Raw genomic sequence first — 72089 nt, 5'->3', positions numbered from 1 at the left:
CCGGTGGATGATGTAGGCAGGTTACCCAAGGTACAGCGCATTACTGTAGTCTAGGGCGGAGTACACCAGAGAAGTCACCATGGGCCCTGAATTGCATGGATACAATAGGCAGACCCTTCCTCAGAATGTTTACCTGAAAATTGCCTTTTTGGCACACTGCACTAATCTGCTTATCAGCAGAAAGGGTGGCAGACATTTTAACTCCAAGATCCTTCATGACTGCGAACAGGGTAGGAAAATTTCCAAGAGACAGAGGCCAAAACACAGGGGTCCACAGGGCAGTCACAGATGGGGGGCCCACCACTAACACTTCAGTTTTGTCACCATTAAGCATGAGCCAGTTCCTACCTATCCAGTCCCCCACGACTGCCAAGCATGCCCTAAAACGGAATGTAGTCTCCACAGAAGAGAGGTCCAGACACACAATGATTGCGTATCATCGCCATAGGAATAGCAGAGGAAGCCATGGGAGATAATAATCTATTAAACAAAATAGATGAAATGGCAGACCCTTCAGGGACAGAAATCAAGTAAAATGCAGGCTCCCACACTGCCGTGGTCCTGCCGCGCCCAAGATCAGGATGCGACCCATCAAAGAAGGATGAACTTTCCAGCAAAGAGTTAAGTTAAGGAACCACTAGGGATCCCAAGAGCATTGACAAAAAGGGAATAAGAGAGATAGGGTGAAAGTTAGCTGGAAAAGAGGGATAGAAAGAGGGTTTCTTCAGAAGTGAGATGATCAGGGCATGCTTCAGGCCGGCAGGAACAAGACCAGAACTAAAAGAAAGATTGACCTCCTTGGTAATCAAAGGGACAACAAGGGGCATAATGTCCTTAATCACAGAAAGTGAGATGGAATCAGTAGGAGATGTGGATCTGAGCTTAACCGTAGCTGCAACAATATCCTGAGGGGAACAAAATGGAAGGAAGACCACAAACGGGGAGATTCAGAAATCGAGTCAATAAGGGGTAGTTGGTCCATCTGCACCCCAGAGGAGCAGATATTTTTGGAAATCTGTTTAATCTTTTCCATCATGCATGGCATCATCAATAATGTTAAAGCACTCCTTCAAGTTTCAATTACCCAGGTCCCTAATCAGTGTCTAAAAGAACTGTGTAACCTCGAAAAATGTGTTTACTATAGGGCCTAATAATAAGACAGTACAACTCCAAAAATGAATACACACATACATGATATTTGAGACAATGGGTATGAATGCATGTAATGATTGATTATTATCGTAAGGAACAAGAGGAAAATATTGTGATGTACCAAGACACAGCACCATCCTAATAGCCATGCCCATGCAAAGAGGACATCAACATGTATGTAAATATGCTAGTTATAACTAAGGTTAGAAAGATCTGAAAGCTGAATTCTTTATGCCCATTTCTAGCTTCAAAACATTTAAGGAGCTGTCATGATTTACCATTTACTGCCGGGTCAACAGGAAGCAGCTGTTCTACTCCGTCCCCGCCTTTATGTTTCATGTTTATTAACAGAGTGTACACCATATGTGCCTGATCTGGACACCTGCCACCAAGCAAGTCCCCCAGTTGCAAAATGTATAACTATTACAACCAGATTCATATTCAGGTTTGGGGGGTTGTTTCGGCATGAAGAATTAACAGGGTAATTCATAGAATTTCGCAGAAAAGTGTCGCAAGCGGCTGGCGCAGAGTGTCCGCGTGCGATTGACTGCGCCAGGCACGTGCGATAAAACCGATTTCCGCGCACAGCGTATTCATGGATTTCATGCTCCCAAACCAGCCGTGGCGCAGAGAATCGCAGCGACCCTGCAGCAGCGCCAGTAACGCCCCCAAGAACGCCCTCGCGCAAGGAAAAGCCAGCAAAATCGCTAAATCATCGCAAAGGGCTGCGCTAACCCTGGACCAGTTTACAGGGCAGCCAAACAAGGAACGCAAAGCGGGTAACGTGCATATCAGGGGTACACGTGAAGTCATACACGCGATTAGCCAGGGTAAGTGTATTACAGGGGTACACGTGAAGTCATACACGCGATTAGCCAGGGTACGTGTATTACAGGGGTACGCGGGAAGTTTAACACGCGATTGGCCAGGGTACGTGTATTACAGGGGTACGCGGGAAGTTTAACACGCGATTGGCCAGGGTACGTGTATTACAGGGGTACGCGGGAAGTTCAACACGCGATTAGCCAGGGTAAGTGTATTACAGGGGTACACGTGAAGTTATACACGCGATTAGCCAGGGTACGTGTATTACAGGGGTACGCGGGAAGTTTAACACGCGATTGGCCAGGGTACGTGTATTACAGGGGTACGCGGGAAGTTTAACACGCGATTGGCCAGGGTACGTGTATCAAAGGGGTACGCGGGAAGTTTAACACGCGATTAGCCAGTGTAAGTGTATTACAGGGGTACACGTGAAGTCATACACGCGATTAGCCAGGGTACGTGTATTACAGGGGTACGCGGGAAGTTTAACACGCGATTAGCCAGGGTAAGTGTATTACAGGGGTACGCGGGAAGTTTAACACGCGATTAGCCAGGGTACGTGTATTACAGGGGTACGCGGGAAGTTTAACACGCGATTGGCCAGGGTACGTGTATTACAGGGGTACGCGGGAAGTTTAACACGCGATTGGCCAGGGTACGTGTATTACAGGGGTACGCGTGAAGTTATACACGCGATTAGCCAGGGTACGTATATTACAGGGGTACGCGGGAAGTTTAACACGCGATTAGCCAGGGTACGTGTATTACAGGGGTACGCGGGAAGTTTAACACGCGATTGGCCAGGGTACGTGTATCACAGGGGTACGCGGGAAGTTTAACACGCGATTAGCCAGGGTAAGTGTATTACAGGGGTACGCGGGAAGTTCAACACGCGATTGGCCAGGGTACGTGTATTACAGGGGTATGCGGGAAGTTTCACATGCGATTTGGCCAGGTACGTGTATTACAGGGGTGCGTGGGAATTATCACACGCGATTTGGCTTGGTACGTGTATTACAGGGGTGTGCGGGAATTATCACACGCAATTAGGCTGGGTGGGTCCTCACAGGTGTTCCCTGTACACCCTCCACAGCCCCTGCAGGCAGCCCACAAAACAGGGGACTACCCTGCACACCTGCTCATGTCCCCCTGCACCCCCACCCCCCAGCAGTGCAGGGGCACCCTCCACCAGGCCCCCACTCATGTCTCCCACCACCCCCACCCCCCAGCCACCAGGGGCACCCTCCACCAGGCCCCCACTCATGTCTCCCACCACCCCCACCCCCCAGCAGTGCAGGGGCACCCTCCACCAGGCCCTCACTCATGTCTCCCACCACCCCCACCCCCCAGCAGTGCAGGGGCACCCTCCACCAGGCCCCCACTCATGTCTCCCACCACCCCCACCCCCAAGCCACCAGGGTCACCCTCCACCAGGCCCCCACTCATGTCTCCCACCACCCCCACCCCCCAGCAGTGCAGGGGCACCCTCCACCAGGCCCCCACTCATGTCTCCCACCACCCCCACCCCCCAGCAGTGCAGGGGCACCCTCCACCAGGCCCCCACTCATGTCTCCCACCACCCCCACCCCCCAGCCACCAGGGTCACCCTCCACCAGGCCCCCACTCATGTCTCCCACCACCCCCACCCCCCAGCAGTGCAGGGGCAGCCTCCACCAGGCCCCTACTCATGTCTCCCACCACCCCCACCCCCCAGCAGTGCAGGGGCAGCCTCCACCAGGCCCCCACTCATGTCCCCTATCACCCCCACCCCCCCGCCACCAGGGGCACCCTCCACCAGGCCCCCACATATGTCTCCCACCACCCACACCCCCCAGCAGTGCAGGGGCACCCTCCACCAGGCCCCCACTCATGTCTCCCACCACCCCCACCCCCCAGCCACCAGGGGCACCCTCCACCAGGCCCCCACTCATGTCTCCCACCACCCCCACCCCCCAGCAGTGCAGGGGCACCCTCCACCAGGCCCCCACTCATGTCTCCCACCACCCCCACCCCCCAGCCACCAGGGTCACCCTCCACCAGGCCCCCACTCATGTCTCCCACCACCCCCACCCCCCAGCAGTGCAGGGGCACCCTCCACCAGGCCCCCACTCATGTCTCCCACCACCCCCACCCCCCTGCCACCATGTGCAGCCCCCACCAGGTCCTCACAATGTGCGTATTGGTCAGCCTCCACAGCCAAAAAGCCCTACCAAGTAACCCATTCACCCACATGGAAATGGAAATCACATGTTACACCCCCAATGTTCATGAAGCAAATGAACCCATGTCCGTCACACACATATTTTCCAATTGAATGGGAAAACACACAACATGACATGCATGAAACCAATGAGATGAAACCACACAGGGAACAATGTAAAAAAAAATGTATTAGAAAAAAATACGAATGCTAAAGAAAGAAACCTAACTACAATGTAAATGTGAAAAAAGAAGCTGCATGTCCGCATAAAAACACAAAACTAGAAAATCTAATCCAAAAAATGTTGTCCAAAGTGAAATGTCAAAACTCTCCGTGCAACAAAGAACTATGTACAAAAATAACAAGGGTCCATCATCACAACAGAACTAAGGAAACCTCCTAAAAAACCTACCTAAATATCAACTATATACAAAAAGTGGAGCAGTGTCCGTCGACTCCAAATCATAAGAAAAAACAAAGGAAACCTAAAACTAAAGAACTATATACAAAGGCGGCGGGCAAGTCCAGCGGCTCACTCTGTGGTGTTCCGGGCCAGGGCATCATCGAACTCCTGTTCGATGTCCCGGAGGCGGTCCAGTTCCATGGCCCCGAGGGTCCGCAGGGACGACGCCGTGTCCTCCTCCAACCCCCTGCGGATTGCCTCGAGGCACTCGGCCCGCCTCAGGGCCCTCCGCATGGAGTTCTCCGCCCTGACCATTGTGAGCCGCGCCTCTTCCGCCCGCCGCCGCTCCGCACCTATGGCGTGGCCCAACCGCTGCCACACGGAAGACACTCTCTGTCCTGGGTCCTCCTGCCCTCCGGCCGATGCCTGCCCCTCCGATGTCGAAGGCCCCGAGCCTTCATGGCTCCCACCATCTTGCTGCTGCTGCTGCTCTGCCTCTGCCCGTGCACTGCCTCCTGCTGCCTGCACATCCTCCGCCGGCTGGGGTGCAGTTGTTGATGTGGCCACCCCTGCTGGACGTCCGACTCCCGACTGTGGCAGAGATGCCTCCTCCACCAGCCTGGCCGCACTGTCAGAGGCAGCTCCACAGGGCACCCAGGTGACTGATGGGTGGGAAGATGGCACAGAGGACGACTGGCGCGTAGGGGGTCCAGTTGAGGAGGGGGTCGGAACAAGCCCCATCAGACGGAGGAATCCGGTCTGGGTGACCTGTCCCAGCAGGCTGACGTGGTCAACGAGCCATTCGAGATGACGTGCAGTCTCTCCATGAAAAGACTGCAGGTCACCTCGCATGGCCCGTTGACGCAACGCCACACCAGCCAGGACAGGCTCAACCCGGACCTGGATAGCCACGTCCGCAGGCAGAGGAAGGCCAGTTGACGTCAGCTCATCCCCTGCCTGAAAACGGGTCTGGACGTAGGCATCCCTGCTGGTGCAAGATGATGCAGGGACAGGATCGGGGACAGGATTGCACACAGGCACCTCCGCGGCCGCCTGTGCTGCCTCCTGTCCCTGGTCCTGGACTGCACCACTAGCACCAGTGGGATCCCCACCTCCAGACCCCGTCTCTGGTGCTTGCACGGCCTCCTCCTCCACCAGACCCCCCACCAACCTGGATGACTCTGTGCCATCTTCCCCTGTTGGGCCCTGTGGGGTCCCAGCTGCCCCTTCTGCTGCCGAGGAGTCCAACTGCAACCTCCGCCTCTTGGACCTCCCCCCGGCAGCTGCGGCCTGGGACGCGGCACCGGACTCCTCACTCCCCGACGAGATGACAACACGGGAGGGGAGCCGGGCCTTGCGTCTCCGGCTGGCGGTCGGATCCCCGCCGCTGTGCTCCACAGCACCTTCTCCGCCCTCTTCATCAGTTGACGCTGCAGACAGGGAGAAACAAAACACAGGCATCAGGGCACTGTACAATGGACACATACACGCATGACAGTTGCACATGAGTGGCATTGGCAAACCTCAGACATGTCATCACAATCCCCAACACACATGTCATTGCAACTGGCACACATGAGCCATACCACAGCCATATCGCAACTGCCACCACCATCCCCACACATACAACAGCATCAGCAGCCAAAGGGGAGCCATACATCACATGCAACACAGGAAGTGCACCACACATGTACACACACCACCACACTTGCATGCATGTCTACACCTCTGCCAAGTGTCGCACTGTTCAGACGGGCATCCATGTCACATCTGCCAATCAGGCTTCCACATACCGCTGTCACATGCATCCATGTAGCATCACTGTTGCACCTTTGACAAATACACACACATGCACATGTACACAGTGCTCATACATGCAGCCGAAAACAACATACATGCCTGACATCACGGACATGTCTACTTACATACACATTCATCCAAACATGTGTGCACGCACAACTGCATTTGCCATGCAAGCCCACACACACAAGCACCATCCATGTCTCACACATTACAGCCCTCGCATGTGTCAGCCCCACGGCCCTGTACACCCCCAACCATACTCCACCCCATACAAACAGATGTGCAACTGGCACAATGGGGAATGATCACCACACGCCCTGCTCACAACCAGGATGCATGTACACTCACCGCTCGACTCCAGACGGCTCTGCTTCTCTAGGACCTGGACGTGGAGCGCTGGGGATATGCGTTCCAGGACCCCCATCTGTTCTTCCGACAAGTGGCCCCGGCGCCCCTTGGCATCCGCTGCCTTCAAGAGGCGCCGGGCCTTGTTCAGGGTCCTGGACCTGAAGTCCTCCCAGCGCTTCCTGACATGTTGTAAGTCCCGGACTGCCACCCCCTCCGCGTTGATGGCAGTCACGATGTCTGTCCAGATCCGAGTCCGTCCTTCCTTGTCGGCGCGGGAACTTCCAAAGAGGGCATCATACTGCCCCAGGACTTGCTCCACCAGGACACCAACTTCGGTGGCACTGAAGCTGGGGCCCCTCTGCCTCTCTGGCCGGGGGTTGTCAGTGGTCACAGATGGTGTTAGCCCCGACATGACAACCCCAGAGGCAGGAGTGGGTGGGCAACTGGGTCCTGGGGCTGGGCTGTGGAGCGATGGAATTCCAGTCGGGAGTCTTCTGTTCCAGCAGGGGTGGTCACAGCAACAGCACCCCTGGCTGATGTGCAGGCAGCAAATGGCAGTGCACGTGGGCAGCAGGCAGTCAGGCAGCAGCAGATAGCAGGTGGGAGCGTGCTCGGGGCTCTGGGGGGCAGTAATTCGGCCTTCTGGGCAGGAGCGTGGTCTCCCGTGTGCTCACGCGTGGCCAGCTTGGTACGGAGTGAATTGGCACGTGAAAATCCTGCACGTCAGCGTGAAAACCGAGGAAAGGCCCTTAGCGCGTAAGCGCGTCAGCACGCATACGCGATTCCATTGGACCAAAGGCCCTCAGCGCGTAAGCGCGTCTGTGACGTGACCCGCACGGGTGTTTCCCACACAGCACGTGATGACAGAGCACACGTGGAAAGACTGCACGTCAGAGTCTCATTGCGTGTGATTGGTGGAAATGGCCGTACACCGGGATACAGGTGCGCTGACGTACTTGCGTGTGTAAGTGTCCGCGCACACCTCATATACACGTACATAGGCCAATCGCGTGTACACGCACTTTTGTCCAATTACACGCGATGAGACTCTGACGTGCAGTCTTTCCACGTGTGCTCTGTCATCACGTGCTGTGTGGGAAACACCCGTGCGGGTCACGTCACAGACGCGCTTACGCGCTGAGGGCCTTTGGTCCAATGGAATCGCGTATGCGTGCTGACGCGCTTACGCGCTAAGGGCCTTTCCTCGGTTTTCACGCTGACGTGCAGGATTTTCACGTGCCAATTCACTCCGTACCAAGCTGGCCACGCGTGAGCACACGGGAGACCACGCTCCTGCCCAGAAGGCCGAATTACTGCCCCCCAGAGCCCCGAGCACGCTCCCACCTGCTATCTGCTGCTGCCTGACTGCCTGCTGCCCACGTGCACTGCCATTTGCTGCCTGCACATCAGCCAGGGGTGCTGTTGCTGTGACCACCCCTGCTGGAACAGAAGACTCCCGACTGGAATTCCATCGCTCCACAGCCCAGCCCCAGGACCCAGTTGCCCACCCACTCCTGCCTCTGGGGTTGTCATGTCGGGGCTAACACCATCTGTGACCACTGACAACCCCCGGCCAGAGAGGCAGAGGGGCCCCAGCTTCAGTGCCACCGAAGTTGGTGTCCTGGTGGAGCAAGTCCTGGGGCAGTATGATGCCCTCTTTGGAAGTTCCCGCGCCGACAAGGAAGGACGGACTCGGATCTGGACAGACATCGTGACTGCCATCAACGCGGAGGGGGTGGCAGTCCGGGACTTACAACATGTCAGGAAGCGCTGGGAGGACTTCAGGTCCAGGACCCTGAACAAGGCCCGGCGCCTCTTGAAGGCAGCGGATGCCAAGGGGCGCCGGGGCCACTTGTCGGAAGAACAGATGGGGGTCCTGGAACGCATATCCCCAGCGCTCCACGTCCAGGTCCTAGAGAAGCAGAGCCGTCTGGAGTCGAGCGGTGAGTGTACATGCATCCTGGTTGTGAGCAGGGCGTGTGGTGATCATTCCCCATTGTGCCAGTTGCACATCTGTTTGTATGGGGTGGAGTATGGGTGGGGGTGTACAGGGCCGTGGGGCTGACACATGCGAGGGCTGTAGTGTGTGAGACATGGATGGTGCTTGTGTGTGTGGGCTTGCATGGCAAATGCAGTTGTGCGTGCACACATGTTTGGATGAATGTGTATGTAAGTAGACATGTCCGTGATGTCAGGCATGTATGTTGTTTTCGGCTGCATGTATGAGCACTGTGTACATGTGCATGTGTGTGTATTTGTCAAAGGTGCAACAGTGATGCTACATGGATGCATGTGACAGCGGTATGTGGAAGCCTGATTGGCAGATGTGACATGGATGCCCGTCTGAACAGTGCGACACTTGGCAGAGGTGTAGACATGCATGCAAGTGTGGTGGTGTGTGTACATGTGTGGTGCACTTCCTGTGTTGCATGTGATGTATGGCTCCCCTTTGGCTGCTGATGCTGTTGTATGTGTGGGGATGGTGGTGGCAGTTGCGATATGGCTGTGGTATGGCTCATGTGTGCCAGTTGCAATGACATGTGTGTTGGGGATTGTGATGACATGTCTGAGGTTTGCCAATGCCACTCATGTGCAACTGTCATGCGTGTATGTGTCCATTGTACAGTGCCCTGATGCCTGTGTTTTGTTTCTCCCTGTCTGCAGCGTCAACTGATGAAGAGGGCGGAGAAGGTGCTGTGGAGCACAGCGGCGGGGATCCGACCGCCAGCCGGAGACGCAAGGCCCGGCTCCCCTCCCGTGTTGTCATCTCGTCGGGGAGTGAGGAGTCCGGTGCCGCGTCCCAGGCCGCAGCTGCCGGGGGGAGGTCCAAGAGGCGGAGGTTGCAGTTGGACTCCTCGGCAGCAGAAGGGGCAGCTGGGACCCCACAGGGCCCAACAGGGGAAGATGGCACAGAGTCATCCAGGTTGGTGGGGGGTTTGGTGGAGGAGGGGGCCGCGCAAGCACCAGAGACAGGGTCTGGAGGTGGGGATCCCACTGGTGCTAGTGGTGCAGTGCAGGACCAGGGACAGGAGGCAGCACAGGCGGCCGCGGAGGTGCCTGTGTGCAATCCTGTCCCCGATCCTGTCCCTGCATCATCTTGCACCAGCAGGGATGCCTACGTCCAGACCCGTTTTCAGGCAGGGGATGAGCTGACGTCAACTGGCCTTCCTCTGCCTGCGGACGTGGCCATCCAGGACCGGGTTGAGCCTGTCCTGGCTGGTGTGGCGTTGCGTCAACGGGCCATGCGAGGTGACCTGCAGTCTTTTCATGGAGAGACTGCACGTCATCTCGAATGGCTCGTTGACCACGTCAGCCTGCTGGGACAGGTCACCCAGGCCGGATTCCGCTGTCTGATGGGGCTTGCTCCGACCCCCTCCTCAACTGGACCCCCTACGCGCCAGTCGTCCTCTGTGCCATCTTCCCACCCATCAGTCACCTGGGTGCCCTGTGGAGCTGCCTCTGACAGTGCGGCCAGGCTGGTGGAGGAGGCATCCCTGCCACAGTCGGGAGTCGGACGTCCAGCAGGGGTGGCCACATCAACAGGTGCACCCCAGCCGGCGGAGGATGTGCAGGCAGCAGGAGGCAGTGCACGGGCAGAGGCAGAGCAGCAGCAGCAGCAAGATGGTGGGAGCCATGAAGGCTCGGGGCCTTCGACATCGGAGGGGCAGGCATCGGCCGGAGGGCAGGAGGACCCAGGACAGAGAGTGTCTTCCGTGTGGCAGCGGTTGGGCCACGCCATAGGTGCGGAGCGGCGGCGGGCGGAAGAGGCGCGGCTCACAATGGTCAGGGCGGAGAACTCCATGCGGAGGGCCCTGAGGCGGGCCGAGTGCCTCGAGGCAATCCGCAGGGGGTTGGAGGAGGACACAGCGTCGTCCCTGCGGACCCTCGGGGCCATGGAACTGGACCGCCTCCGGGACATCGAACAGGAGTTCGATGATGCCCTGGCCCGGAACACCACAGAGTGAGCCGCTGGACTTGCCCGCCGCCTTTGTATATAGTTCTTTAGTTTTAGGTTTCCTTTCGTTCTTATTATTATTTGGAGTCGACGGACACTGCTCCACTTTTTGTATATAGTTGATATTTAGGTAGGTTTTTTAGGAGGTTTCCTTAGTTCAGTTGTGATGATGGACCCTTGTTATTTTTGTACATAGTTCTTTGTTGCATGGAGAGTTTTTACATTTCACTTTGGACATAATTTTTTTGATTTGATTTTCTAGTTTTGTGTTTTTATGCGGACATGCAGCTTATTTTTTCACATTTACATTGTAGTTAGTTTTCTTTCTTTGGCATTTGTATTTTTTTCAATACATTTTTTTTTCCATTGTTCACTGTGTGGTTTCATCTCATTGGTTTCATGCATGTCATGTTGTGTGTTTTCCCATTCAATTTGAAAATATGTGTGTGACGGACATGGGTTCATTTGCTTCATGTACATTGGGGGTGTAACATGTGATTTCCATTTCCATGTGGGTGAATGGGTTACTTGGTAGGTCTTTTTGGCTGTGGAGGCTGACCATTACGCACATGATTGGGGATTGTGAGGACCTGGTGGGGGCTGCACATGGTGGCAGGGGGGTGGGGGTGCAGGGGGACATGAGTGGGGGCCTGGTGGAGGTTGAGCCTGCACTGCTGGGGGGTGGGGGTGGTGGGAGACATGAGTGGGGGCCTGGTGGAGGGTGACCCTGCACTGCTGGGGTGTGGGGGTGATGGGAGACATGAGTGGGGGCCTGGTGGAGGGTGACCCTGGTGGCTGGGGGGTGGGGGTGATAGGGGACATGAGTGGGGGCCTGGTGGAGGGTGACCCTGGTGGCTGGGGGGTGGGGGTGGTGGTAGACATGAGTGGGGCCCTGGTGGAGGGTGACCCTGGTGGCTGGGGGGTGGGGGTGGTGGGAGACATGAGTTGGACATGGGTGGGGGCCTACTGGCAGGTGCCCCACAGTGCTGGGGGGTGGGGGTGGTGGGAGACATGAGTTGGACATGGGTGGGGGCCTACTGGCAGGTGCCCCACAGTGCTGGGGGGTGGGGGTGGTGGGAGACATGAGTTGGACATGGGTGGGGGCCTGCTGGCAGGTGCCCCACAGTGCTGGGGGGTGGGGGTGGTCGGAGACATGAGTGGGGCCCTGGTGGAGGGTGACCCTGGTGGCTGGGGGGTGGGGGTGGTGGGAGACATGAGTGGGGGCCTGGTGGAGGCTGCCCCTGCACTGCTGGGGGGTGGGGGTGGTGGGAGACATGAGTGGGGGCCTGGTGGAGGGTGCCCCTGCACTGCTGGGGGGTGGGGGTGGTGGGAGACATGAGTGGGGGCCTGGTGGAGGGTGCCCCTGCACGGCTGGGGGGTGGGGGTGGTGGGAGACATGAGTTGGACATGGGTGGGGGCCTGCTGGCAGGTGCCCCACAGTGCTGGGGGGTGGGGGTGGTGGGAGACATGAGTGGGGCCCTGGTGGAGGGTGACCCTGGTGGCTGGGGGGTGGGGGTGGTGGGAGACATGAGTTGGACATGGGTGGGGGCCTACTGGCAGGTGCCCCACAGTGCTGGGGGGTGGGGGTGGTGGGTGACATGAGTTGTACATGGGTGGGGGCCTGCTGGCAGGTGCCCCACAGTGCTGGCGGGTGGGGGTGGTGGGAGACATGAGTTGGACATGGGTGGGGGACTGCTGGCATGTGCCCCACAGTGCTGGGGGGTGGGGGTGCAAGGGGACATGTGTTGGTGTTCATTAGTTCAAGGAGACATGTGCCTTTGCTGGGGGGCATGCCCATGTTGGGTGGGCTGCCTGCGGGACATGACCAGGGATGCAGGGTAGTCCCCTGTGGTGTGTGCTGCCTGCAGGGGCCGTGGAGGGTGTACAGGGTACACCTGGGAGGACCCACACTGTCAAATCACATGTGGGACTCCCCGGCACCCCTGAAATACACGTACCGTGCAGAAATCGCGTGTAAAACTTCCCGCGCACCGCTGAAATACACGCGCCCAGGCTATTCGCGTGTGGAACTTCCCGCGAACCCCTGAAATACACGCGCCCAGGCTATTCGCGTGTGGAACTTCCCGCGAACCCCTGTAATACACGTAGCCCGCTCCCCCAGGCCCGATCGCGTGTGGAACTTCCCGCGCACCCCTCAAATTCACGCGCCCAGGCTATTCGCGTGTGGAACTTCCCGCGAACCACTGAAATACACGCGCCCAGGCTATTCGCGTGTGGAACTTCCCGCGCACCCCTGAAATACACGCGCCCAGGCTATTCGTGTGTGGAACTTCCCGCGCACCCCTGAAATACACGCGCCCAGGCTATTCGCGTGTGGAACTTCCCGCGAACCCCTGAAATACACGCGCCCAGGCTATTCGCGTGTGGAACTTCCCGCGAACCCCTGTAATACACGTAGCCCGCTCCCCCAGGCCCGATCGCGTGTGGAACTTCCCGCGCATCCCTCAAATTCACGCGCCCAGGCTATTCGCGTGTGGAACTTCCCGCGAACCACTGAAATACACGCGCCCAGGCTATTCGCGTGTGGAACTTCCCGCGCACCCCTGAAATACACGCGCCCAGGCTATTCGTGTGTGGAACTTCCCGCGCACCCCTGAAATACACGCGCCCAGGCTATTCGCGTGTGGAACTTCCCGCGAACCCCTGAAATACACGCGCCCAGGCTATTCGCGTGTGGAACTTCCCGCGAACCCCTGTAATACACGTAGCCCGCTCCCCCAGGCCTGATCGCGTGAGGAACTTCCCGCGCACCCCTTAAATTCACGCGCCCAGGCTATTCGCGTGTGGAACTTCCCGCGAACCCCTGAAATACACGCGCCCAGGCTATTCGCGTGTGGAACTTCCCGCGCACCCCTGAAATACACGCGCCCAGGCTATTCGTGTGTGGAACTTCCCGCGCACCCCTGAAATACACGCGCCCAGGCTATTCGCGTGTGGAACTTCCCGCGAACCCCTGAAATACACGCGCCCAGGCTATTCGCGTGTGGAACTTCCCGCGAACCCCTGTAATACACGTAGCCCGCTCCCCCAGGCCCGATCGCGTGAGGAACTTCCCGCGCACCCCTTAAATTCACGCGCCCAGGCTATTCGCGTGTGGAACTTCCCGCGAACCCCTGAAATACACGCGCCCAGGCTATTCGTGTGTGGAACTTCCCGCGCACCCCTGAAATAGACGCGCCCAGGCTATTCGCGTGTGGAACTTCCCGCGAACCCCTGAAATACACGCGCCCAGGCTATTCGCGTGTGGAACTTCCCGCGAACCCCTGTAATACACGTAGCCCGCTCCCCCAGGCCCGATCGCGTGAGGAACTTCCCGCGCACCCCTCAAATTCACGCGCCCAGGCTATTCGCGTGTGAAAATTCACGCGAACCCCTGAAATACACGTAGCACGCTCCCCCAGGCCCGATCGCGTGAGGAACTTCCCGCGAACCCCTGTAATACACGTAGCCCGCTCCCCCAGGCCCGATCGCGTGTGGAACTTCCCGCGCACCCCTCAAATTCACGCGCCCAGGCTATTCGTGTGTGGAACTTCCCGCGCACCCCTGAAATACACGCGCCCAGGCTATTCGCGTGTGGAACTTCCCGCGAACCCCTGAAATACACGCGCCCAGGCTATTCGCGTGTGGAACTTCCCGCGAACCCCTGTAATACACGTAGCCCACTCCCCCAGGCCCGATCGCGTGTGGAACTTCCCGCGCACCCCTCAAATTCACGCGCCCAGGCTATTCGCGTGTGAAACTTCACGCGAACCCCTGTAATACACGTAGCCCGCTCCCCCAGGCCCGATCGCGTGTGGAACTTCACGCGAACCCCTGTAATACACGTAGCCCGCTCCCCCAGGCTCGATCGCGTGAGGAACTTCACGCGAACCCCTGTAATACACGTAGACCGCTCCCCCAGGCCCGATCGCGTGAGGAACTTCAAGCGAACCCCTGTAATACACGTAGCCCGCTCCCCCAGGCCCGATCGCGTGAATGACTTCACGCGAACCCCTGTGATGCACGTACCCTGCAAATCGCGTGTGACACTTCCCGCGCACCCCGGTATACATGCACACGTATTTTTTGTCAGCGGGTGTCCATGTTTGTGGGTACCCCTTTGCACGTCATTTTTCCTGGAGGCCCACAGTATGGGACATTCATCATGGCAGTATATAGGTGCTATTTGTTGGCGCACCTTTTGGCGCACATTTCTTACAGCCGCAGAGACGCTACCGCCTCCTTTCTTGTGGCGGTCGTGTTTGTGCCTGTGCGCTGGTTTGAGCGTGCGCTTTTTTCACCTATTCTATTCCATGAATACGTGCTGTAGGCGAGCGTGTGGGCGTTCCGCGCACGTGTGCCCTGTACTTCCCCCGTGACGCCCACGTTTTGGCAAGTTGTTCCCCATTCCGAGTGTTACGCCCGTGTTCCGCCTACTTTTATTGCGTGCGCCGCGCTATGTGCGAATTTCGCTGTGGCCTGTGCGATTTTCGCTGTGACCTGGCGCACGCTGTTAGATGGCCTGTGCGCCAACGTGCGCCAACGTGCGCCGCGCACTTTTTTATCGCACATCCGCTGGTTTTCTCGCGCACGGCCTTCCATGAATCGACGTGCGCTGCTTTTCGTGCGATTTTCGCACTTGCACTGCGATTTTCGCTATTCCACTGCGATTCGCACGTTTTTGCCCACTTGCGCCGCGCTAATTATTCCATAAATCGGCCTGTAAATTGTCAAATATTACCTTATATTCCATCGGCCTGATCCACAGAGCATTTTCCTATGGGATTGTACTATTATGAAACACTTCTGTGAATATGGCCCTATGTGTTTAGTGCCTAGCCCTATACAAGATCTTCATGCAGACTTTAAACCCCGGATTCACCCAAAAAAGTAGCAAACTGACTTCACAAAACAAACATTGGCAACACTAGCAAGTTTGGCTTTTGCATAGGCTTTTGTATTTCAGTATTTATTTACAGAAATGACTTACAGTAACACATTTACAGATGGTGGAAGCATTCACACAAAGGGTGCCTGCACAATATACGGTAAAATGAGAATAAGTAGTGAGCCAGTTTATGTGGGAGTTACAAATTAGGACATATTCCTGGGACAGTACTAAACAAATAGAATCAAAATGTATATATGGAAACAGGTGACTTCCCAGGGCAACAGTAGCCCAAGGGGGCAGGGGGGGTCATCAAACTAAAGAGAGTACTAATTAAATATAAATAAATTACATTATTACGTGTCACAGTAACACTGGTGGATTCAAGTAGAGAGAATGGGGACAGGTACAGGTGGAGATACCTCTTTAGCAAGTACGTGGAATTTAAACAAGGCTTTCCAGGAATCCACATTGGACTGCATTTGATTGTTACGGGCAGTGGGTTCCAGTGGAGTCAGGCGAGTAGGAAGAAAGAGCGAGTGGAGGGAAGATCAGAGCAAATAACATGATGAATAAACTGAGGTACAATCAGACAGGTACTGAGCTGCACAACCTCAGATAGCTTTGTAGACTAGGAGAAGTAACTTGAAAAGAGAGCTTGTGCATAGAGAGACAACCATCTGGGTAGGTTACAGAGAGTGTGGGTAGCAAAGTTGAAGACTTGGTCTAGAGGTAGGAAGGAGTAGAGAGGAAGCCCACAGCTTAAGCATGAGCAGTAGTGCCATTTGCTTTTAGTTATTTTTAGATCGATTAATAAGCAGAGGGCACATTTTGCAAATATTGAAGAGGTTAATACAAGCATCAGAGGCAGTGGTAGTGATGAATTGTTACAGTTGTAGATCACTATCAAAGAAGACCCCAAGATTGCAATCCTCGGGTAAGTGAGCAAGAGGTTCATGTCGGAAGGAGATAGGAGCAGAGAGGGATGGCATTGGAAGCTGGGAGAAAGACTTAGGTTTTTGAAGAGTTCTGTATGAGGCAGTGAAGAGCCATCCAGTGACGAATTGCAGTGAGACAATTCATAATCATTTTTGAGATGGTTGGGGTAAAGGATGGAATGGAGAAAAATACATATTAGTGTGTCTTCAGCAAAAGGTGACAGTGAAAGCCAAAGGATGAGATAAGTCTGCCTAGGTCAGATAACATAACAGGCGTAACTATGAAGCGCATGTTCACCCTCCCAATGGGCATTTTGGGGCTAATAAAGATGTTCATGTTTACCCAACTTAATGGTACTCGTTTTATCAACCTCAGAAGGATGAAGGACAGAGTGGACTGTCTGGACTCAAACATGTGACCAGGATGTCAAACAAAGGCCCCTGTAGTGGATGCATTAGTCCACTGATCCACAGACCCAGTGCATAGACGCTCAAGAGTAGAGGTCCAAGGACTGATCCTTGGGGGGCGCCAACAGGGAGATCGATGGGGCAGAGGTTTGTGAGTTCCAAGATATTTTAAATGACCAACTTTCCAGATTGGAATTTATACAGGCAAGATCAGATTTGTATAACCGAAGGTCTTGGAGAGTGAGGAGGAGAGAGAAGTGGTTGACAGTGTCAACATGGACAGAAAGGTCCAAAAGGATGAGTATATAAGAGAGTGTGGAGTGGTGAGCATTAGAGAGAAAGCTGGAGACATGCATGAGTGAAGTCTCGTTGAAGTGTTCACTGAAGAAGCCAGATCGTAGTTGATCTCCAAGGCTATTATCCACAAGGTACTTAGTGATCCACTCAAAAACCACCAGCTCAAGGACATTTGAATAATGGGGCAGGAGAGAAACTGTGCAATAGTTTATTGGAATGTTTGGGCCAGCAGAGGGTTTCTTCAATAGGGGTAAGGCTGTTGCAGATATGAGGGTGGCAGGGACAAGTCCAGCGTAGAGAGGTTAAATAGTTCTGAGAGAGAACGGCAGGTGATTCAGACTACAATTTCGACCATCTGCGGAGTAAAGGTGTCAATACGAGCACAAGATGGGTTACACTGCAAAGGAGGGGTGCTAATTCAATAGGATAGGTAGGGCAGAAGATGTCAAACTTAGAAGAGGTAGGTGGGGAAGGTGGTGGACAGAATAGGGTTGGGATGGGGAGAGGAAGGTTGTGAGAGTGTCATGAATTTTAGAGATTTTAGAGGAAAAGTAATGAGCAAAGCCATTAGCAGAAAGGTGGAGGGGATGGATATTTGCTTTGAAGACATGAACAAAGATTGGAGGGTAGATGGGTAGATGAAAGTGTTCAGGGGTGTTTGCAAAGGAAGGTAATAGGGTTAGTGAAGTATGATTTGGCAGAATCCAGGGCAAAACTTGGGGCTGCAAGGGAATTTTCATAGCCTAGGTGTATGGAATGTGTTCTTAATTTGAAACAGCATTGTAGGTCATGGCACATGTTATTTCTGAGGGTCTGAATTTCAGAGGTGATCTAATTCTGAGGACAGGGACAGGAAGGTGTGAATATGCAAGCAGGATAGTGTTTTTCAAATGGAGTCATGTGCACAGTGAAAGTCAGAGAAAGTACAATGGAAAAAGCATGAATAGGGGAAGAGACAGGAGAGAGGTCATCACATTTTCATCGTAAGGAGCAAGAGAGTCCTTCCTGAATTTCCTCTTAGTCATTGAAGAGTGGAGATGAGAAGTAGAAGGTGGTCTGACCAACATATTAAAGTGAAGAGGATTTAAGGCAGATGGTTGCAGAGGGCTGTGAAGGTTAAGGTCCATCACCATGAAAATGGGGATGTTGGCAGGAAGTGACTCAAGGAGAAGGGTCAGAACAGGAAAGATGTAGTTGAGAGTACCAAGGGGTTGATAGACAGCCATAACAGTAAGAAGAGTAGGAGGGAGGAGTTGAATAGTGGCATGTTAAAAAGAGAAATAATTGATGTCAGAGGTGGGGGTAGGGGCAGTGTTGAGGGCATTATTGATAAGGAACACTGCACTGCCACCCTTCCCAAAAGGTCTGGGAGAGTGGGAGAAGGTAGCAGATTTAGTGTGGGGATCGGCTAGTGAGCAAAGTTCTGATGGGATATCTAGGATTCTGTGATAGAAAGAAAAGAAAGATGAGGGTGATAAGAGTCAATGTGGCCAGTGATGTAGAAATAATTTCTGCAGAGGGATTGTTCATAAAAGAGCCCAAGTGAAAGAGTGATAAGATGTGGTTGAGAGAAGCAAGTATTGTGCAATATGGTAGAAGGGGTCGATGAGGTTGAGGTCCAGGGGGTATGGTAGAATCTTATTTGAGGGGTGTGGGTGCAGGTAGGAAGGGGGAAGATGGGCAGGGAAGAGACTGATGAAGAACTTACACCAAGTTGAGGTTGAAGGCTATGAGAGAGAGTAGGAAAAGAGAAGGAGGATTGGAGTGAAATCAAGATGCATGATGGAGCGTAGAAGAAATAGGAGAGTGAAGACAATGAAGAAAGTGTGCAGCCCAAGAGATAGAGGGGATAGGTGGTTCAGCAGAAATAGAAGGGTTTCATGTCTGGCTGAAAATAAGCTGGTGTAGGTTCTGAGTTGGGCTCGAATGATGCTATAGATATCCAAATGAGAGTTAACATGTCTAAAAAATCAATGCTCCTTGGTCCTGTGAGGTAACAGAAGCTCGACAATTAATGTATAATCAATTGATGGAAGGATCCTTATGCATGGAAGATGAAGTCAAGTAAAGGGTGGGCTCTGCAAAGTCCTGGCTTGAGCAGGGGCTCTAATCCTATGCCCTTTCTGACCCCAAAAGGCCCAAACAGGGAGATGCCCTTTACAGCTTTATGGTGAAGCATGATAGTACAAAGTAAGATGGAGCCTGCTGGAAAATGATGTGTTTTACTGGGCATATGTTAACAGTGCCTTGAAAATCCCTATCTGATGCCTTGCTTATTTTTAACAGGACGTCAGTGCAAGGAATTAATACACATCTATAAGGACACAGTTATGACATTTGTATTAAACCAGTAACACATTTAAACCTGCAGTTACACCATTAACTCTCGGCAGATAGCGAAAAAATAACATTGGCAGGCCAAGGTTTGAGGTCTGCTTGATGGCAAGCACGGAGGTCCCTGGTGGATGTGTTCAGTGTGCTCAGTGGTCAGTAAGCATGGAGAGCAAGGGTGCATAGTGAAAACAAAACTGAGAATAAAGTGCCCCGGTTCTTTTTCTTTGTTCCCGATTTTAGAAAAAAATGAAACAAGCGATCAGCTTCATCAAATACACTTTTCTTATTTTCCCTGTCGTCGTGTGGCGATCATACCTCATGTGAGAAGGGGATGTATGGCCCTCAAGGGCGTCCTCTGTTGTTGTCAGGACTGCTGCCTGGATTCTGGAAAGAAATATGCTGTTGCAGCCTAATGGCAACCTATGGCGAGCTCTTTTTGAAGCTGAAAATATATTATTGTGCATTACAGTCCGGGCTGCATGGGTGTGGTGCTCTCACATTTAGGCTGCCCAATGTTATGTCAAAATTCAAACGGTTCTTAGAGTCACGTATATTCTTGCACCTCAGAAACGTATCATTGGTGTTCTATTTTTATTTGGTACACTTGTTTTGATTAGGTGTTCTTGAATTTTTGTATTCAATTTTTGTCCTGAATATCTAAAGCATGATGTTACATCACATCATAAGGTTTTGTTCCCCTTCACAAGTATCGTAATTCCCTCGACACGTGTTTCTCCAAAACAATCAGATTGTTCATCAGGAGGGTTGATCTGACATTCAAATATTACGTTCTCGTCCATTACAATTGTGTTTCCTTTAATGTCCTTTTGATTTGTTGTGTTAGGTGTCTAAGGGGTGGCTCCCATCTTAGCCATCAAAAGCTAAGTATCTTGATGTCAAGGAATATCTGTTTTTACCTGACTTTAGTCAATTTGCGCTCCTGGTGGTTGGTACGCAAGGATAGCAAGGGTGCATAGTGAGAACAGAAATGATAATAAAGGGCTCCGATTTTCTTTTTCTTTTTTTCCGATTTTAGAAAAAAATGAAACAAGCGGTCAGCTTCATCAAATAAACTTTTCTAAATGTTCCCTGTCATCGTGCAGCAATCAGACCTCATGTGAGAAGGGGAGATATGGCCCTCCAGGGCATCCTTCCCAGGTGTCAGGACTGCTGCCTGGATTCATCGGACACAGGATCCAGAGTGGAGGTTTAAAGGGCCTTTGAGGTTTGCTCTGCGTCGAACATGCTCGAATCACAGCTCCACTGGCCTAGTTTAGTCCTTTTCTCAGGCTTGCAAACACAGGGGAGGCTGGCACACACCTTTGGGGATCCTGCAACACAGTGAGGTCCTAGGCAACAGGGTGGCTGGCAGACATGCAGGCCTTAGTTCATCAGCACAGTTCTTCCCAAATGCTCCCTGTGGATAGTTAGGGGGCAGAGCTAGCCTCTACCTCCAAACACCTGCCTCACAACTGCAGGGCTTTAGAAAGGACTGCTCTCTCTGTAGGATCCAGTGAAATCAACTTCCAGACTTGGATTCCAGACATGGTTCAAATAGGTGGTGAGAGAAACCTTCTTTTAAGGGTCCAGGCCCACAGTTGATTGGACATAAGCTAGCCTGCCCTGCCTTAGCATTCCAATCCCTGTTCTGGAGATGAGTGGACTTTGCTCTTCTGTCATCATTCCTATTTGCTTTCTTCTGGAGGATGTGGAGGGGATAGGGAGGAGAGTGAGAGGGAGAGAGAAAGAAGATGATGCCAGTCTTCCCCTATAGTACGGATGTCTCACTGGCTGCACTTACCCTGGCCCTTCCTTTCTCAATAGAATTGGTGGTGTTTAGAAATGCTGCACCCTGGTGTAAGGCCTAGTTCTTTGTGAATGGGCATGCCCTTTGATTCCTGTTCCCAGGCCAGCATCATGTAAAGTGGCTGTCTCTGGGGAAAGGGTGTTACCTGCCCTTACAAAGGAACACAAAAAGGCAATCCCCCAAGGCTCCAGCCCTACACATTAGCAGGGGGATCATTGGCTAAAGAAAATGCACACAATCCTTTCATAGCTAAACTGGGCTCACAGGGCTGAGACATGCATTATATTAGTTTTATGTGGCTGGGATAGCTATGGGACATGCTCGCCACTATACCCTAACTCTGGTATGGATTTTATTTACAGTTGAATGTGCCACCAGGATGGACTCCTCAGAGTTGTGCCATTTTTGGAACAGGGTGCCTATTTTAAATGCAGCCCTTGCACTGCAGAGTCTGGGTTGTCATTGCAGCTTTGAAGGGGGCACTTGGGACCTGTACCTGCTTCGTAGGGCAGGTGCTGTCATCAGGTTACTGAGGCCACAGTGAACATGTGTACACTGTTTTTGGCATGGTTTTATGAAAGGGAAATCTGATCAGCAGATTTCCCTTTCAGAGATAGAATTACCCATATTTTATGAACTAATAAAAATAAAAACACCAGGGCTTCTGCACCCTTGCCATGTGACAATTCTTCAGACATACATAGATTTCAGTCTCTTACCATGTACAGTGTTGGTCGGGGTAGCAAAAACATTTACAGACATGAAGTATCCCCACGTTCCAAATGCCTACCGCTACCGAGGGTCAATATTTTGTGCTGTAACTCCAAAGCTGTAATGTCTGCTAACCTTAAACATTTGGAATACTGGCATAGACTGTCAAGGGTACGGTAGTACCAAATATCAGCACATTAGCGTGCATGCTGTCAGTGTGGTAACAGCAAAATTCTGTGCATAAAATGTCACACCGCTCAGACTGCCTACCTTGGGCCCAACATTTGTTCAACAACAGAATATTTAGTTTTACGAAATGTTCCTTTCAAAATACTGTAACAAACACTGAATGGTATGGTAGTACCAAATTGCAGCAGGTTGTTACCTGGTTGGGTGTTTGTAGGGTCGTGAAAAAACTTGCTAAGATATTTTTTCTCTGATCTTTTAAAAAGCCTATCGCAGCCTCCTTTTTGTGCTCTAACAACAGAACCTTCAAGTTTCCTAACATGCCCATTTATAATACTGTCACCAACATGGGTATCATATACTCATTTCAGTGAACATGTTTGATTTGTGCACGCCAGGATTTTTTTTCTTCCAAACACGCCTTTGAAAAATGTTGTCCTATAAAAAGTAAGTCATTTGAAAACACAAAGGGTTAAATGCTGAACATCATGTGACTTTAGGATACTAGGGTTGGGGTCGAGGAGTAACTACTGCCTGAGCAAAGCATTGTGGGAAGAAGAAAGATGTGGTGCAGAAATGTTTGTGCTATGAAGAGGTTGAGTCCTTTCTCCTGTATCAAATCTATGGATCGACCTTCAATTAAAGGGAATTCGTCTTTCCACAATTCTCTTGGAGGGATATATATAAACACATTGGTGGGAGCTTGTTTCCAGATGGGGAGGGCAGTGTTTCCCGTTGCTTGTATGTCCTTTCATGCATATGGGAGGGACAGGGGATCTTTTAAAGTGTTTCTGCAGCATTCAAAGATTGGGAGGCCCTTCCTGTTATAGTTTTAACCTATCCAAGCAAATTGAGGGGTGCTGGAGTTGGAGGCTGTTTTGCCAGCTTACATAGAACTACCTGTCCCAATTGGAAATAAATGTTGTTCCATGTGTTTTGCACTCAAGATGACTGAGAAAAGGAGAATTTACTAAACACCACTTCTGATAGTGACACTTCGGGTGCCATCAGGTGGGAAGGAGAGTGATGCCCCTGTGTCCACTGTGGGGAAGCTCTCATCAGAAGAGTGTTTGTGTGTTAGCAGGCTCCTCGACAAGCACACATTTTGATGAGCAGCCTGATGTGTGAGTACCTGAGATACGTGAAAGAGATGCAGCGGTTGGTCCACTGTCATAGTGGGGGAGGAGCAATTTGAGGATGCATGCATGGTGTTCACCAGTCAGCACCTTCTGCCCTTCTCAAGGAAGAAACAGAGCGCATGGCTGGCAAAAATGGGAGAAAATGGTCTACAGGGCCACCGACAGTCCATCAGTGTAAACAAAACAAACATGGCATTGGTATATGGTGGTATTTTGTCAACATCACTTCTTCTCCACTGCTTGGTATAGTTTATTTGGAAAGCAGGTTGCAGCATGAAGACAGACAGATGTAGGCACGGGTGTGGTGCAGCACCTTGGGTAGTTGTGGGAGATACCAAAGGCAGAAAGGTTGTGCGAGCAAACTATTTTCCACCAATATGGAGCCGGATGAAGATCTACTGTCCAAAGACCGGAAATGTGTGGGCATAATCAGGCAGAAGAAGCGTGACATACTCACAGAAAAGCGTCATGGCACAACACAGGCAGCCATGAGAGGATCTGCTGGCAAAAGACTTGACATGTGTCGCACAGAACAAAGCTGGCATTCCCCCCGAAATGATGCTAGATCTAAACAAGAACTGCTGTGCTCTTCGGTTTGTAGGGACAAGCTCTTCGGTTTGTAGGGACAATGGTGCCTTATGTTCCAAAAGAAAGGAACGCTGTGATTCTCCTGTCAACAATGCACCTCTACTGAGCAGCTAAGGTAGATTAGAAAAAAGCCACACACCGAAATGCACAATGCAATGAGGAGTGGCGTGGACAATCTTGACCACCTCATGTGCACGTATACCTGCAAAAGAAAGAAAACAGGACGGCGTTGGCGCTTTTTTCCACCTTCTGCACATTGTAGTCATTGCCAGCTTCAACATTTTGATGTCATCCAAACCACAACGAAGCACCAGACTCTGAAATTATTCAGGCACATGCTGCTCACCAAGCACAAGAGACTGATTCATAAGATGATAAAATGGAGAACACCAAATGCCTGGGTCCAGGAAACCTAGATAGCACGGGTTGCCCTTCGCATAAAGGCATACATTGGATTTTGCTACAAATTCCCACGAAAAGAAGACAAGAGAAAAACGTGTGTATACGACAACTATGAGGGACTGGCATCCTAAACAAACCTCACCACACTCAACTCCTGTAAAGACTGCATTCACAACTCCATTATGTGACAATGAATAATAGGAGCTTCTGGAACATAGAGGCCTGTTTTAGATGGGAAAGTCCCATTGAAAATATGTTGGTAAATAAGGCCCAGAATGTCTAGATCATATCTTTTGTTTAAATAAAAGTTATATGTTCATGTTAATGTTAATGTTAATGTTAAAGTTAATGTTAAAGGAAATTTGTACCGCGCACTATCACCACTGGAGTGGTCCCCTGGCACTCACTCCAAAGTCGTTTGCAGTTAGTTTATGTGCTTTCTGGGATCAGGCCATGAATTACACTGTACAGGGTCTTGCTGCATCTGAGTTGTCTGGTTTACTCCTTGGTGGTGTAAGTGTACGGGGAACCATAAAAACGTCATGTGAAATGTGAACTAAAAAGTAATCAGGGTGCCTTACTCATACACAATAATAACTCTGGGACATAAAAGGTCCCACAGCATGGGCATAGTGGGTTTTATAGCTTACGGTGTTAGGAACTACGTTTATGCACAACTTGTATAAGTTCAACCGTATTATAATAATATGCTAGATATCAATCATATGTGTCCATACAAGTTATATGTTTATTAAAAAAACACATAGTATATTTTCTCTGCTGGCATTAAAATGGACACGGACCTATATAACCTCCTGGTGAATAGTGAACTTCAATTTCATAATAGTGCCCAATTTGCACACTGTAAAAGCTCTGGAACATAGAACCTGCCCCACCTAGAAAGCAAATGAAGCGCCTTAGTAGAGATGACATACACATTACTAATTCTGTACAATAATGTATGGCCCCTTGCGAAAAAGACCATATTTGATATCAGTGGTCCATTTCTTTTAGTATTATTTTTTTATTTTTTTTTATTTCGGAGTTGCCGCCACGCCCATGCTTTCAGTACGACATGTTTTCACTCATGACATGTTAGCCAGCAATCGATACTGAAAGGCATATATCCTAACAAACCGAAACTACAAGTCCCAGCAGGCAAAGCCCAAAATAAAGACAACTGATGACATGATACCAGTTGGCACCTCCAAATCATGAGCGTTTTGTAATCGTTTCAATGTGTTCTGAAGACAGTTTTAAATGGCATACAGTAATTGGCAAGTAAACATTATTTAGTAGGCCGTGTGCTTTCAAGTTCAAGACTCGAAACTCCACAATAAAGTCTTAGAAGACTGATCACATCTCTCCTGTGTGTTTTCTAAAGGCCTTTATTTAACTGTGATTTAACAGTATCTACAATCACCTAGTGTCTCCTATCATACAGCAATTATACCTCAAATAAAAACAACCGACGATTACTGGATCATATTTTGAAGCTGGTAATTAGTGGAGAAAAATATTGTTGTCATGAGTCCAAATACTCAATTCAATGGGGCCAGTTATCCCTTGGTCTCTATACCTAGCCGGGTACCTAACAGAATAACGTCTAATTTGGGTTAAAAAAGATGCGCAAATAAAAGTATGTCCTTAAACACAAACCTTTATTTTGTCCCAGTGCTTGTGTCTACTGTCTTTAGTAGCTCACGTGTGTACATTGACATGTGTGTACTTCAGTCTCTACACAGAGGCCAAAAGCACTTGTCAGCTTTTTTCCCCATACTCTTTTACACATATGTTTTATGGTCTCAATATATTTCCTATTACGGCCATGTGGCCGCATTCAGTGATAGGCTGCAGCCATGATAGTATATATCGCCGCAAAACCTCACACTCCTGGAAGCAGCCAGCCTTAAGTAGCCAGTGGTCTGTGCTCACCTGGCTTTCATCAGGACCACCTAAGTGCAGTGTATCCCCTGGGCAGAGGGTTGGTATTGAGTTAGCTGGGATTACGACGTCCAAGTCTCAACACACCGAACAGATGTCTCTTCTGTTATGCAAGCGACTGGGGAGGCAGGCTTCAGGGGGCCCCTGAGCGTCCTTCCGAGTTGAGATACAATATGCACGTGCACAAAAATGTCACATTTAAAACCATGTCAGAAAAACAGATCCTGCTCCTGCTTTTGAACATGATGAAACAGTAGAATCAGTGCCAATCGAGTGCCGAAGAAACAAGTGTTGCTGAATTTTGGTGCACGAATCGGGTACAAGTCTTTATCTGTCAATCTGATATTTATCAGCATTAGCACCGGCAATTTAAATATAAATAGAAAACACGAGTGCCAAGAAGTTTTTAAAAAACATGAAACATTGGAAAAAACACGAACTTTTGGCTCTGCAATGCCGTTCCATTTTGACGCCGTCTGTGTCAGTGTTTGTTTGTTTGTTTGTTTAATTTATTTGTAGAGCTCTCCGGACCCATGGGTAGAAGGGCGCCTAAGGAAGCGGTTACAGGCATGAGATATGCATTTACATTTACAAAGTACACCAATTTACATTTTTTTTACATAGTACAACAATTTACATATAATACAGGTATGGATGCGGCTGTTAGATATTAGAGTGAGGGTAAATGCTACTCTTTGTTCAATAACCAGCCAATAACAAGTTTCCTAAAGATCGGGAAGGACTCAGTGGTTATAATTTTGAGTGGTAGGGTGTTCCAAAGTTGGGAGGCTAGCACCGTGAAGCTAGCGCCTCCTGCTCTTTTTAAGGTAAAGCTGGGCACTAGCAGGTATAAGGTGTTGGATGATCTAGTGGTTCTGGATGTGGATTTTAAAGTGAATTTATTGGAGATGTACGGTGGGGTTAGGTTTTTTAAGGCCTTATAAGTGAGGCAGATAGTTTTGATTTCAATTTTTTGATGTATGGAAAGCCATTTACACGCGTTCCTGGTTGTGGAGATGTGCTCACGCCTTGGGATGTTGAGCGCTGCGCTCAGAGCATTGTTTTGGAGAACCTGGAGTTTGTTAGTTACGGACTGGTTGGCTCCTAGGTACAAGCTGTTGCAATAGTCTAGTTTGGATTGAATGAGTGCTCTGGCCAGAGTGAGGCAGCTGTCGGGGGATAGGAAGGGTCTGCTAGTCCTGATTAGCTTACCTGTATAAGCAGTGGCCGAGGCGGTTGAGTTGATTTGTTTGGAGAGGTTGGTGTTGGCATCAAGGTGGAAGCCTAAGGTTTTCACACAACAATCATAAAGGCGAACCGACTTCAGGAAGTACTGCAAAGGGTTGGGGGTAAGTTAACTATGTATTGCATGTTTTTAAAATCTATGCGGCACCCACGTGGCAGAGGTGGTCAAGAGATGCCCTATGCACCTCTCAGGCTGCCATTAAAGTTCTTGGACCCAGTATGGAGCAGCCTGATTGGCTGCGCGCCCCTCAGTGGCTGTTCATGATTGCTATTGGACCTCACTTGATTGCAGATGTATCACAGATTGAAAATCACCTGAACTCAGTGTCAGAAGTATACCACACTACAAAATAAAGTAGTGGTGCTGTGTTCCCGGTGAGGGACAGAGTAGGTAGGAAGATGGCTCTGTGCAACACATTTTTCAAGGGCTGCAGCCTTGCTGATTGACAGACAATTGAGTTGAAGCAGATTTCAGTTTATCTGTAACTGCCACTAGGTAGTAAAGTGGAGATGAGAGATTTAACCTCACAAAGAACACTTCCGGAATATTGAAAATGGTTGCAAAAAGTAGTGGAACTGTTAACAGTAATAAATAAAATCAGTGGAACACCGCTCCTGACCGTTCCTGCTCACTTCGACCACTGCATTACTCTGTATAGGTCTCATAAGACATTGCAATGACATTCTTCGGGTGTTCAACACAAGGTCCTCTTCTCCTTGACGGGCCATGATAAGCTTTGTGCTTTTTAACATTTGATTACAAAACACAATATTATGAGCCCCATTCATAGATAAAACACTTAAGGGATAAGGGGCACACACTGACATCATTGCTGGCTCCAAGTTCAATAATGCTGTGAGCACATGTCACATTCCTTTGTTACTTCTCATATGTCCTGTTTCGCTCCCTTACACTTCCAGGATCATAAATCGCTTTTTCTTTGTTAGAGATAAGGACTGCGCTCTCATGTTTGTCTCAACGATTCATACTGTAAGCGATATTCAATCAACACTACAGCTAAGTCAATGCCTAGTCTGGGATGCTGAGGAAAACCCTTATTGATGTATTTTTATGTCCAGTTCAGTACTCTGGATGACAACCCTTGTATAACACCCCCCTCTTAGAATTCCCCTGACCCCGCTGAGCCAACAAGTAGGTTTGCTTTGCAAATTAAAAGGTTTATTTGAAAAATTAACAAGATATATATCACACTTTTATAATAAATGAATAATTGATATAACACTTATGAATATAATGTTGATCAATAATGGGTAATCTGACACTAGCACACTTCTTTACAATCAATGAGGAGTTGGTATTGGATGGATAAGGCAGCGAAAATACTTTTATGGTTTCAAGGGAAAAGCAATGAGGAATAAAATGCAGTACGGAAATAAATTGATATGATTTTAGCAAAAGATAATATAATCACTTTTTCTCTGGCAATTCATCCCCCCCTATGCAATGTAAGAAATGGAAGGAGAGCACACAGTCTTCAAGAATCCCAACAAAAATGCACTACGAAATGCAGTTCCCCCCTAGCAAGCTTAGAGAAAAACAGGTATGATTTTAAAACACAGGCCCCAAAATGCTTTGAATGTGATGACAATGAAGTGAGAAATGCGCTAAAAAGGCTTTTAATTCCCTATAGGGGGTTCAGGGTAGTTGATAGATACTTTGAATCAGTTCAGGATCACTTTAGCAATGCTCTATGAATGATTGTCAGGTTGCACACGAATTTCAGCAAGCAAAGCAAGGACAAATATTTTTACACATGGCTGCAATTGAGCAAAATGTCAAATCGCGTCAAATTCAGTCGATGATGGAGGCACTATAAGGAGTAGGTTCTAGGCGTGTTGGAAAGCTTAGAATCTTAGCTTTAAGATGACAGTTAAAACTCGCTCCTAGCACAAACGGTTCCGTAGATACGAGCAATTTAATAAAGGTAGTTTTTCGGATTTGAAATTTTAAAGCTCAGAATGACAGATGACAGTTTTCAGTTTTAAAGATGACAGAATGACACGATTCTAGGAGGCAGTTCTAATAGGCTAAAATATTTTGAATTAGATTATTTTAACTAAGAGATTGGTTCTGCACAGTTCTGCTAGGTACTCACAATATATATTTGAAATAGGCCTCGTCACGGATCTGGTTAACACATCCAGCGGCGGTTCTCTCTGCTCGGCGGGTCAATCAGGCACCGGTTCTGCTCACAGCGATCCGGATCTCTGGTTCTGCTCACAGCGGTCTGGGTCTGGTTTGCGGTTCCGGCAAAAGTTCTTGGCAAAGAATTCAAACAGCTCGCCCGGCTGTTGAATAGTTTGGTTAGGTTTGCTGGATTCTGAAGGCCTGCTGAGGATACTTTTGCTTGCAGTGGGCCTTCTAGGTTCAAAGTTCTGTAGTCTATGGGTCCCTGGTTCTGGTCTCTGTCTAGATGGGATGTCGGCCGTCAAAATGCTCCGCAGAAATGGAAATTGAATGTCTCTACCTGTCCCAGCAGTCTCTTTTTATGTGTTTTGAAAATGGGTGTGTGCGTGGCATAACTGAGCCTGCCCCTCTCTACTTGTCATTGGCCCAATTCTCCCCTCTCCCACGATTGGGGGAAGGAAATGGATTGTCATGATGATGAGGTCTGTTTATGGGTCAGAGGATCCTCCCCTGGTCAATTTGCCCACAAATCTATATTTGATTCAAATACATATTTCCCAGATACACAAGTGGTTGACATTACATGTACATATTACAGATGAATTAAGACAGGTCTCTGTTCAAGCCCCATGTTCCTGCGAGCTGGGATTCAGAAATGACAACATTTTGCGCTTTTTGGTCGGTTTACTAATATCAGACATTTACCAAAAATTACACAAAGGTGCGTAAGGAGTATGGACAATAATTGATGAAGTGTCAGATTTTTAACATGCAGACATTTGGAGTAAGACCGTATTTTCCGCTAGCAACCCCCCAGAATACACCACAGGGTCCTAACACCTCTTAAAACGTGCACAGAAAAATCACAAGAATAATGATATTACTTATATAATTCTGACAAGTCCGTACTATGAATTATCCATCTTTTTTAAAATTATGCTCTGGCCCAGATGGGCGTGGTTTAGGTTCCAAAGCACATGGGGAAGCTTCTGTCTGTCCCCGCCTCCAGCTCAGGTGGCTCCCAGAGGAACTTCTCCTCCCACTTCTCCCAAGAGGAAGCTATTTTACGACCCCCCCAATATAACATTTGCCTGAGCCCAGGACAGTGCATTGGTCTGTGTCTCTGCCGTCTGCAGGTGCCCCTCCCCTAATCTAATCAGAGAGGTGTCATCTCCTTTTGGTGGGGAAGCAGGAGGCAGCCAGGCCTGGGAATGCAGTTTGATCAAGTTTCAACTCCTGTCGGGGGTTGTTGCCGGGCAGAATTCACTCTATTTAAGCCAGGCTTCACTCCTGTCAGAGTTTAGACCGCTAGCACCGGCTTGTGTCCAAAGCCGGTACTGCACCCATTTTTGGGAGTTGTCTTGAATTTAACAGGAGAATTTTGCTATTGTTTTGATGGGCATCCTTACAGTAGAGTGGTGATGTGGAACCCCCCACAAGAAGGTTGAATCTTTGAGTGGTCTTGTGCCCATGATTTTAGCAAATTCTTGACATTAAGAAAATGAATTCCCAACAGCTCTGGGTTGCTTTTGGCAATCAGCATTGCCATTTGTAGCAGAGCTTGGATGCATGGGTAAAAACATCCCACAATACATATATGTCGTTAGCTAACTTTTTCAACATGCTCTACAGTGATGCCTCTGTACTGGCCCATGTTCTTCCATGCTAGGAGGCCCTATTTCTCCGCCTCACCTTTGTTCCCGCCGCCACTTCTACCATTGCTATTTGCTGCCCTCAGTCACGCCCCATATGTTGTTTAACATCTTCGACAAAGATGTTCCTTGATCATTGACCCTTAAGTGGCACAACATGTATTGACGCATGGCACCCCGTTTGAGTTCTAACATAAGAAGTCATTATTATTGCCTTGTCCATGTATTTGGGGCTGTTCGTATATTAATTAGTGTGGTGCAGTTTCTGACCACCTAGCCGGATGATCCCCTTCAACCGGCTTGTTGTTCAGATTGCTCGGCTACATTAAGTTGGTACTGATTGAATTATCAGCCGTGTTTTTAGACAAGCATTCTACTTGGTCATGCACTTTATTTGTGAATCCAATGTTGCTACCTAGATATGAGCTCGCAAACATGATTATGTATGTTTTAAATGTATAATGAAATAAAAATAAAATGTTCATGTTTTCTAATTATTTCTCTTTTTGTATGGTCTGATTTGTGGTTCCGAATTTGGTGACCCCTCTCCCTGTCCTTGTTGCCGGACTCCTCCTTAAACTTGATTTTTTCCACTGACATAATTTTGTGTATATTATACAACATGTATTCAACATATTGGTTATTATTGGATTTATAAACTGTCCTGGACCCTATACTTAAGTTCAATGAAGAACACACCTTAATATATGTTATACCAGTGTAGAAATGATGCAGGTATTGACTCCAATATTGCTTCTTCTAGAGCATTGATGTGCTTACTGTAATAGACACACTACTAACATCTTAATACATTGCTCGAACTTGGTAACACTGAAGCATGGCTAACAGTGTTCCACCACACAACATATTTTATGCAGAATACCCTTCATAAGGCCCTGCAGAATCTGAAAAATATGACTTTTTCTAAATCTCACACAGAGCTTTAAAACATAATACAATAAAGCAGCAAACTCCAAGCTCCCTAAGCTGCCATCCCTTACCTGGCTTTTTGATAATTAGTTATTTCTAGCATTCCAATTACAAAGGGAATGGATAGTGAGTGAGTGTGCTTCCTACTGCGAGTAAACAGAAAAGACAGACGTTTTAAAAAAAATAATACTATTCCATCATCTTCCAGTGCTTTCCTTAAAAAGTAGTGGAACTGTTAACAGTAAAACATAAAATTAGTGGTAATGATAAAATCATCCACTGAGTTAGCCAAAAGATCTCTCAAGTAATGATTTACACAAATGTTTTAACATGGGAAAGTTCCATTGAAAACATTTTTGTAAATCAGGCCCTGGATCTGCATTCCCCTGACTGATTGTCTTCTCAGTATCTCCACTCTATAGATGACCTTTTTACATTGCTGCATATCAATGAAATCAAAAGTATTTTTACACTCGGGGTGCCTGGTAGGCCTTAATCTTCCAGGCTATCATCAACATATACAGAAACAGGTGAGCAAGGCCTTCATGTCACACATAATCCACTTCGTGTGTGCTTCCTTTAACTACTCATGATTTTTTCTCAAAAATTATTATTTTATACATATATCAAAGATTAAAAAATATATATTATGTACACATTTTACAGAAACCACTTGGAGAGTTCAACATATTTCTATAACATAGCTCGGGTTTTCAGACACAAAAACATTTGTTTTACAACATAAGACCCCATAAAAACATAAATCCAACATATTTACGTATGGTGAAAAATGGTCCTGTGTTTTGTTAGGATCCCGTTCAAATCTTGCTAATCCTCCTTTTGTTGTGACCTGCTCTTTGTTTGCAGTGTCATCATAGCTTCTGGGAAAGTCGACCGAGTGTGTTACAGCCGTCTCTAGAGCATTCACTGTTGCTCCTATCAATTGTGGCCTTCATCAGGATGTAACCAATTCTGTGATACCATCAAATGTGTTTCTGTGTCTATTAGTGAAAGGACAATTATGTATGTACATATTAAAACTGGAAGGGTGACATGTAATTCTAGTAGGATGTAACAAACCATCTTAGATTATTTAGATCTACATTTAACGTGCTGCTGAGCTACATACCTTGGGGTAGTAGCCAGTCCACTAGTGGGGAGTTTGAATCGCCCACTTTTTCTGTTCGACATGGTGCCTACTACGTCAGTACCTATAAGACAATACAGTGTGTGTATTAGGATAAGCACTCTTTATTGTGTCTGGAATCTCATAACCCGGTGTGTATAGGAGGGCTGAAACCACTTACCTACATGTTGCAGAAATCTCTCTCTGGGTGATAGCCTCCCTGTTCTCTGTGAGTTCAAATTAGAGCCTGGGTGCTCATAGGAAGGGTTGAGGCAGTCCTACCCGCCTTATTGGTCCTGTGGTAAAAAAAAGAGGATAAGAGGACCCTGTCTAACGCACTACTTTGTTGAGTATACATATCCAATATGCATAATTCCAGACATCAGGCAGAGTCCGCGAAAAGCAGAGGGCCCCAAGCTACCATGCGATTGTGTGCATTACTCATGTTCTGCTGAAACATGATTATGTGTGTGAATGCCATATTATGGGCTTTTCTGCAGGTAGCCAACAGAGAGCGATGTGTGAAAATTATGCAGCTACCCTTCTGCTGTGCCTAATACTGCCCAGTATGCAAAATGTCAACATACATGATACCAACATACATGGCTCGGGAGATAGCGCAGAGACATGGAGCAACAACGTTCGATCCCTGGGACCGTGCTTAGGAACCTCTGGGTACTAAGCATGTTATAAATAACCCATTACAATTACAATTACAAAATGGGGTTTCTAGCCCCAAGTATCTCTGCTGTGTCCAAATCATCCCCCTAAATGCTGGAGTATTTATTTACATTTATAAAGCGCACAAAGCGGCCCTCGGGCATCTTGGCTCTGGTACAAGCAAGGCTTACTTAGTTACAGGACACACAAGGAAAAAAAGCATGGCATGACAGCCTGTCTGTGGCTCGTGGTTACAGTAAGCCTAATACCAGACAGATGGTAGTTGATTGTGACAATGTTACAATGGTAGAGGGGCTCAGTGGTTCGATGGTTACAGGGGAACCGGAGAAAGAAAAATCATGCATTACTGGAACAGATATGTGGGCTAATCTGGGGGTGTTGTGAGGACTAGTTAAAAAGTATTGTTTTGAGTGCTTTGCGGAAGGCCAGGTGGGAAGTCTCATTCCTTAGGGCGATAGGGAGGGTATTCCATTTTTTTGGAGCTAAGAATGGGAAGCTGGAGCCGCCCGCTTTGGCCCTTTTGAAGGTGGGAATGTTTAGCTGATTGGATTAATGAGATCGTTTGGGTCTGGAGGAACTGGTTCAGACTACTTTTCCTGAGAGGTAGGCGGGGGCTGTGAGTAAGAGGCATTTATGGGTTATGGATTGGGTCTTGAATACGATGCTTTCTTTGACGGGGAGCCAGTGAGCATCCCGCCTAGCATGGGAGATATGCTCCCTCTTGGGAATGTTTAGTGCCGCACCCAGGGCATTATTTTGGATGATTTGTAGTCTGTTGATTTTTTGCCGAAGTGCCTGCAAAAAGAACGTTGCAGTAATCAAGTTTAGCCCCAAAGTTTGGTTCTGGCTATTGAGAGACAGTTCTGAGTGGACAGGTAGGGTTTAACTGCATTAATCAGTTTTGTTGTGAATGACGCCGTGGAGGCAATGACGCTTACATGGTGTGTCATGGAGAGTGTGGAGTCAAAATACACCCCCAGAGTCTTTACCGATGGGGAGACAGCGATTAGTTTGTCGTCTATGGTGAAGCCGCTGTATTGTTTATTACTTTTAGTAAGTGTTTCCTTGGAGCCTACCAAGAGGATTTCAGTTTTGTCCCCATTGTGGCAAAGCCTTTTGGTTGCCATCCATACTTGGATGGTAGCATAAGTCTTGTGCAGTGTCTCTGCGTCTTTTTCATATGAGCCAGTCAGTGGGAGGAGGACCTGGTAGTCATCGGCATAATTTGTGTAGGCTATGCCGAGAGCGTCCTGCTTGTCAAAGAGGGGCTTGGTAAATATATTGTGCAATGTGGGCAAGGTGCAGGAACCCTGTGGGACTCCACAGTGAATGGTGGTGGGTGCCGCGCAAGCCTGATCTGAGAAAACCTTCATGGCTCTCCCTTCAAGGAAGGAGGTGACCCAGGCATTGGCTTTGGGGGTGAATTGGGCTGAGTTTGTGAGATGTCTGAAAAGGTTGTCATGGTCCACAAGGTCAAAAGCAGCAGATAAATCCAAAAGGAGAAGAGTTGATTTGCCTTCGTCCATAATTTCAGCTAGTTGGTTTTTTAGATCTAGTGGGCCAGATTCAGCTCCATGGCCGGGTGGAAACCTGATTGCATTTTACCTAGGATGATGTTAGTTTCAAAGAATTGCTGTATTTGGGTGTATGCAGCTTTGTCCAGAACTTTTAACAGGAAAGGTACCCCAGTGATAGGCAGTAGTTATTAGGTGAGGAGGGGTCTAGGGATGTTTTTTTCAATAGGGGGCGTACCCAGCCCTCTTTAAGGCATGTAAGTATGAGGTAGGGTACCTAGTGCGGAGTGGGCATGGTCACTAATTGATTTATTATTATAGTCCTAAAAAATATTGTGGTTGTGCAGCAGTGGAGAAGGAAAAGTGGCTTCCCTAACCCACCTGTCTATTAAATGAGTAAATATGTTTTTTCTCTTCTGCCGCGCTCAACACAGTATATCACAATGTAATTTAATAAATAATAGTTAACCTAGATATTTGCCTGTGAGTCAGTGTTTATTTTGAATAGTATTTGTTTGGCAAGCTATCTCAATCTCATAGATATCTGACATTAATGACAAATAAGTGATATTCCCCACATGGGGTTGAAAACATAAATACAAGTATTGTTGACACAATGACTTCATGGACTGGCAGAGGCGTTGGTGGGGGGGGCTAAGGCGGCTATAGCCCATGGTCTTTTGCTTGTAGCCCGGATAGAATCTCAGGAGCTACAACCAAAAGGCTAGCTAGCCCCCAGTCCTGACAGTTCCAACATCACCATAGCCCCGGGTCTTTTCCAGACCTAGCAACACCCCTGTGGACTGGTCATCACCAAAGTATTACATAATGTACATCAAAAGCAAATAAAGGATCACATTTGGTACAAAACTTCAAACTCTGTACTGACTGCCAATGTTTAGAAAACACTTGTATTCTATACTGTCTGCCGACACGTGTTTCGACCCATTCAGGTCGTCATCAGGGCTGTAATTGGTGCACAATTTTCATTATATTCAATCCTGTATTAAACCCAAAAGAAGTCATAGGCTGTATGTCCCTGTGAGGGAAAGGAGGAAGAGAAAGTAAAACAGAGATTAAGAATATTGTATTTACCCAGCTGCATACTATATACAAACATGCACACTTTCGTGGACTGCTGTAAAAAAAATGAAAACAGGCAGACTTTTAGACTTAACTACAGTGGTTTGTATAATCATACACTCAGAAAAATTATTGTCCTGTTTTAGACCTATGATAACTAGATAATCATAATGGAGCCACCTAATAGCTCATGTACCACAAAGGTATTCACCACAGTCCCTCTCTGACCGTATTTAATAATTATGCATTTGTTTAAATATTACCTGTCAAATTTATGCACAGGGAGAGTGGAAACGTCCTTGTGATCAAAGCTGTTACTTCTTCTAATATTCCATTAGGATGTAATCGCCAATGCTCTGCTCGAAAACACTTTAAGTAACATGTCACCCTGTTAGATGAAATGAATTGAGATTTTGAGATGATTTATGTGAATGGCGGTCTGTCCCTTTAAATGATAATACCATGAATATTGCATGTACACGAGTTCGCATTTTTCATTCATAGTTATTCCCGAAATAATGGGCAGATTGTTAGCGTTATTTCAAAGATAAACTAGGAAGGAGCAGGGTGGACATTTTGCTCTTGCATAGATAACCCACCAGGTGCAGAACACTTTTCATAATGAGCATCGTGGAAATTAACATGACTAGGAATCACCTTCTGTCCAAATTGTTCATTAAAGGGGAATGGGCATAGCAGGGACATGAGGTCTAGCAATCTAGGATGATGCTGGTATACGAAAGGAGAACTGACCTATCCAAACAAATTATTGCACACACTACTTATTTACGTGTGATCGCTTTATTACAGATGAGACTTGTAACTAATTGTCATCCAAAGACAAAGAATGTAGAACCCAAGTGCTCTGGACATACCACTGATTCTATATCACCGGCTATCCCATACAAAACAGTGTTGCTGGTCTGGAGCAGGATAACAAAGATTATGCTGGACTACAGTTGTGACTTTGTAGCTATTTTTAATTTTAGAAAGTTTTTAAGAAACAGAAGAAACATTTTTCTCAAAGTAAGGTACTGCACAGGTTGTACCTTAAAGGAGTCACCAACAAATGGTGTACATAACAACTTATCACCAAACAATGGTATACATACAAGAACCTTACAAAGAAAAAACATTTTCAAACGGAATCCATTCTGAACATGTATTACTGGATGTGCAACTTGTCCCAAGCATACAGAGTAGAATACCCACACAACTAAAAATGCAACATTGGTTCTGAGAACCTACAAAGTGGGGTAGACTTATTCTGCCGAGGTAGTGTGTGATATAGAAAGGGAAATTGATTTGCCACCCACAGGAGTATGGCTACTTGTGAACTGGTTTGTAGAACAGATATAAAGTCTTGTGGTCCGAGGACCAGGCTGTTTCTAATCTGAAACCAGTTCCAAAGATGAAGGGATCGTCTTCCTGATGACTCAGAAGATCAATTGGTGGGTGCTATGGGTGTGTAAAGACCAATCCTAGGTCTTCTAGGATGATGCAACAGGTAACCTCCACAAATCTTGATGTGTGGCAGGACAGTGGCCTGTTACATCAATCCCTGACCAATTTCTATATGACGCAGACCACCAAAGATGAGCAAACTAAAATGGTCCAACTCACTGCATACATGTACTTCCACATGATAGTTGGAAGAAAGGTACCAGGAGATGAATCTGATTTATTGAAGCAAGTAACAGGGGAGTTAAGGCAGGTAGAGAAGAAAGTGTGAGAGAGCAAAAATTCTGAATTAGAAATAGAAAACATCATTCAGCAGTTCAAAGAGAAGATTGGCAGTTCAGCACAAACTAATTCAGAGCAGGAGGCCCAATTATCTGCACTGAAAGAGGAGTGCCAAGAAAGGGTTGACTCTCTGGAAGAGAGTCAACTAAAATTGAACAAACAAGTGACATACAATAGAGCCTGCTTAGAGGATATGTGTGCATATCAAAAGCAGATTCAGCAATTGAAAGAAGAGAATAATCAGTGGGTGAATAAGGAGGTCCATTCCCAAGCAGATTTTGACCAAGAGCGCTATTAAACAACAGAGAGATCACCTCATTGAACAAAATAGCAGGCTGTTCAAGGAAGTCTGCCAGTTGAAGACAGACCTGGAGAAAGGAGAGTCAGGTCTTCAGGAACTGACTGACCTAAAAGCAGAGTATGAAAAATGAATGGAACATATGAGGTGAATAGAATTTGATCTAGAGCAGACAACATAGACCAAAACTGCACAGAATGAGGAGATCAACCTCCTGCAAAAGAAGAGGTTTGAGTATTCCCAGATCCTGCAAGAGTTACAGATAGAAAGTGAGGCCCTGAATGAAGAGAACAAGGGGCTCCAGGGCCAAGTGATGGTAAGGTTATAGAAGCCAGTCAAGCCCTGGTAGCTGAGTACAAAGCTCAGGCCTCTGCATACTTCCAGGAAATAGGGGCTGAGAAACATAAATTAGTTAGAGCAGAGAAAGAATGGGTTTTTCATCAGGCCTTGAGGAACCCCGAACAGTCAGGGAATGGAAGGGCAACCCCTGATTATGGATGCCCCCTGTACCAGGGACCTGAAGCCAGTTCACCACCTTGCATGCGAAAGGCACGGCTAGCTTCTTATCTATGTGTCAACAAGAACCAGGAAATATGGGGCAGCTGGACCGAAGCAGGCCTTGAATGACTGAGCGGGAAGGCCTGCCCCCATCAGAGAGTGATGGATGTGCCTCCCTGCTTAGGTTTAAACATATTTTGGCCAATATATCTGACCACGAGGACTCCCATGAAGAGAAGATCATGGAGTTGGAATGGCAGAGATGTCAGCTACAAAGGGACCACTTGGTACACTTTGCAGATAAATAAGGGTCTGAGTTTAGGCCCCAAAAGAGCATCCTGAAAATCTCCACCCATTTAGTGGGGTGGGGGGAGTTCTCCACCAACCATGGAAGAAGGGAGGAGTCAGATGAGTACTACCCTGTGTGAAAGAGGGAGTCCAACAGAAGTAACCCAGAGAGCCCTCAATACAATAAGGGAGAAGAGGCAAGGCTCCATCATTTTGGGAGAGACTCACAGTTTCAAAGACATATGAGTTATGTAGCACTGTCACAAGGTACACTTGAAAAACTATTTCTAGTCAATTTTAATGCAAGTAAAGTCAAAGCTGACATTCCTTGCATCGTAGAGTACAACATACTACTCAAAATGTACCCTGTTCCTAAAAAAGGCAAACACAACATATACATGATCTCCCAACAGTACCACCAAAGAAATTGGAAACAGCTGGTACTCCATCAATTACCACAACCACAGAAGTATGTACTGAAAAGGCAAATGCATACCCAACTGCACAAACAAAGAGAACTACCTCTTCAAAGAAACCACGTGGACTTCCATCAAATGAGTCAGATACAAAAACTGTCTGGTCCATTCAAATTTTCCAATACAACTGGTGTAAATTGCTATGCAAATGTAGCAATCAATATTTTATTCCAATTGCCACAAATTGTTGAAAACATTTACTTAAACGGCGTGGACCAGTTGTGTTTGCAAATGCTACTCCTTCATAGAAATGCAACAAACAATCCTGAGAACGCTTACAGTGTTAAGGGAATAAGGCAGGAATTGGACTACTGTGCGGGAATGGTGAGATTCATTATAAACACACAAGAAGATCCACAAGAATTTCTAATGTACTTACTGCAAGTACTGGAAAGCAAAAATATACCTATGCATTTCATACATTTGGAAATATTCATGCACCCTCTGCAGCCATGTGGTGCAGGAACAAGTCCCTAATGAGCTCTTTGTATATGTATCTATACCTAACTGTGAATCCATTCCATTTCAACAGCTGGTACACAATGCAAACCATGGCCTATTATGTACTGCTTGCAATTCCGACAATCTTTCCACCATACAGATACAATCACATAGCCAATACGTAATAGAAATGCTTTTACGATACAATGCAGATGACACCAAAAGCAACTGCAAGCTTATTAGCTTCACACACGGACAAGTATCACTTGGCAAGCAACCTTCACAACAGTAGGCATAATCTACCACACGGGTACCACAACCAGTGCAGGCCACTGTACTGCTAGCATTAAAAAGAAATGTGGATGGTTTGAATGCAATGATACTTCCATTACTCTGAAGCAGAGCTTGCCAGCAAATCTTGCAAATGCCTACTTAATATTCTTGGAACCAAAATGTACTCACTGAGCTACTGCCCAATACCCACCATCACATATGAGAAACTGTATGCAGTTAGAATACGCCAACTGGTATCTAACTACAACCATAATACTGCAATATTACTTCACATTAATACTACACCAAAAATGAAAGTTCTTCTGAGGAAACCCTTCAACAGTTATTAAGTATAAACAACCATCATACACCAATGGGTAGCTTACTGCACCCGCAGTACTACAATATTACTTCCAGCAGTCAAACTGCAAAAATAAAACTTCAGCAATCACGTGCTACAAACAAACCCTCAACAACTTTCAAACTACCAATAACAGGTATCTAACTAACCCCACAATCCTACCATATTACTCTGCAATACCACAGTACATAGAAAATATCAACAGCAAGCAAATGCATAAACAAATACTGTTAAACAGAGAAAACAAATAAACAGAAAACGACAACTGGTATCTAACTGAAACCATAGTACCATCACTTCCAAAACAAAAATCATGCACCATTTGAATTCCTCCTACTGCAACAGTGCCTATAACCAGACTACCACATAGATATGCACCTTAAACATTACTGTAAGCAGTGTACACGTCACTGAAACAGAGTGTTCCACATAACAACAAATTAACGCAGAAGTAATTTTTTTTAATCCTGCATAGATTTTGTTCCCACAGACCCAATAATTATGCGAACAAATACAGGAACTGAGCACATTGCGCAGTACACATGTTTCAATATAGTACTTGTAAAACACTAATTATGAGGGTCCACAAAGTACACAGATGTCTGTAATGCAATGCAATACGACATTACGAAGTACCTACTTTAACATGTGATGTTTTCTTTTCTCACAGACAATGAAACAAAGATTTCTCCTGCATTTCCACATACCACATTAGTAAATCTGCTATTGCTTCTTCAACAGTATTAGGCAGTGCATGCAAAAATGGTGCACAGGGCCTCAACAATACATACAGTGAGTATACAATCATTGGTGTACTACCTATTTGTAATGTGCAAATTGCATTCTAAACACATATTTATGCAATCTATATGCCACTGTCAAAAAGTTAAGTGCATGGCTGTATTATGCTGCAGTGCTTGTGGCCAGGTCCTAGACTCTTGGGTGCATCATAATACAGCCATGCATGCAAACATCTACCCACTTACCACAACCCCCACCTATAACACAGCCGCCTGAGACCCTATCCACTTCAGTTGACATACTATAACAGTACTTCCAGCCAATGGACACACTCTTGGATGCATGGCCCCGGCACCCAAGACTCTACTAACTGCCTGCAACCAATAAAGCATTATACAGTAAAATACCCAGGAATATGCCCAGTGACCACAACCCAAACACATAAGGCATCCACCTGAGTCCCTGCCCACTCCTGTGCACATAGTACTCCAGTACGTGCAACCAGTCAACACACTCTTGACTGCAATAAGCCAGCTGCCTCAGGCCCAAGACCATAGTAGCTGGCCACAATTACCTCCCACTGCATACAATATCATACACCCAAGAATCTCAAGACAGTCCAACAAACCACCTTACAGACACACGGTCCACCTTTGTACACATACTATTACAGTACTTAAAGCCAGTGGGAAGACTCTTGGGTGTATAGCCTCCAGCCATACACCCAAGAGTCTAGTAGCTGGTCTCAATCACTACAGCATAATACAGCCATGCAACAAACAATCTATACACAGCCACAACCCACACACATTAGCCAACCACCTTGGGCCCTGTCCACTTCTGTAAACATAGTATTCCAGTACGTACAACCAGTCAGCACACTCTTGCATCCAATAAGCCAGCTGCCTGAAGCCCTGTACACTACCCTACACATACTATCACAGTACCATGCACCCAAGACTCTAGTAGCTAGCCACAAACACCAAAGCATAGTACAGCCTATACAAACATCCTCATATCATCTACATTCCACTCCCCTACCCTAATGAATCCTGCCTGCCGTCACCACATAAGTTGCTTGCCTGAGGACCTTTTTCACTGAACTACAGTCTTCTTCCACATTAACAAATACATCTTTCACTCCCCCACACTTTCCAGCCCCTCTTCCCACTACCAGAAGACCCAAAATAAATTTTCCAGCCCTGTTTGCCGCAGCGCTATCTGCAAATATCCGCAGATGCAACATGGCTGGCATTTTGAAAAAATTATGACATCCATCATGCTTCCGTCCAGCCAATCAGTGGCCATGTCTTATATCCGCGGACATCACGTGGCCCTCTGGGCCAATCAGAGTCCAATTCGCTGAGCGAACAGGGAAATGGGTCTGCGGAGCGGAGCCAGATATCACACATTTTTTGGCACCTACATTGTGACTGTTTTTAAAAAAACTACTGGACAGATTTTCACTAAATTTACAAAAGCACACTTTCAGGACCAACCCGCCGCTCCTGCTGCAAATTTGGTGACAATCCGTGCAGCGGTTTGACCTGTAGGTGTGAGCAAAGTTTTTCTCCATTCAGTCTATGGAAAAAAAATATGTTTTGGGTCCCCCCTATAATCCCCTATAACTTTGCCCCCCTTCAAAAAACCTCACCAAACCTCACCAGAAATTCAGAGCTGGTCATATGCTTTATTTGCAAAGTTTGGTGAGGATTCATCCAGGGGGAGCGAAGTTATAAGCAGTGTTAAAGGGACGTTATGGTTAAGTTGCACTGCTAAAAAACCTAGGAATTTCAATGGAAAAACATTGCTACAGGTACGTTATGGTTACAGGTAAAACTGAAAAACCCCAGAAACTCGCCAGTTATGGTAAGGTACGCAACCATAACACACGCTACCAGTGTGCATTGCAAGGACTAACACCCATGACCTCAAAGAGGACATCACACATGTCATTGATGAGATCAATGATGCCATCACATGTCTGGCTCCCTCTTTTTTTGTTCACTGACATATGGAGGGCAGGTGGTTTTCTTCACTGACAGGCAGGAAGTGAACATTTAAAAGGTAATATGTTTGTAGACCTTAGCCTTTTCCTAAGGGTTCATCCACATCATGTGATACATGTACATAGGGGAAGAAGCAGCCCTGAAACAAAGAAATCATTTCTGTGCAAGAAGATAATGAGGTAGGGTATGAACACTTTCTGGTAATTCTACTGCTTTTTTGCTTACTTTACTTTCCCGGTATATAGGCATATGTGTGTGTGTCATGCTCTCTTCATGGTTTGCGTGCAGTAGTACAAATATGTAATCAGTGAGGGTGAATTAGGTACTTATTACATGTTTCACAGTACGCAAAACTCTGAAAATAAAGCATTCAGCATTATACTATGTAGCATGGCAAACATTTCAATGTTGGACCTCTATGGTGCATGCTGCAGACAATGCCTACGTTTCTGCATGAGGTGGTTGCTATACTGGAAAGAAGTCTGTAGTGCAATGGTGTTTATAGCAATGGATTGTGTGCTGAATTATGTATTTCATGACACTTCTCCCAATTACCTTGGATAGTTGTGTGGCAACATTATAATGATAATCCCTTGTGGAGCCTTCTTATTAAAACTAAAGGCACATGTGATGGTATCATTGATGTCATCAGTGACATTTGTGATGTCATCTTGGATGTCATGGGTGTTAGTCCTTGCAGTGCACAGTGGAAGTGCAAGTTATGGTTGCATACCTTACCATAACTGGTGAATTTTACTTGTAACCATAATGTCCCTGTAGCAATGTTTATCCATTGAATTTCATAGGTTTTTTAGTAGTGCAACTTAACCATAACGTCACTTTAACAAGGTTTTTTTCAGTGAATTTCATAGGTTTTTAGTAGGGCACTTTAACCATAATGTTGGTTTAGGCTACTTTTTTGCAATAAAGGGGAAATGTTTTTAGTAACACAACTTAACAATAACGTACCTTTAACAATGTTTTTTGTTAGTGAATTTCATAGGTTTTAGTAGGGCACTTTAACCATAAAGTTGTTTTATCATAGTTTTTTCAGGAAACGTGACAGGGTTTTAGTAGCACAACTGAACCATAGTGTCCCTTAATAATGTTTCTTTCACTAGATTCTATTACTTTTTAACAAGATAAACTTAGTTTGTATAGATGTACTGTACAGCATACTGAAGCCGGTGGCTCTATACTAATAGCCACAGTGGTTGGGAACACTGCGTCTGTTTGCGGACATCTGGTGGAGTCCAATGTGCTTAGAAAGGGAGGGGTGGACATAAAAAGTGGCAACATGCAGCAAATACAAAAAACATATACTAACAGCACCAAGTGCATGAATGGGAAAGGAAAATGCAGTAGCTGTACAAAGTCTGTACTTTCGCAACAAAGACCGCAAAGGCATAGGATATGTAGCATAATGGAAAGCACCAACAACAGAAGTGATGTTTGCCTTCATCAATGTTACTGCACACCTGATTCACAATCGAACAAAGGACGAAGAAGCAGAGGTTGTGACGTCCACTACTGAAAGCAGTCACTGCAAAGTGGTGAGTACACAGATGTTTATGTTTTAATTGCACAGGCCCGGTAGTGTACAATGGAATGAAAGCATGATGTTTTCTGTTTGTGTGCAGCAATGGTTACCACCCTAGAATGGCTGGAGAAGAATTTGCCGCATGAAGAAATGAGTGAAGACGATAGCCCCATTGGTACGGGCCGTACTGTGAAAAGGGAAAGAGTTACTGCAAGGGCAAGCATCCTAGATTGGATGGAGGAGAATTTCCCACATGACGAAATTAGTGAGCATAGTAACCCCATAGGTAGGGGACACGGTGGCAAGAGTAAGACAATTACAATATAGTGATTCATGTAAATTAACCACATTTGTTGTCATTTAACAGAACATATGGGGATGCAAAGGAGTACACCAGAAGCAGCACCTTTTGCACAGCAACATACGGCCATCAAAATTGAAGTAAACACTGGACATATTAAAGTACACTGCCTGGATGCCAAAATGGATCAATTGCTCCTCCAATTTCCTGCCATTCAAATTTTTTGTAGAAAAACATATTATGGGGAAAATAAGATATCACTGCCCTACTTGCACATGCCTGCCTTCCCCATTTCCCAGCCCCACCACCCACACAAAATTTGTGTCATGATAGACGCTTCGATGAGACCGCAATCCCATCTTCCCCTCACCAGCAGCTTGTTGAAATGGAAAATATTTGTATTTGTATATGTATCTGTTTGTGGTCCCTCTTCCCTTTCTGAATAGTGGCAATGAATGTCTGCTAATAACATTTACTGGTTGTATATGTGCCTTTTCCTTTGTTTTAAGAAGGCCATTGTAAGTATGAAGGGCACAGCACTAATGGGGGTGATTGCAAGTGAGGAAAATGGAGGAGTCATCCGACTGCCGCACCTGGTTGCCCTATGCGCAAACACAATGAAAGCATATGTAGGACGCCAGTACGGGCACATGCATATCTCTTCCTGCGACGCCTGGTAACACCATCCCTGGTCATGATATGCGAAGAAACATGTGATGTAGTTGTACTAGGTGGAAGTGCGCACCCACGTCCTGCGAGTACCTTTGCACGTAAACATTCCACCTACTGTATCGGGATCACCCCAAGCTTATGTGGAAATGTTCAATGCACGTGTGCCATATATTTTAGCAGTCCGGGGATGGCAAGAGTATCCGTAGGAGAGCTAGCATAGCTATACACTTTGCCACAAAGTATTACAGCCAATATACGTCCCACAGACAGGCGTCCAAATGGAGAACAATGGCGACGTCACCATGGAAACGGATCAATACTGCGTGTGGTCCATTATTTGGTGGACACGAGCCAGATCCATGCACATCGTAAGAGGACACATTTCTGCAATGTCTGTAGTGTTACAGTGAGAGTGCACCCTTACAGAGATCCTACACTCTTCCTTCTACATGCAGGTATTGTAGGTAAACACTTAGGCCCATTTTGCAGTGGCACGTGCTCCACAACACTATAAAAGGGCACACCCCACAAGTGCGCTGCAATCCCTATTTGGCTTTCCAGAGAAGAGCAGCATTCCACATTGGTTTGTGCAGAAATTGCTGTGTCACCAATTGTGTGCCTGCAAAGTACCTCTCCAAGTAATGGCCACCAGAGCTTCTGTTACTACCTCTGACTCAGGAGCACCCACACCCTCACCACCAACACCTCCTTTTGAAGGTCCTGAGCAAGAGAACAGGTGTCGTAATGTGGAGGGCCGTCGAAAAGGAAACGAGAATAAAGTCAAAGGAATCCCCATTGCCTGCAGCCAGCGTGAGTCGTGGGTGTGGAAACTATTTAGGACTGTTGGAGATGTGCCACAATCTCATGCAAACCAGGTACAATGCATTGAGTGCAACTCAGTCACGGAAAACCTGGCTTGTACAGCTACGGTACCACCTTCATGTGGCGGCACCTGAAAGGGAACCACCATGCAGCTATTCGAGGGTTGTCCACTTCCATGCAGGCAGTAGGTTATTTCCCTCTAGCGTCCTCTACATCTGCTCCTGCCACCACTAGGGACACTCCAGTGGGCTACCGCATCCCACAAGAAACCTTGGAGGACATATGCAGTCCAACAGACCCGTACCTTTCAAAGGTCACTGTATTGTGCATATACTGTGACGCAGTGCTGTGTAGGGGGAACATTTTTTAAGTGCTTTTGAGGATTTGGTCCGGGAGCATGACAAAGAGTGGCCCGTACCCAAGTGAGGTGCACCCCATATCTTATACTCTCCACGTACTATTGCTTACCCCTGTGATTGGTACCCTTTGCCAAAGCTCCCTTCCACTGCTGGGTTTTGTGGTGTGTCTTATAACAACAGAAACAATGCTACAGAACCAGAAGTGAAGGGGGGGGGGCCCTTGCTCCGTTGAAAAATAGAAGTTGAAAGAAAGCATGCAGGTGATGGCGCAGCATATGAACGCTGCATACAGAGATGGCAACAATGGGCGCGGGACTCCGGCAAAAGCATTGCACTCATTTGCAAAATGAAGTGTTGGCTCTGAAAAGAGCCTTTTTGTGCCATTTGTGTTTGCAATGATGGAAGTGGCCAACTACCACAGGGAAAATGCTTGCTACACTTGCAGGAAGCGCTGCACTGCATTTTGGATATTACGCAGAAACAGCTCATTGCCAGCATCAGTCAGATGAACTCTGCCTGAATGAAAAAATGTTAATACTACAAAACATAATGTTTTCATTGTGGAAGGACAATGCCAAGCACAAACAGCCTTGTTCACATTGCGCCGCGCTTTCTCCATTTGTGGCCCACATGAGGAAGAACGCAGCCACATCTGTCTCTGGGCAATGCGAGAAAAAACTATGTGTGAATTTGGAAGCATTTCCATGAGTTGCCTAAAAGTCTCCTTCATTGCAAACTGCAATGAAATGCTGAGTCAAAGAACAGGAATAGGCATAGAGTCCAAAGGTGTGCGCTTTGCACGTTTCAAAAAATATCTGTTGCAGTGGGGGAACCCTGCAGCGGTGCTGTGGTTAGATATCTGGTTATGCCTATCAATGCCCAGTAAAGAGTAACTTGGTAATATATGGTAACCCGCACAACGCGCAGCCCTTAAGTTTGTTAGTGAACACCATTAATAAATACAGTATGACATATGCATTAATCACAAATGCAGTCTTGGGCTTGATTTATTGAGAAATACCGTCAGCCGACACGTGTTTCGACAATAAAGTCGTTCTCAAGGCTGACGTATCAACACAAAATGAAATGAACATTCACCATATATTTAATAGCAAATTCACACAGTACTAAACCATTAGTATCACATGATATTGAAACAAAATATTAAATATCCAATTTATGGAATGTCAAAGGTTTACATACCCATTATGAAGTACATAGGTTCATTGGAAGAAAAGTGAGAAAGGAAAAACAGTAGAGCATACCGTTATTTGAGTATTTTACCATAACATTATTATTTAAGCTTATTTAAGCTATAGATGAAGTACGCGGCACGAGTCACGCATGAATGCGTGGTGCGCCCAAAGTCAAGAACCACCATCAAGTACGTCCTAATGATTCATGCAATATGGAGTGTGTGATTTAATAGAAACCCATCTGACAATGTTAAGGTTTACCATGTGATATTATGTGATGGGTTAGTAAAAAGCAATATGAAGTCCCAGTGTATCCGAAGCCAAGTTAGAACGTAATATTAGATAAATATTAGGTCTGAATTTCTCACCCTGCTCCTTATAATTCATGAATAAAGTAACGGGATGTTCAGATCGGCATAATGCCCGTTCCCTGCTGATATATAAACACGTTAAAAAGTATTGCTCAACAATCATAACCAATCCATCAATGTGTTAACTCATTTGTCTAATAGAATAAAATAGGACAATTAGGCTCACCTTCTTAGTAGATGAAGTCACATTAATATAACTAGTTGCTTAAGTCCACAAGGCTTCTATAGTTAGAACTGCTTTTGTTGATTCTATTTCAAGTTTGCATAGTGCTACGTCCTACAAGAAAATAATCCAACTGTTGCTACTTGTATTAACAGCAATCTGCACTGTACCTCATGTGTATACTAATGCCTTACCTATATAATGGGCTTAATCCCACGCTACAGTTTCCGTGTGCACATTAAGGACAAACCCGCCATCTGCCGAGCATTTAAATACTATTGAGACGAAATGTAACTGGACGATAGAAGAGTGGTTGTGCGCATGTGCAAACAAGAATGCTATTCGTTCCTGAATGAACGATGATAGTGTAGCTATGCGCATGTGCAAGAGAGGTACTTCCGAGAGCCTTACTGTTCTAATAGTGATCGATCCACAGAGCATGGGTATTTGGCTGTAAACAATGATATGTCTGATATTCATGCCGTTGAAAGAGAATAGATATACAGAACGAAGTCTATGACATCTAGAATGAAATATATATGCGAACGAAGTATGGTAAATCCATCTAAAGATTAAGGAATATTGATAAAATGTGTATATGTATAGTGGAGTCCTCAACTCCGTGCGCACCGCACCGCACCGCAGCCACATCCTCCGCAAAATTGTTTTCCCATATGCATCCATAATATTAAAAAGAATTTGACTAAATAACAATATTTGGACATATAAATTACTTATTTCAGTTATACAAGAATTATCTTAATATGCCACCAATATTCCACCATAATAGTGTATTGTGACTACATGATGTGTACTGAAATTAGTCAATTATACAACAAGAATTCATAAAAACACATGCATCTCATGATCCGTGTTTAGCCCAATATGTGTACATCGCAAGAGACGGATCAATCTGGCTTCCATTTGTCTCAGTTTTGTAACAACGTCCCCTCCTCTTTTGCCTAATTTTGCCTTGCTCAATCCTAGGAAACGTATTTGTTCCTTATTTTCAAATTGGTGCTTTGTTTGCCAGTGTATTGCTAGAGGTAATTTCGGATCCTGGCTACCCAAGCTAGCTAAATGTTCTTGAATCCGATGTCTCAGTTGTCTGATGGTGGAGCCAATATAAACCTTGGTACACACACATTTAAGGGCATATACTATGTGCATGGTCTTACAGTTAATGTGGTCTTGTATTTGTAGTTTATATCCTTTGATTATAGTGTGCTGCTTTGAATCGTTGTCCGCAAATTTGCACATTGAACATGTGCCACATTTATAAAAACCAGCAGTCGGGAGTAGCCAAGATCCACTTTCTTTCATTGGTTTTTTAGTGGGTTGAAAGAATGATGGGCTTACTAAATCACAGATAGTTTCTGATCTTGTAAAAATAAGCTTAGGTTTGTCAGCAAGATATGGTCTGATATCCTTATCTAAGAGTAATGTACCCCAGTACCTAAGTAATAATTTGTATAGACATTTGGAATCTTTTGTGAACTTGGTAATAAAATCTACAGACTTATGTGTTGTAGTCTGTAGAGTTACATTTCTGTCCATCGTGGTGTATCTACTTAGACTATTCTTAATGTTAGTCTTAGAATAGCCTCTTTGTTCAAATCTATCCGACAGGAGTTCACATTCTCGTTTGAAATCTAATTCACAATTGCAATTTCTTCGTGCACGATAAAATTCCCGCCTGGGGATGTTCTGTATGGTGGATAAACGATGGCAACTTGTGGAGTGCAAAGTCGAATTTGCCTCAGATGGTCTACGAAATGTTTTTGTGTTGATAATGCCTTGATCTATAAAAATTGTCCAGAAAGTAAATAGTTTCACTTCTAAATTGTGATGTGAATTTGATGCCATATGAGTTAGTGTTAATTGTTAAACATAATTGTGATAGTTCTGATATAGATCCGGACCAGATCATGAGAACATCATCTATAAATCTTCTCCATATCACAATGTTCGATTGATATGGAGTGAGATTTAAAATGTGGCTTTTCTCCATCTGGGCCATGAATAAATTGGCCAAAGTAGGTGCATATTTAGCCCCCATCGCTACCCCTTTTGTTTGGGCATAATAGTGTTCGTTAAACAGAAACACATTGTTTTCAAGTGTAAATTGCAGAAAAGCTTTCATGAACATGAGTTCTGTATGAGGCTGATTCATTACGATAAGTATAGTCCAAACATGTGACAGCTAAATTGTGATCTATACTGGTTTATAGAGCAGACACATCCAAAGTCACTAGTAGATAATGCCGTTGCCATTGAATTTGTGAAAGAATTTGCAGGACATGTGTTGTGTCCCTAATGTATGAGGGCATCTTTGTCACAAAATGTTTAAGTGCATTGTCTAAATATTTGGAAAGTCCCTCAGTGGCCCATCCTATCCCACTCATGATGGGTCTAACCTCTGGAAGGTAATCAAAGGGCTTGTGTATCTTGGGCAGGAAGTACATGGTTGGCATAGTGGGCTCCGTAATACTCCAAAAAAAATGTCGTCATCAGTAAGATACCCCAGTCCATACCATTGGTTGATCATGTTTAACATATTCGTGACAATGCTTTTGGTAGGATTAGTACTGAGTTTGCGATAGCAATTGGGGGTGTTGAGGTGCTGTTCAGCCATTTGTAAGTAATCAACGGTGTTGAGTATAACTATGTTTCCCCCTTTATCTGACTCTTTGATGATAATGTCAGGATACTTCGAAAGTCTCTTAAGCGATATTCTTTTGCTTGTGGTCAGATTGGAAAATGTTGTTCTTGTGCGTGTTCGCCTTTTGTCCATGTATGTTTGGATGTCCTTAGTTATGGCTGCGTGAAAAGTCTCAATGGAATTATCTGTCGTAAAATTAGGGGTAAATCTAGACCTGGGTTTGAGTTCACATATTCTTAACATTCTTTCTTGGACCCCTAGATCCTTACAGACTTGGGCATTATCCGGTACCTTCTCAGAATTCAATGATAAGAGAATCCGTCTGTCCTCTATATGTTGCATGGAGTGTGCACTGAGAGGATTCTGGGTTGTAGTATGAGTAAATATTTTAACTTGAGTATCGAAATATTTTTTGAGTTTAAGTCTACGTACAAATTTAAAAATGTCAATCTGAAATTGTACAAAATCTGTCTCTGATGTAGGGGCAAAGGAAAACCCTTTGTTCAAAAGTGAAATCTCTGTGGACGTAAGTAGTTTACTGGACAAATTAACTACTACATTTGGGATAGTCATCTCCCTGATTGTTGGCGTTCTATCGATCGTGTTAGTATACTTCTTGGTCTTTGTTCCTCTCCTGTGTTTCCTTCCCTCCCTCTTGCTTCTACGGTGTTTGACGGTGTTATAGTATCTGATAGTGGATCTAGTTGAAATCTGACTTGATTGTAAGATTTTTGGGCACCCTTTTTGTATCTTCTTATTTGACCTAAAAAAACAACTCCGCCAGTTGGTGAGCTTGTATCAGATGAGACAAATGAGTTAACACATTGATGGATTGGTTATGATTGTTGAGCAATACTTTTTAACGTGTTTATATATCAGCAGGGAATGGGCATTATGCCGATCTGAACATCCTGTTTCTTTATTCCGGAATTATAAGGAGCAGGGTGAGAATTCAGACATAATATTTATCTAATATTACCATCTAACTTGGCTTCGGATACACCGGGACTTCATGTTGCTTTTTACTAACCCCATCACATAGTATCACATGGTAAACCTTAACATTGTCAGATGGGTTTCTATTAAATCACACACTCCATATTGCATGAATCATTAGGACGTACTTGATGGTGGTTCTTGACTTTGGGCGCACCGCGCATTCATGCGTGACTCGTGCCATGCGCTTCATCTATAGCTTAAATAGGCTTAAATAATAATGTTATGGTAAAATACTCAAATAACGGTATGCTCTACGGTATGTTTTTCCTTTCTCCCTTTTCTTCCAATGAACCTATGTACTTCATAATGGGTATGTAAAGCTTTTACATTCCATAAATTGGATATTTAATATTTTGTTTCTATATCATGTGGGTATCAGGTATTAATATCGCCACATATATGGTCGCCGTAAATAATATCGCCGGGAAAATGTTGTGGTGATATTATTTGGGTGACCATATATTTGGCGATAGGGGCAACAAAAAAAAACATGTTCCATGCAATAATGTCGCCACAAAAAACGACCATTTTTCGGCGATATTTTTGTATGGCGATATTTTTGTGGCGACATTATTACATGGAACCATCATGTGATACTAATGGTTTGGTACTGTGTGAATTCGCTATTAAATATATGGTGAATGTTCATTTCATTTTGTGTTAATACGTCAGCCTTGAGAACGACTTTATTGTCGAAACACGTGTCGGCTGACGGAATTTCTCAATAAATCAAGCCCAAGACTGCAATTGTGATTAATGCATATGTCATACTGTATTTATTAATGGTGTTCACTAACAAACTTAACGGCTGCGCGTTATGCGGGTTGCAGTGAAATGCTGCTAACATGCCCTAAACTGTTCCCTCCACAATTAACAATAATAATGTCTGGATGAGCAAGCGTCACCAAACTGGCACAAAGAGGACCCACATGGAGCCACTTCATCCCACGTATTCCGTACCAGTGTACAGTGACATTATGGAAGCCAGGGTGTGCTGCCAGTGCACAGCGTTATACATAAATGTACCCGATGTATCCAGGAGTCACCCAAAAGCCATATAGACCGCCTACGGAATGTCAGAACAAGACCCGTAGCCATCTCCACTCCTATTTGCAAACACACACTCGGGCACAATCTGTTGCTACACACCACACCAGAAAATCATATTGACCAGTCCCAACTCCTGCACAGTCCCATTTCCATTGCAGCCACCCTGAAAATACCCAGAAGTAGCACGTGCGCACTACCAAATTGACGCGGCTTTCACGAACATATTGCCCTGTGTGGGGGGGCTGCACAAACACATGTTAAGCATCATAGAAAATGGGTGAAAGATGTGAAAAGTGTTTTATTCTAATTTTGCTAGGGAGTGCTCTCTGCATTCCTCCGTACATTACTACAGAAGTGTATGCAGCGTTCATTGTGCATAGTGCAACAGATGATTAATGTCAATAGGGGAAAGAAAATATCAACGCTACTGACAAACGTCACACTAGAAGTACTACAGTTCTCATGGGCACAGAAGAACATCCTAGCATGGAACAGAAAAGCATACATAGACCGGAATCGATAATCCGTAGTCCCATTTCCATGACAAGCACATTAAGAAGGGCAGCATGTAGCATGTGCAGTTTGGCCAACTACTGTGAGGGCCGCACCCCAGGAAAGCAGGGCCAGTCCTTCTTTCCTTTCTAGTACTTTTTTACCAGCACCGCCTGATTGGTTAGTGTTAAAAGATTACATATGCATCCACCAAATTACATCCAAGAATTGTGCTTGCAATGCTATAGCTCTATTGAACAGTCCATACCAATCGTTATACACGCAGAGGTCAAATGTCCTGTAAATCAAACTCACCTGCATGGGAAAGTACAGTAAAATGATCAACGAGTTCAGCACCCACATACATTGGCATCGCTACCCATCACCACACCTAGTAGATATTACTGTTTTTTGTACAGTACAGTGGCAACTGTGTTATAACTTCGTAGCAACAGGGTACCTAGCAGTGAATCTCCATAATGTACTCAAAATGTGTACTTTTGTTTCTCCCATCACCTACCATTAAATGGCTCCTACAGTGGTAGGTGGTGGCAAAGTTGCCATTTCCCCATAACAGCCATTGGTATATGGAAACGGTTACTCTGTTCTTTCTTAACACACCTCAAAATTAGTAAAAATCGCACACAAAATGACCATGCAGCCTTTCCCACCAAACTAAGCCAAGTGCATACATTACAAGCATAACAACAGATTCCTGCCGCACGTCGTAGATAACAGTAGTTAAGCAATAAAAAAAGTATGTGTGCATTTACAACAGTAAAAATATGCATTAGTAAATTAAAGCCCAAAAGCAAAGCCTGCACTCACATAGCAAGCATACATATGCAGAGAAGTACATGCAAATGCACACACAAAAACATTCTGCTTTGCACTCTATACATCTTTCCAAACCTTTTTCTCATCCTTCATCAATGCATAGAACTGTTTCATAACAAGTCATACAATACACTCCCAAATAACCAACCTACCCCATTAACAAACATGCTTATGCTCCCAGGTATGCATTCATATCAGAAGCCTTCCATTTATACACACAAACTTCATCTTCCTGCCAAGACATCCCCCTATAGTTTTTAAGAATGTATTGCAGAAATGTAAACACTATGCCATTAGCTAACATATTTTGTTACCATCTTCTTATACAGGTGCAGTACCCACCTCTCTCCAGAAAGCCACTGGAGTGTGCACTTCAAAATACAGCCTGCAATAAACCTACTCTCAGCAAAAAAAATTGTTACTCAGGACACCTGTACAGGTGCTCAGTGTTTGTTATGTCGCCACCATTAGACTAATCCCCACATAGTAAGATACTGTCCCCAAACGAAAATTAGACACCACTGCACAGTGACACAAGTCCAGTTGAATGCGTACCCTCCTATTGACCAACTCATGCACATTGCACACATATACATTTCAAATAAATGTTGCACACCCACACTTCCCTTTCTTCGCCAACAGCTACTACACAATGCCTACCAAACGGCAACTCCGTAGAAAGCACTGAAGAAAGAGAAGCATGAAACCTTAAAACGCAGAAAGTAGCCATCCGCTGCAAGCTGAACGTGAACAGAAAGTTGAAGGACAAGAGGTTATTCAGTCATTAAGGAAAACAGATGCATTTAACAGTAAAAACAGGTGTAGTTGATCTATCGAAATGTGAGAATGAAAAGAAAACCACTAAGTAGAGTGCAACGCACACTACTGCTAAGAGAACATGTAGAAATGGTAATGTAAGCACAAGCAAGCATTCTAAAAAAGTCATGTTACAAAAAAGTTCCCACCACAGAGTCCTTCAGAACTTCATAAACAGAGGGCAGAAATCACGCTTAACCCTCAAACCCTACTGCAGAAAAGTCATCCTAGAAGCTCTTGTGGACAGTGCAATGAACATGAAACAGACATTGTTTATAGTAATTTTAAAAAAAATGAAACCACTAACAAGATTAATTGGTAAATTGCAGGCACTACTTCAAAACAAATGCAATGTCAGCATAGAGACCTTTGGCCACATCTGTACAGGTGAGTGGAGTCACACCACCAACAAGAGCCATACTTCAATGAAGAAGCATAAAAACAAGAACAAACAAACCAAATTGCCTTACGTCTTAGTGGATGAGGGTATGAAAAGATACACAATACCATAATAGAAGAGGAAACACTGCTTTCACAAATATCCCCATCAAACTTAGCTCTCACTCTGCATTCCACCAAAGCAACACACCTCACATACAAATGGCCTTGCACATCAATGTGTAACGTTCACCAATGTTTAATAGAATCTTTGCAGCAATTCCTCAATCAGTATGTCAAAGGCAACGAGAAAATACAAATAAAAATACTACAAACTATGAACTCCTGTCCAGTACGCAACTACACTGGAGTACAAGGATATTCCTTAGCTTGTATTTCTGGACCTGCTTTCAAAAGCACCTTCCACCGTATCAAAATGTTAGCAACCCACCATTCAACAGTCAGCAATCTAGTTTACAAATTGTACTATCAAAAAGTCAAGCTTTAGCACTCTAATATTTAAATGATGTTCTCCTACACGGTGCAGTTAAACAAGTTCTCGATGAAATAGAGCAGATCCAAAGGAAATATTGTGGAATTAAAGAGTACTTACAAAGCATTTTCAGACAGCAGTACTGACAACAGTGCAGCTTTCAACTTTTTATATCACACATACAGTAAACAAATACAAAAGTCCAAAAGCACATCTGCTGAAATGCCAAACCAAGTATGTATGTGTTGTCGTAGAACTTTCTATAGAAAGAGCACCAAAACTATAGATATAATGCAGAAAATAGAAGGCAATGAGGAATACCAATGGTTTCAATTAGCTCTCTTACCTTATAGCTGAAAACAAATACAAAATTACCAACACCTCTATACTGTGCACATACTGCACTACCAAACTTGACAATAACCAAAGGCCTTCATGGGCAATTAGTAATAATTTTGAACTATTTCCACTGCCAAACACACTGCAGCAGCTTAATTTGTATGAGACTATTATAATCCAAACAGTGCATCCATTGCAAGCAATAATACGACTTCAACAGAAAACTGCAAAATTGCCTCCCACCGAATTACTGAGAGGCATTCGTGGAAATGTCGCTTACTTACCATTAAATCTCAAGGAAAATGTAGACACTCTACGAGTGCAAAGGCCAATACAAGAATGTTTGATTATCCAGGTAAATTTTGTACCTACAAAAGACAAAAAAATTTGGCAGCAACTAGTGGACTTAACCAAAGTTAGGGAAGCGTTGTAATACCTTAACGATAACAATGAATACTACAAGGAAATAAACGTTCAGGAAAACCTGAAAGAAACAAGCAAAATAATTCACGACTCCTCAAAAACTGGCCAATTTGAACGTCTAGATCCTAGTGCAGCCTCCAATATTTTTAACCACTATACAATTCACCCACTGTACTAAAAAGACACCATAGACGATGCACTAGAAACATATCAAATGTGGCAAGCTAAAGGAGTGCCAATCAGTATATGGGAAAAAAGAGTGGAAGCACAAAACTTTCCTCTACTCTTCCTGACTGGAAAAGGTGGAAGATATGATGAAAGAGGTACACAAATAACAGCATCAGGATACCGCTGTTTACAAATGTATTCTGAAGCCCCTAGATTTATACAGAACATGGAGTATATATTCCACCTGCTTTTTGAAAGTGAACTGGCAACGCTTTGTTTTATGGAGTTGCCCACACATTAAAACAGGTTCTCATTTTCAAAACATGTCTGCTACACAGCTACTTCAAAAAGTGCAAGCGAAGGACAAAGTTTTACAGTCAAGTATTACAAATCTCTTGGCAAACATGCGTGGTACGAAATAGTACTGGTTCAAACGGCACGCAGATGTATGGTATATGCTATGCAACCTTGGGCCACCCACATGGTTTGTCACTTTAAGTTGTGCAGAGTATGTATGGGAGGACTTGCACACTTTCTAACGCGTAGCAAATAAAAACAAAACAGGTGCGGTGCGGTGCAGACATGAAAACACCAGGGGCCAGATTACAGAAACTTTGCACCAAGGCATGGGCAAAGTTGCACGGTATTAGCACTAGGGAAAAGTTTGCCCTATTTTTAAAAACAGTGGCACACACTAGAAAACGACTTCACCATGACAAGGGCAGTTTGGCATATTAAAAGCACCAGTGCAAAAATGGCCCTAGTACAAATAATATGCATTTCTACTGCATTTTTGCACCAGGGTAAAGTTTGCCCTAGTGCTAATACGGAATGGTATTAGCACTAGGGCAAAGTTTGCCCTGATGCAAAAATGCATTGAAAATGTATCTATTTTGCACTAGGGCAATTTCCGCCCTGGTGCTTTTAATATGCCAAACTGCCCTTGTCATGGTGCAGTAGTTTTCTAGTGTGTGCCACTGTTTTTAAAAATAGGACAAACTTTGCCCTAGTGCCAATACCTTGCAACTTTGCACTTTCACCGGCGCAAAGTTTCTGTAATCTGGCCCCAGGAGAGCTTTGCTCTCTCGATCCAGTGAATGTTTCACACTACTTTCATCATCGCTTCCTTGCCATGCTGCACTTCATTTGCAATAAAGCATTTCCTCCGCTCGGAGCAGTGGAACACTTCTTTTGGAGAAATAGAATATCAAGCCAGAGGGGCACCACACATCCACATGCTTTTGTGGATTAAAAATGCTCCTACATTTGGTGAGGAGAGTGATGAAATGGTTATGCAGTTCATTCACAAATATGTCACTTGCAAAATCCCTTCAGAAAGTGCACATAGTGACCTACAAACACAAATGTGGCAAGTATTGTCAACAAAATATAAGAACGGAGGCAAATACTACACCAAATGCTGCTTTGGTTTCCCTAGACCAGTTTCCACAACAGGCCAAGTAAACAGCTTCATGTCTGCGGTTCGACACAGTGTGAAAGGGAAATCTCCTAAGAACACATACTGCATAAAAAGGAGCAAAGCATTAAAGTACATCAATGATTACAATGCAATGATTGCCCTCCTATGGAATGCCAATGCTGAAGTACAGTACATTGCAGACAATTCCACTGCAGTTGCATGATATGTCACTACCTACTTAACCAAAGCAGAGAAAACAGAGCTCAAAGACCTCTGGGAATACATATCCTCTGACAAAACACTGGCGCAGAAATCATACAGCTTTGGCACTAAAATGCTGTCCCATTGAGAATATGGCAGCTACAAAGCCGCTGACTGTTTAACCGGCACCACCTTATATGGGAAATCTGAAAACATAGTGTGGCTATGCCTTGGCATTTCTGCATCCAGAAATAGAGTACTTAATTCGTACAAAGACATACAAACAATAGCCAAAAGCGATCTCAACAGCCAGGACATTTTGAAGAACAACTTATTGGAGACATACTACCCGAACAGGAGTATTACTTTAGAATCCTTGTGCCTGTACCAGATAGCCCAAAACTTCACATACAAAAACAACTTTATTCCAAATGAGGAAAAAGGTAGATACAGAGTGGAAACTTGTGAAGGCAACCTGGTGAAACCTACCGAAAGCAGCCTAATTAATCACATAAAGTTGTCACTAAAAACTCAACACAAAGAACTGTACCACATGGCTCTACTGCAACTTTTGAAACCATGGAGAAAAGAAGATCTATTAGCCACCTACACCTCCTACGAAGATGCTTTCAATGCCAGTGAAAGTACAATTACAGATGAAAACATTACACAATACAAAACCATATTGGACAATGAATGCCAACAAGAAGAAGAACTTCAAGCACAACTAAATGTTGACACTTCTTAGAGCAGTGAACCTTCTCAAACATGCAGCCAAGAACCACTCGGACAGCCACACATAGCAAATGAGGCAGAATTAGCCATGATGGAAGTAACCACCACTATGCTTCAGTATGAGCACTGTGCAGAAGAGTTGGCAGTAGTGAAATCCCAACTAAACAATGAACAGCGTACCATTTTTGTCAAAGTAAGTGAAACCATTCAACATGGTATACAGCACGAAAGCAAAACTTGCACCTGTGCCAACTATGTAAGTGGTGAAGCTGGGTCAGGTAAACATTCTTCATAAAGTAAATACCTCCAACAATTAACAAACAACAACCTTTCTGCCGTTTTTAACTGACCCTACAGGTTTGGCTGCCTACAAAATAGGTGGAGTCACTCTTCACCGATTGCTACTCTTTCCAGTAGAACACCAAAACAAATTAGAGTACTATAAACATTCTGCAGAATTTGCTATGGAGCTATGCAGAGTTTTGAAACAAATGGAAATGCTCCTAATAGATGAGGTGAGCATGGTCTCCAACCTAATGTTGCAAGAGCTCATCAAAACGGACTACGAAGAACACTTTGGAGGAAAACATGTGAGTGTTTTCAGAGATCTCCTTCAATTAACACCACTCAACACCTTAGGACACAAACAGTGCCGTAAAGGTCTTGGAAGCATCAGGAATGTAAATCTCTGGCAACATTTCCAATACAGACAACTAACTTAAAACATGCGTCAGTCGGGAGACCTCACCTACGCAAACATTTAAAAAAACATCTGGATTGGTGTACTATCAAAGGAGGCACGGTCTACCCTCAATAGTAGACACATCCATGAGCTGTACAGTCGCAGTACATGTGCTACTGATGTCATGGAACAATTAGCTCAGATAAATATCAGCTGTATGTCCTTAATGCCAACTCTAGCAAGTTGTGCACAATTCAATGAAAACAGGCTGCAAAAAACAAAAACAGCCACTAGTGGAAATTCATGCCACAGACAAACTGGACCTACACGGTATGACAATACCTATGTGCCAACAAGGCATAGCAAGTCTACAAACCTTAGAGAACTCTATCACCAACACAGCTGGTTTCGAGAACATTTAAAAATGATGTGTCAACTGTATAGTTATAGTAAAGCGTAACATTGATGTAGAGAAAAGTTTAGTTAATGGAGCACTTGGTACAGTTGCTGGCTTCCAGACATACCCACGGGACAACAGAATTCAGTTTGTAAACTTGCAGAAGTCAAAAATATAGGATGGACAACAGCACAATTCCTTCTTTTCAAAGACATGTATGTATGCAGAGAACAGTTTTCTCTGTTGCTAGCTTATGCAGTAACTATTCATAAATTGCAATATCTAACCTTAGATCAAGCATTGATTGATATTGGCAGCACAGTCTTTAAAGAAGGCATGAGTTACGTAGCACTGTCATGGCTACGTACACTGGAAGGACTGTATCTAGTGAATTTTGATGCAACTGCCACCAGTGCAGTCATTCCTTGCATCATAGACTACGTGCACTGTAAACACCCCATCTGCAAATGTACCCTATTTCTCAGAAACCAAAAGGTTTTAAAAGAAGGCTCATTCAACCAGAAGTTGTAAATGATTTGGCAAAAGTACCATCAACGAAATTGAAAGCAACTCATTCTACATCAACTACCAAAAGCACATACAAAAGGAGCCAAAAAGAGAAACCATACCCAACTCCACCCACAATGTACCCTTCTACTAAAGTGCTCGGACACAGAAGTACCTGGCCCATTCAAATTTTCCAATACAACAGGTGTTGATTGTTATGCAAATGTAACCATGAATGTTCTATTCCACATGCCAGCAATTGTGGAAAACATTTATTTAAATGGCGCAGACCAGTTGTGTTTGCAAATGCTCGTCCTTCACAGTAATGCAGAAAGTAATCCTGACACCATTTACAGTGTCTCAGGAATAAAGCAAGAATTGGACTACAGTGCTGGAATGATGAAATTCACTTTAAACCGAAAAGAAGATCCACAGGAATTTATAATGTACTTACTACAAATACTGGAAAGGCAAAACATACTCATGAATCAAATCTTTCAGATTTCCTACATGTGGAAACATACATGCACTCTGTGCAACAGTGGCACTAAGGAACACGTACCTAACAAATGCTTAGTGTATGTATCAATAACTAACAGTGACTCCATTTCAGATACTGGTGCAAAATGCAAACCATAGCATGTTGTGTACGTCATGCAATTCTGATATTCATTTAACGCTACATATACACTCACATAGTCAATATGTAATTTTAATGCTTCTAAGATACAATGCCGATGAACCAAAAACAACTGCAAACTTACTGCCTTCACACACGGACAGGTATCACTTGGCAAGACAACCTTCACAACAGTAGCAATAATCTACCACACAGGCAACTATACTGCATACATTAGAAAGCAATGTTCATGGTGGGAATGCAATGATACTTCCATCACTACAAATCAGGGATTACTTGCAAACCTTGCAAATGCCTACTCAATATTCTTGAAGCCAAAATGTACTCATTGATGTAGAAACCTACTATAACTTACTCCCCAGCACCAACCAGTACATTTTTCGTAAGTGGTCACAACATATTTTTCCTTCCACAATGTCGACCTAAAGCAACTTAGCATACTGCAAGCATTGACGAAATGCACTAAAGTGTGTGTTAGACATTTCTATCCCCAATGAATCCAATGAATGCACTCACACAAACAAAATGTGTACGCAAATCACAGTAGCAATATTTTCCACAGGATACAGGGAAATGCAAGTACTAAGTATGAGGGTTCAAAACTATCCTCAGTAACATCTGAAACCACCACGTATGCAAACCAATCACCAGCTCTCCAAGAATAGTCATACAACTCCAAAACATATGGACCTATCATCACGTAACTCCATAATCTTACACTACCACTTCAGAATGTACACAGATGGCCAAGTAGCAACATGAATGCACAACCTTCTAAACTTACCCTTTACGAATGGGACACTGTAAACAGTTAGAATACGCCACCTTGTATCTAACTGCAACCAGAAAACAACAATCTTATTTGCAGCATTCAAACAACTGAACTCAACCTTCAACAACTGCTGTGCTACAAACATATTGTGAAACACCTCCAAAGTATGAGCAGTTACAGTAAGCCAACAGGTACGTAACTACCATAAAAATTCTGTACTAGCACAGTACAATGCCACAATACTTGCAAACCACCAACAGAAACCAAACGCATAAAGAAACAGTGGTATACCTACATATATAGGGAACAAATCGTAAACCCTTCCTTTTCCTCCTACTTCAAGAGTACACTTTAAAAATTGCTGTAACCACTACAAAACGTGACTATCATTCATTGTGCACCATTGAAGGAAAGACATTTGAAAGTTTTTTTTTAATCCTGCATGGATTTTTTTCCCCACAGACCCAATGCTTATGCAAAGTAACACAGGAACTGCGCTCATTGCACAGTACACTGGTTCAAAGCATAGTTTATTAATTTATGCTATGTAGTGGCCTGCAAACTAACGAAATACCTGCTCTAACATCTTCTGTTCTCTTTCCCCACAGATAATGCAGCAACCAGGACTACAACATTTCACACTCGATACACAAAACGCAGTGCAGGCCCTCCTCAATCGAAACAGTAAATCTGCAACAATTGATATTATTGTTCTCTACAGTGCAATGCATGCAGTTATTTCTGCTATAACATACTAATGCCACCATTTGCAATTCTCACCTATATTACACTATGCAGCTTGCGCCTACGGCCTACATGCTTGACTACACCCTTTACAGTGTAGGTCCTCCAGCCATGCACTCAGCATTCTACATCCTGCCAAAAATTGCAGCTGCAAACTTCTGTTTCCCTTTCTTATTGTGTAAAGGAAACACCATCTGAACTCCATAACCCTCTTACACTGTTTGATGACCGTACACACTAACTCCTTTTCTTTGCTAAACGGTAGACCCAAACAGGTTCATGCTGGACTACACCAAACTGCATACAATGGAACACCCACCCACGTATTGTGAGGCAGTGAACACACAGTCTGCCATTGTCCACCGTTGCCTCGTAACACACTGCACATATAACTGGTCCTTAGGCACTGCAAAAGAACATTTAATGTATGTTGCCATCTGTGCATTCACGGTACCATCATCTCTACTTGTACGTCATACTCCCTTCACCGTAATGACACTGCCAACATTCGTAAATGCATGCTACAATCGAAACACATTGCCTGCTGATTCCTCTCTCCCAGCATCATCTCCGGAAAGCGAAACCAAACATACCTCTCCTTGGACAGGACACACGCTCATTGTAAAACAGCCATGAAGGGAAAGCATGTTTAGCGCCAAGGTCAGACATTGTATGGAAGTATAGCAAAAAGGATACATAACTTACACTGCAGTTCCTCTGCCTATGTGCCCCAGAGGAAGTCTGCAACAATCCCATATGCCGTGCACTGCCATTTCTTGCCCACCCAATACAAGCATGGAATTTTGCCAAAGTTATCTAAGTACAACTTTACATCACATGTGTATTACGAATAACATGTATTAAGCTGCTGTTGTGGGCCTAGTAAGATTGTTGTTTTGTTCTCCTCTGTTCCCCTCCCTTGCCTTGTAGCGCTCTGAAACACTTGTGTACGAGCGCAATACAAATCAAATATCATATCATATCATACTGTATGCATATTTATAAATTTACTCTACTGCACACTTTCTCTCTGTACATTGTACAGAGCGTTGTGACAGCAGTAAGGGCTAGCCGTTACAGTGCCATTTGTCCACCATTGCCTGTAAATTGCTACTGTGATTGTACTTCCTTTTGCTACCATTCTCCCCCACCCCTGCAAATGCAGACAAGACGAAAGGGAAGGCAAGTCTTGCACTAAAACACACCTTTTGCTCACTCGTGCAGTGCTACATTCCCTATTTTGCCCTTTCTATGCCCTTTAACACAATTACTAGGTCTGCTCATCCTCAGTGTACTGAACGTTATAATGGCCATAGCTGCATGCAGCGGTCACCCGGCACAGAAACATTGACAGCTCACATTTCCGTGATGCACTTCTTAGCAAAGCAGCTGCTCCATTCTCCAGCAATGCGAGGTGACCCCCATGAGAGCTCTTGTTTTCTTACTTTCTTTGCAGAGCGACAAACACACTGGGCCTCATTCCGAGTATAGCGGTAGGGGGTTAACGGCACCGGTAAGGATTCTACGGTCCCACAGCTGGTCTGACCAGCCATTCTTAGTGGGACCCGTTAAGGGACCAGGGAGCAAATAACGGGCCTGTTATTAGCGGGCCCGTTATTTGTTCCTTCCCCATTCCCATTGAGCCCTATGGGGGCTCGAATGGGAATGGGAAATGGTTTTCGGAATGGGGACTTACCGGGTTCTCCAAGGTTGGAATGACCCAGTAAGTCCCCATTCAGAGACACCGGACCTCGACCCGGGTTTGGAGGAAGCCATGGTGCTAACAGCACCATGGCTACCTCCAAACTCGGAATGACCCCCATTGAGAATACAAACCTTCTCATGCCACTGGAACAGGAGCAATACATAGAAAAACATGCGATTTGTAATGAACTTGGAGTACACTCCAGGAACATAAATATTGCAGAACTAAAACCAAAATCGAAATTTACTCCACAGCTAGCAACAGAGAATGTTATTGATACTTTCCATAGAGCAGTAATTAGTGATATCCATCATTATTTGGATGTGAAAGCATCCAGAAGCAGTGGCAAATGCCCACAACATGAGCCCTGTAGATGCCTGGCCCTAACAAAATTAGACAACGACAAAAATATAGTAATAAAAGAGGCAGAAAAGAGGGGCAATGTATTAATCCTTAACACTGTGGATTACATTTAAATGGGTACTGCTCACTTAGAATCACATGGCTGCTACAAAAAACTTCTTTTGGATGCAACGCAAAGTATCATCAAAGAACTGCATGCAAAGGTACAAGATGGCATCAACAGGGTTGCCTATCTTATGAGGAGAAGTCATACTTAAGCATTCAAAATCCAACAATGCCCACAATTTACTTTCTACCAAAGATCGACAAGACGTTTGAGAGATTACCAGAAGTTTATGCCATTATGAATGGAATAAGTGGGGCCGAAGGTCTTTCCAAATACTTTGATAACGCAATCAGAGTATATGTTTTTTGTATACCATCATACATCAGAGACTGTATACATGCTCTATCAATCTTTCAAGATTTAGTATTGAAAAATGGATATCTGTTAGCTACTCGAACTAGCTATTAAGGCAATTGAATATACATCTTGAGAACACTCATCCTCATATATTGAACATGTCTCAATGATCAAGGAATTTCTGAGATTCACACTTGACAAAAATGCTTTCTTGTTTAATGGAATGTACTATCTTCAGACAAAGGGTATTGCAATGGGGCCAAATGTGCTTTGTCTCTGGCCAATTTGTTTGTTTATGGCTTACTTTGAAGATGAGCATGCATTGAATTTGTTGAGAACATTCTTATGTGGAAATAATACATTGATGATGCTGTTATTGTACGGAAAGGTTTTGTGAATACACAAGGTTTCTTAATACTAATGAATTTGGTTTGTCCTTCACTAGACACTGTGATTCAGCACACATTAACTTTGTGGATTTATACAGCTGCATTAGAGGGAATCGGATAGAAGCATTTACATTTCACAAAAGCATGGAAGTTAATTCCACACTACATGCCAGCAGTTGTTACAGGAGATCAACAGTCACCAATATTCTTAATGGTGAATTCTATAGAGCTCAGAGAAATTGCAGTGATAATGATGAATATGACAAATAATGTGAACTCTTGACACAGAGGTTTTTGAGGAGGGGGTCTTTTGTAAAAACGATCAACAATGCACGGGACAAAATTAAAATGATCAACAGGCCTGTGAATCGAAGGCCCAAGATTGAAGCAGTTGCATCAACATAATTACAAAATATTCTAAAGACTCACAGACATTACAAAAAATGATGCTGAAACATTGAAATTTACTATATATGGTTAAAGACATATTACCATACATTGACACAAGCCCGCCATTTGCATACACCAGAGCACCGACCTTGAGAAATAAACAATGTCCCTCTTTTCTAGAGTTAAACAATGCTGGGACTGGCTCAGATTGGCTGACAAAAACAAAGGGTTTTCACAATGTGGTACTTGCAGATTTCAACACAATGAATACCATAACTTCAGGTACAAGGATGGAGCTGAAATTGATATCAAGGTCTTTATAAATTGTAGAAAAACCCATGTGGTGTACGCAATCATCTACCTATGGGACTTGGCAGAGTTGTGGACGACTCACACCCCTATCCAAGGGTTGAGCAACATTACGGTTTCACCATTAGAGGATGAATAACTGACCAATACACTGCAGATTTCCCTGATACACAGTTAAGTTATACTAGAATCCCAACTTCAGAATGGGGGAATGAAATCACTGTCTTATTCATAAGCATGAGTGTTGGAAGCAGAGTTGTGGTCTGCCTCCGACTCTGTAACAGGTGTGAAGACCAGCTTCAACTATATTTAAAAAAGTAACAAACACAATTGTCAATACTATAACGTATGTATAAGGCACAATTCACGCCGGCACTACAATTCCTGATAGGCTTCACGCAGGAGAACGTGATGATATCATCACGGACACGTGCAGCCACCGGGAACGAGATAATTACAATGGGAATGGCTGCAGCGTACAACATGCATGCAGACCGCTTCTTGAGGCGATTCCTAACAGGACATCTTGCATCTGAATGTAAGTACTCAGAGGGGATAATCTAAAATTGTTACAAGGGGAAATCTATACATAGATTCCAGACTAATTGCAATCCTCTGTATTCTGCTAGCAGATTCCAACGAGCGTGACAATGACTGTCTTACGAGAAACTAACAATGTTTTGAAAACTCACATGAACTAATCAAGTCAACCTACCCAGGAATGGTTGGCTCATATATGATCTTATCTCAATCAATGTACGTGCTCAATAATATATGTTGAACCCAAGAAATCTGGGTGAATCCAACCAGACCACCTTGCAGCAATGCCACATACTTACTTATATATTTTCTTTGCTTGCATCACAGGGCAAGAAATGGAACACATCAGGTGAGCCAGTAACCTACACAGACACATCACAGATATTTCGCACAACTACTAATCTCATTTCACATTTACCTACAACACGGTCTAGAATGGGATTATAACCACAGACATTACAACACAGACTATACATGGTTGGTGGATACACAACTCACTGTGGCCCTCACTGCCCACCACATGGTACAATCACCAGCATTTTACGATGAGCATTCACATGAATAATCCACTGTGCATGTGCCCCAGGATCTTAAGGATAAACAATCATCTTGTAAAACAAAAGAGACACAATTAAATAATGCATGGATGTTATCATATGCACAATTTACGCTATGCTGTAAACAATTACAGCAGATGCACCAATCACATGAGTGCTAGGGTAAATTTCACATGGTTTCATGTTTATATTTCTCTTCTCTTTCTCCCTGGACCTTGCCTGTTGTTTGCTAGGTACCAATCAATTGTACTCACTTACGTGCAATGATAGTATTTCTGATCCTTGTGTTTGAATCAACCAATGTGTATCATCATTTACCAATATTCTTATTGATGTATAATCTGTGTGTAATTCATCTACATACAGCCTTGAAAAAGACTCATTGTTGGAACACGTGTTGGCTGTTTCTATGCAAGAGATAGTATTGTGGATTTAAAACTCACACATATCTCCTCAAGATTTGGGAATATTTATTCTATGGACAGTTCACCAAGAGATTTTTTGCAAATGCATTTAGATATATGAAGGAGACAACCTTGTAACAGAATAATTGTGATTTTGTGAAGTAAGGCCAAGCGCAAAATGCAAGTGGCTTTTCTAAACTTTAATTCCAGTGGCGCAAGGTGTTAGCCACAGACCACTCGTCACGCTGCTGGCAGGTTCTTTATAAAATGACTGCCCCAGCCCAACACATCACACTTCACCCCTACTCACTGTTTCTAGTTTGTACCAAGAATAAGGGTTTGTGTTAGCAGCACAAAGTTACTTTTTAGCAGTGGAATATCACTTTACACTGTGCAAAACTGTTATATATTAGACTGTTTGGCAAAATCCACATATGCGAGAGCAATTGGAAAATGTTGGCACTATAAGGGATGTTACGAGAAAGGTTGGAAACGTTGATGTTTATATGGAATGCAAAATGCAAAATGGAGTGCATTTAAAAGTGTTTGTTTTTTGGAAGATTTTGCTGAAACACTGATCTGAAAAATGGATTCCATGTGACATCACTACACTCTGTAAGTCACATTGCAACACATCTTCCCCTTTTTAATGAAACACAACACACAATAGATTTGAACACAATCAAAATCATGTACAACCCCTCTTAACCACCACAATTCTGTTCTTAGTCCAAACCCGACCACCCATGACTCTCACAGCTCACGTCAATACAGCAACAACCTTTACTGGATCCGAATATATAGAACCTCCTTTTTTTTTACAATTCCCTTCTTGATCCTCACCCAATCACCACACTCTATACGAAACTCCTTAATACCTCTTCTATCATTTTCGCACACAACCCATCTCTTTTTTTTTCCTTTAACATGTTCCTCACTTCATCTACAACCAAATCAGATTCTCAACTCCTTCCCAACCATGGAGGACTCACCATGGAGTATGGCTTGCGTCCTCTCCTCAACTCAAAAGGACACAACCCTGTGGTTGCATGGGGTGCCATGCGCAAAGCCCACATTCTCCTTTGAAGGACCACCATCTTGTCATATCCACACACCGCCCCCATGCAAATACTTTCCATTACACACCTGTTCATTCTCTCGACAACACCATTGGTCTCAGGATGGTATAAAGCAGATTTCTTATGCTTTACACCACATTTTTTTAAGATACCTGGGAAAACATCCGCCAGTAAATTGTGTACCATTATCAGTAAGTATACTTTCCAGGACACCCTCGCATGCAAACATTCCTTGTAAAACATCCACCATACTCTCTCCCAAAATTTCCCTCACCACTCTGAAGTCACACCACCTGGAAAACAAATCAACAACAAAAACTATAAACTTGCCTCTACGGTACCCCAAATCGACAGGACCTAAAATATACATGGCCAAATCACTCCACATCTTTGAGGGGACACCCACATCTACTAGAGGTTGCTTCCTTGCTTCACTTCCCTTTCCAGATTTGATACACATAAAACACTCATTGAGACACCTCTCTATGTCTCTGTCGAACCCCGGCCACCAGTAATCAGACCTCAAAATCGCTTTAGTTTTGGAAATACCAACGTGTCCACTGTGAGCCAAATCAATCACTTTGGAACGAATGCCTTCGGGTACTACTGCTCTCTCCCACCTGAACAATATACCATCCGACACGGACAATTAATTCCTCACCTCCCAGAATGACCTTCAACCAAATCCACCTTTTTGGGCCACACCGAGGACAGCACATACATTATCACCTTGCTCTTGACTGTATCTTTCTTCACTTCTTCAAGCCATTCTTCCTTAGACACTATCCTGTCGGAATTCACAAACACCATTTCCATATCGACCTCCTCCTCGACCTCACGGGAGGCTACTTTAACTCTCGACAAGCTGTCCGCCAGAATATTTTCCTTCCCTGGAATCACTTGCATCTGAAACCTATGGCCCTGCAATCTGGTGACCCATCCTGCTACCCTGCGAGACACCCTGTCCAAGCCTTTACTCTCAGAAATTACCTTTAGGGGTTTGTGGTCCCCCTTACAAAATTCTTGAAACGTTCTACAGCCCAATAACAGGCAAGGCTTCTTTTTCCAACAAGGAGTAACGCATCTCAGCACCTCTCAATGCGTGAGATGCATGAACAATCATCACTTCTGAGCCATTATCACATTTTTGTGAAAGAACGGCACCTAATCCACTCTCACTTCCATCCACAGTAACTATGCTGGTTCTCTTAGTATCAAAACACCTCAAAGGCTTAGCTAAATCTATTTCATTTTTTATGCTTTGGAATTCTAATTCACAAGCTTCATTCCACACAAACTCACAACCCTTCTTCAATAGCTTTCTCATCTCAAGAACTTTAGCTGCATAATTCTCGACAAACTTTTGGTAGAACTCTGTCATGCTGAGAAACGATCGTAGCTCAACCTTACTAGTCGGTCTCTCAACCTGCTTAATAGAATTTTCAAGGCTCTCCTTCCGTTTCACACCCTCAAATGAAACTTGATGCCCCTTATAATTGAGGAAGTGTTTCAAAAATCCTTTGTCCCTCGTATCCTCGGAAATGTAAAACCAGAGCTAGTTTCCTCTCATTGGAATACGAATTTCCACCCACCGCCTTGAGATAGTGCATAAAACCCTTGCGCCACTGAGCCCATACAATTTTTGCAGAACCGGGTGTGGGCATAAATATCGGCGGCCCTGCTATGCCAGGCAAAGCCATTTGGTTGTCTCTGGAATGCCGTAGAGATACTGCTTGCCCAGGCCTTGTTGCAATGGACAGTGCACCCAAAGATGTGTGCGGCTATTCTATATGGTTGAGTCAAAGTGCCGCTTTGGTTGCTTAAAATGTGCCAACTTGCTGGTTTGCATAACTTGAAATAAACTATGCATGAGAATCCTGGACCAAACTCTTAATGTCACTCTTTCCTAAATTGTGACACCTTCACTTTGCTTTC

This window comes from Ambystoma mexicanum, chromosome 6q, assembly GCF_040938575.1.
Source record: "Ambystoma mexicanum isolate Mex_15411 chromosome 6q, UKY_AmexF1_1, whole genome shotgun sequence".
NCBI lineage: Eukaryota > Metazoa > Chordata > Amphibia > Caudata > Ambystomatidae > Ambystoma > Ambystoma mexicanum.
Note: the sequence above shows the minus strand (reverse complement) of the source record.